Below are 72,089 nucleotides of genomic sequence, written 5' to 3' on the forward strand. Positions count from 1 at the left end.
GAGGGACAATATACATTAATAAACACATGGTGTAAATGCACCCGATTTTAGCCAAAAGGCTAGTTTCCGTCGGCAGTTCCCCAGCCAGGAATTAAAAGGCCTTCCTGCAATGGTAAAATTGGTACAGTGGTTAAAATCAATACAGTACACAACATTCAGGGACAGTACACCATGAATCACATGGGACAGCACCAACAGTATACAACATTCAGAGACTACACATTACACTGTACATAATTTCCTGTCATCTCTGCTGTCATCTCTGCTTGTTCGGAGTGTCGGTACTCATCATACTCGATCGAATTATCTTCTTTTTTTTTAAGGTCCCTCGTTCTCGAATGAATGTCTTTATTGTCATTGTACAAGTACAACGAAATTAGACGAGCAAACCTTTAAGGTGCAGAACAATAAAAGTATATCTAAAGTATAAAAGTATAAAATACTAGTCATAATAAATATACCCTAAGAGTAGAAAAACATACATACAAAAATGCACAACATTCACAATTAGCATTCACATTCTGCTGATCAAACATTGCACGACTCCGTCATATTGCACAGTAAATAATTGCACAGTAGATAAGTGATGAGTGTTCAAGACTTGGTTGTGTTTAGTGCAATTATGCCTCTGGGGGTAAAGACTGTTCTTTAGTCTATTAGTCCGTGATTTCAATGTTCTGTAACGTCTGCCCGAGGGGCAGGGGTTCAAAGTGAGCGTGTCTGGGGTGAGACGTGTCCCTGAGGATGTTATGTGCCTTTCTGAGACAGCGGGAACTATACAGGTCCTCCGGGGAGAGGAAGGGGCGGCCCATAATCCTTTGGGCCGTGGTGACGACCCTCTGGAGCGCCTTCCCTGCGGCTGAGGTACGTGAGGATGCTCTCTATGGAGCAGCGCTAGAAGGACACCAACGGTTCCTCTGGAGATGGTTGTTCCTGAGAGTTCTCAGGAAGTTCAGTCTCTGGTGTGCCTTCTTGATGGTGGTGTGGTGTTGGTGGTCCAGGTCAGGTCATCATCCAGGTGAACGCCCAGGAATCGGACGTTGGAGATCCTCTCCACCCAGTCCCCACTGATGAGAAGGGGCTGAATGTCCGTTTTCTTCCTCCTGTCGTACAGAACTTGGACGGGCTGCGTTCACTTATGATGCTCCGTATACCTGGAACTCTCTCCAACAGATATTGAAGCTAGAGCTGCTTCCCTCCGATATGGAGTTCAGGCTCTAGACATTTGTTCATCAACTTGTCACTGTTTTAGATCTTAATTGTATTATTGTTGTGAATTGCTTATGTTTTGTTGATGTTTGTGTTTGCTTGTGAGCTCGTCGGCATTGGAAATGAGAAAAACCTCAATTGCCCCACGAGTTGAAATTAAGGTGTGAAATGAAATTAAAAACTGCAGAGCTAAAGCCTGCTTTTGTTGTTTTTTCCAGTCACCCAAAAGACTTTATTGCAACTCAGGCATGGCAGCAGGCTGGCAGTGATTGTCTGTTTTGTGATTATCTGTTAGCATGATTACACTCTCAGTCTTTGCTTTATAGCTTCAAGTTAGAATCACAGCAGGGAAAGTGTTTGTTTGTATGCCCACTAGATGCCCGCCGTAATGAAAAAGAACAGCCCCCATCATAACAACGCTGCTAGATGTTAATTATGAAGCATTGTCAAATAGCCTGACCCTCACTCCTTAGAAATATTCACAAATGAGGCCGCCCTCCTTTACCTCACGGTGATGCAGCCCTCTGATCTCGCGCTGCCTCCATGTCACATCCCATCAGGAGTGGGGTCAGAGTTCAGGTAATCTCTTTGTCATGTCCGACCAGGCCTGGGAAAGCCATTTCCACGGGTAATTGTAAGCTGCTGCTTTACATCAGTTTCGCATTTTCTGCTGTCATTGAAGAGTCGTTAAAGGGAGAAATCTCACAACACGGCTCCACAGCCCGCAATCTACTTGTGAATGAGTCAGCTGTCATTATGTCTGTTAGCAAAAGTAGTGGATATTCAAACACTTGGTTTGAGATGCCATTGCTATATTGCTATATTCCATACTATTCTATAAGAGGATGTAGTTCCATAGGCTTCGCACGTACAGTACTTAAAGATTTTTTTTATTTATTATTTTTTCCCATTTTGGTTCACATAATTGGTCGTAGTGTTAACCTATTCAACGATGTATGCCAAAAGAATTACAAAATTCTACATTTGTTGTAATCTTATATCGAAGTATATAATTTCTTACTTCCTTTCTTTTAGGGTAGGTCACATGCAATGACGACAACAGGTACCTTAGATTTTAGGCCAATAATCTCACAACATCCACCCGTCAATCAACGCTGTCCTTCTATCAAATCTGTCTAAAGTTCTTAAAACCCGTCCATTTGTCAATGTTCCAATCAAATTCCTCTAAACATATGTCCCACCCTCATAGCTTGTTTGCGTCGGAAATACGTCAAACTACGGAAGTTGGATGATCTCAAACGTCCGTTTCAGTGCGACTTTAACATTATTGGGATAAAATGGTGGCTGATCTGCTATTTGTACTTACTTTGCTTACAGTAATCGTCTTTGTTCCTGGAGGAACATAGCCTACTGTAGGTTTTCTAACATTGGTGGTCTTGGGTTGATTTCTTTGCCTCTGGTAGATCTTCTTTAGTTTATTCTCTGACTGATATGGTATTCTGTTGAAATATTTCATTTTTCTCACCTTCATTTTTTGGATGTCTCGAATTAGCCTATATTTGTGAATGTGGATATCTCTGAACTACATATCAACCAGTCCGCCCCAGAATGGCCTCAGTGTAGAGATTGGTTGCTCTACCCCTGGCAAGAGGGCCAAGCATCACTAAACACAAAGACCAAATTTGATCGCCCCTTGGGTCCCCTCTGAAACCAGAGGTCAGTAAAGGCTCTTCTCCCCTTAGGCCCAGAGCGGATCAGATGTGTGTGGACATCATGCAACCCAGTTTTAGAAACAGCCAGAAAAAGAGACGGCACATGTACTGCAAAAAACACACACAACATAGTACTCAGAACTGCATCACCTTTCCAAGACCAACAAATGTTCATATTAATGCAAAGGTAATAGCAGCCTTGGCTTCTCCATTGTCTGGACCATGAGTCTGAAATAAAGCCATTCATTCATTCATTCATTACGAGGACTACGTAGTCCTACACGCTACCGTACTGTAAGTACACAATACATCGTGCACAAGTTTACAAAGCTCTGGAAGTTGACAGACTTAACACACACTTACACTACACTTCCCGAGTTGCTTCCTGAACATCTCCTGAACCTTTAACATCCGCACAACAGCCGCGCCTCCCCAGAGCAGGGAAAGCTTTTATCACAGCACTTTCCATCGCTCTCTTTGAGCCTTTGACCAATAATTGTGTCATCATTAATGAACGCTAAAGCATATTCTGCTATTGTACCTCAGGGGCAGGGCTGATTTTAACGTTTTAACCGCTCTACACAGGGAGTAATCACGTTTTTCCCCCATGCCTCTGATGCTGTTCTGTATGAGAATAATTTAAGAACAATTGGATTTGCTCTACCCCTCACCCTCCCAAGGCCTTTCCCGAACATGAAATTTCACTTTTCTCTGTTTTATATGGTACGAGAGAGCAATTTCCTCTCCCCTGCTACTCTAAGTAATGGGCTACTGTGTAACTAACATGGGAGGGAGCAGCATCTCGCCATACAACAAAGTAACGAGCTGTGTTTTGGATCATTAGAGATATTTGCGTAATTCATACAGTATGGAACACCTGCTTCATATTTTGGGTGGTTGCCTGTGGAGAAGGGGTTTCTGTTCGCTAACTGCAGTTTTATTAATGGTTAAAAACAAGTTGGCCTATTTGTAGGCAGCAATGCCGAATTTATTTTGCTTCTTTCCAAAAAGGACATTTCCAATAATTTTCTCTAAAAAGATGACAGTGCCATTCAATTTCACTGAAAATGTTCAGAAACATTGTGATCTCTAACACAAATAAGTTTTTCATCTGCCCCAAATGGAATATCACACGGCCAGCCACTCCATCTGACAAAGTGCTGTGAAATTGAAAAGTTCACACTTTTAAATGCGACATTAATCAAATTTCCTCATAAATAATGCATGAGACCACCGCCGTCCCTGCATTAAGAAAGATGTCTTTTGCGTCTCTTCAACAGCAAACCTTCCTACTGACAAAGAATATTGATGACCAGATCATGTGGCATGCTTACAGTGAGTGATTTGCTCTTGGGATAGGGGATTTTTTTCTGCCATGTTTTGTATGTGGAGTGCAGTATTACATTTCTGTAGGTGACGGTTGGTCATGGTGTGATAACTCACTTACCATGGACATTTATCCAAATTGGAATTTGATATGTTGCTTACTGGTACTGTACGTGTATGATAAGTAAAGTGCTGATAAGAAAACCAATTTCTACTCTGGGAGGTAAACTAATTTTCAATCTGATTCACTTTAAAGTTTTATCTTCAGAATGTTGATATTCAATCAGGACCAGCCTATGTGCTTGTATTTCCAGTAGAAAAACGTTTTTAAGCAATTTGCCTGTCTCCTTTGGATAGGGTTGTGTTATCTGATTCTCACTCTCGTGTCTCATTGATAGTATTTCTTTATGGGAAACGATGGAAAAAATGTCCCACTATTTTTTGTGTTTGTGCATGAATACTGCACTGTACCTACCTCCAAACCTCATCTTCAAGTAGAACTCACCGTGACTATCCAATGAGATTAAAGTGTCACCTCAATGTCTTGAGTCTGCCTGTGTAGAGGATGCAGGCCCCGCATTTCATTGAGCCGTAACAGCTCCAGCGATGCGCCACGCTTCCTTTACGACTGTGATTGAGCCTCCTGTGGTCTCCCAGCAGGTGTGTGCGTAGATGTGACACCTTCCTCTTGGCACCTGCCTGGGGGCTCCAAAACTGAGCTGCTCCCCAGCCGAGTGGGCTCGAGCCTGGGGGTACGACGAAACACCTCAGCCCCCCTCCCTCTCCCCCCCCCCCCCCCCACCTCTGCAGAAAACAGAACAGCCTCTTGAAGAAGAGTAATTTCTTTAATAACAAGCCAGGCTCTCTGCCACATCATCATACTTTTGTGCTCTTGGTTGTCGAAACACACTCCCTTAGCTGCAATTAAGACCTAATCCTCCTGCCGAGTAATTGTTGCAGGAAGTGGTGAGACAGCATGCCGGCAGGGTTTGATTTATTGACTCCATCATAGCCTTTGGGATGGCTGGACATTGCCTACACAGAGCCTGGCTGCCGATAAACGTGTCGGTGTCTTGTACACGTTAATGAGGGCTCTGGATGCAAAGGCCAATAAGAACATGAACACAGGAACACCAGCCACTAGTGTATGGTTAATGCATTTTGTTAATCTTGTGAAATTACTTATTACTTAATTATTGCAAGGCCAAAAAATGATGGTATGGTCGAATTACAAATGACTGTTATTTATTAGATTGTTGAAAAGTCAAAGTATTACAGTGATTTAACTTGTTTTTCAATTATCAGCTTTTTACAATTAACAGCTGTTGTACAGTATCCCGCCATTGCCTCTGGGCACTGGGATCTCCTAGACTAACACCATATATTCAGCTGTCTCGTTAGTTCAACTGATTGGCACACCTGATCAGACTAATTAACGGCTTAGTTGACCATATGACACGGATGTGCCAGAGATGGAATTGAATAGATGCACAGAATGGTTGGAGGGAAATGTTTGGATAACACTACTGGCCCAGGAAGTATGGCGCCCCCTACTGGCCTTCCTACACCTCCCCCAACAGCAGGCTGGTCTTTTCAGACCAGTACAGACTGTAGATCAACATGTTCTTTACACGGAAGGCTTCCTCGCTGTCTTAGCCAGAGCACACCGAGTGGAAAATGACTGCAGCTTATCGGAGGGTACATCTAGGCAGCTCTGCGTCTGCACTGACTGAGAAATGATTGGGCTCCTACTGTGAGAGACGTTTATTGCAGGAGCTCAAAGTTGACAGGGTTATAAACATCAGGCTCTAAGTTGCAAAAGAAATAAGAAAAAGACGAGAGGTAAATCATTGATCTCTTCATGGCACCTCTTCTCTCTATAATATTCTCTGTGAAATTGAAAGTTCCAAACGGAACTGACAATCATGGTAGGTAATGTATTTGTATGAATATTCATACCATTTCTCTACATATAATGAGTAGAATCATGTCAAATGTCAAGCTTGCATACCAGAGTTGAAATCCCACCTGTGATGAGCATGGAGAGCACAAACAAGTTAATTATATATGAACTCCACCATGGTTTAAGTTAAATGACTGCAGGAAAAGCATACAGTATGGTGTGCTGAGCCAACATGATGACAAGCTACAGGCAATAGACGTTTCCGGCCTGTCAATCACGCTCAGAATAATAGCCAATAAGTTTGCTTGATTTCTTAAGACTACGCCTCTGATAGCCTCGCGTCACCAGTCTCTCACTGCCTTAAGCCCGCCCCTTCTTCCGGCTCGAGCCTGTAGAGCCCGCCTCCGACTTCCGCCTAGAGCTTTTTTCCTTAGTTCCTTTTCCAGGTTGCTGTACATTATGTTATAAGAAAACATGTATGATACTCCACACTTCCCTTCACACATCAGTTAACAGCAGCGCCGACACAAAATGCTACTGTAAGCTAGTAGCCTAACGTTAGGTGCTTGATGTAGGCGCTAATTAGCCCGTAGCTAGTAGTTAACAGATCATTCTCACAGGCTTATTTTCTAAGAGTGGATGTCACTAACTAACTCCTCCTGCAGTTAGTCTCCACCATTTTGTCCTGACGAATTTCAATCTGGAGTTTGTGAGGCGTCTGTGCCTTCCGCATACCGTACATCGCCAACACCTAGCATCGGCACGTAGGCTATGTTGTCACCTTCTCCGTCCGAAATCCAGATGTCATGCATATATCCTTGTGTAAAATAGTTCAGGCCTTTCTGTAGAACTCTCTTAGAAAAAGTAGTGGCATTTGGCAAATAACCTACAGCAATAGTCAGGAATCCTTGAGAAAATCATCAGGTAGCTATGCACTGTTCAGTGGACATTTCATTAACTTGTTCCAAAGCTTGTGGGGCATAGCAACAGTAACTAGGGGCAGGGGGTGGTCCTTGCTGCCTGAATAGGAGAGTCTATCGTGTATTGTGGCTCAAAAAGGTTGCTATCAACTACATCATAAAATTCACTCAATTTCCTGTCTCAGAAGAAGCTTACACTCACCCAGGGAAACTATAAAAGGGTTTAATCTGCACCATGGGGCACACAAGTAATGTGAAGTCACTTTGTCACATCACTGTACATAAGTGTAGAGAGTAGAAAGTAGTAAAAATGCAATGTGAACACTATGAACATATCAGCATAGCCTACGTTGGACATAGTAAACAGGGGGGCATGTAGCTTGGGAGGTAGAGCCGTTGACGGGGGATCGCTTGGTCCCTGGTTCAATCCCACCTCCGACATTGCCGAAGAGTCCTTGAGCAAGACATTGAACCCCCAAATTGCTCAGGTGTGGCACGGGCTGGGATACATCTTTATTGTTTTTATTGGTACAATCAGTCTCCACAATCAGTCTCAATTTAGTTGCTGTCTTTTAAAATTGTTTTTCAAGATAAGTTGTATTGTATTCTTTTCTTTTTTTATTTCAGCATGTGCGCCATGAATGTGGGCTCCGGTCCAACCCGTCAACAAAGCCATGCCCTGCTCCCTGTTTGTCAGTTATGCACAGACACACAGCCACACAGGTTGATTGATTGATTGAAACCTTTATTTATACTCAGGTGAGCTCTGAGGTGAGGCCACCTCATTTGCAGAGCTGCTGAGTGTACAACAAAATAGAACAACAAAACAATGTACAGTGCACTTAGTTAAAAACAGTTACATTATTTTTTCACATTTATTCCTCTCATTTCAGAAGGTGGCAGATAACGTCACACCCTTGCAGTGAGCCATCTCCCACTCCAAACATGTCCTCAAACCCAATGCCACTGACAATTTGCATCACATTATGAGGGGCGGCTGTAGCTCAGTTGGTAGAGCGGGTCGTTCATTAATTGAAGGGTCGGTGGTTCGAATCCCAGCTCTGACTGTCCACATCGAAGTGTCCTTGAGCAAAACCCCAAATTGCTCCCAATGAGCAGGTTAGCACCTTGCATGGCAGCTACCGCCATTGGTGTGTGTGAATTGGTGAATGAGAGGCCATTATAAAGCGCTTTGAGTGCCGCTAAGGTGGAATATAAGTGCAGTCCATTTACCATTATATCCCCACGTACAATGACAGTCACGAATCACAACATAGATTATCACTGGCTTATAGTAGTTGGAAGTCAGGAGATGGTGAGTGGAGCCCACCTTTCCGAGGCCAAGGCCAGTTCTAGAAGTGCCACTCACTGACATTTCACTGAAGACAAGCTGTGCTTAAGAAATGAGTTTAAAGACCTGGTAGGACACGTAGTAGTAGAACATTTTCCTCATAATGCATCAGTTTAGAGAGAACGTTCAATCACATATTCCCTTAGTATTCAGCAACCATGTGCCAAAAAAGTTAAACCATACCATTAGGTTTGCTAGACTATGATGATAAAAAGGGTAGCGATATGAACGAGGCGCTTAAATATATTAACAGCATATATGTACCATACACTCCCATCACTGTCGGCAATAAGACCGCAATAAACCTCGTGTCAAGGTATCATTCATGGAGACCAGCTTACAAAGCAGAACGCTGACGCTGCTACCAGGGAGATGACAAATGCAGGAAGCCCAGCAGACATTGCCATTGCAGACTTTCATCGAAGTATGAATTTTAGCGATTTTATACACAATCAATCAATCAATCAAAGCTTTATTTGTATAGCGCATATTATACCCAGAGGCAACACAATGCGCTTTACAGAGAACAAGGGAGGTGGGCATACGACCCACTCTCTACATATTCCAGAGGGAAGCAAAAAAAACAGTAATCACCCGGGTAATACACAAGGAATATTGTAACACGTCATCCACCACAGAAACAGGAACACTTAACACAATAAACAGAAGAAACGTCACCAAGAGTGCCCTTGAAGATAAATACTCACCCTGCAGTGGCTTTTTAAACGACATGACTGATGCATTACTTATTGCAGCAGCTCTCCATCACGTTGACATGAAATCAACAAAAGACGCTCCTAATGGTCATGTAACACCTGTCTTCACATGTAGTAGTGACAAGCAAAAGTGGTTTGACGAAACAAATGTTTGCTTTAGTAGACAAATACATAATGAATGATCAGTTGCCTCAGACTGGACGCCCTGATACTGGACTGCCTGCCCAGACTGCTGATCTGACCATCCCGTCTCAGGTCACCAAATGTCCCTTCCAAGCTTGCAGTCACATGACTTTCCCTGACTTCCCAGACGTAAGCAGATCTGGGCCATATATGGGCCGGAACTAAGCCACAAGTGCCAGATCTGGCCTGTATATGGCCCTGATCGGATTGCTGTCTGGGTTTGATCAGCTCTATATTCATACAGTATGCGGAAGGAGCACCAGGTGAAAATACAAGAAAACAGAGAGACTGAAAAGGATGAGAGATATCTTGATGGTGTTTTTAGCTACAGTGGCTATTTGAAACTACAGTAGCTCTATTGGAAAGGAGTTTTCAAGATTCTATAATGGAAGGGGATGGCGAACGTACATGTTGTATCTGTAGGTTTAAAATGTTACATGTTAAGAAATCAGGGAGATCCAAATATGCTGTAGAGGCCCTCAAACTTTAATACAATAACTTTAACTTCAATAATATAGATATAGGGAGAAACAGAGCCCCCAGACTCGAGTGGAACAGGACAGTCAACACAAAAGGTGGTGTTGGAAACCATGAAGCTATGGATCTATACTATGAACATTATGATATAATTCTGATAACTAATCAAGGGGCCATGTCAATTTTAATATTGCACAAGAGGTCCGGCGCACTATTAAAGAGCACAACACACCGATGGACAAGTTTGACAAAGACTGCAAACTCAATCCTGAATTTGGTGAACATTCACGCCCAAACAAACAGGAAGATATATATGCCATAGATGATGAAGTGTTCCCTCAGTGTCCTGGCAGATTCTACAGTATCCCTCCTTCAAAAGCATTAAAACAAACTCCCTACAGGGCATGAACATGGCAGATAGAAGACAATGGATCAGTGAAGACAAGAGAAAAATATATAAACTTCAGGAGTTTGTGAATGTTTTGAGCCCCTATTAAAACCGTTTTGAGACTCGGGAGCTCTGTGAGGGTCTTTACTGCAGAGCAAATGGATCAAAAAAGCTCAAGTGCATCAAAGTATGATTTGTTATTCTCCTCATCTGACAGTACATATGTCCCCAAAGACTTCTTGGATGGCTAACAAAATATCTACTGCAGCTGTCTGTATATTCATAACATTTATTTCTCACAGATTGTTCTCTAATGTGAAAAGGATACTGCCTTCCTCCAGCACTTCTGAAACGATGTGATTTGTTTCATGATGATGCTGAATACACAGACGGAAAGGAATATGATTCTTTAAGCTTCCAGTCATTGGCAAATTCATCCATCTTTTCTTTCAGTGTGTTTTTGGGTTCCTGGGTAGGTATTCTCTCCCTCTGTGGAACAACCTCCGAGGCATGACTCTCTAGGGGACAAGCTTTGCCATCACACGCTTCCTCGCAGGTACACGACTTGCCACAAAGGTCACAGCAGTCATGGGCTGACAGAACAGGGTTGATCTTTTTTTCATCGAAAAGATGAAAAAGTTTAACTCTCCCACACATATTCACATCTGTGACATACTTCCTCGTTTGGTTGGATACCCCCCCAGTATCAGTCGGCTGTGATGAAACATCATTGAATGAGGGGCGCCCGGTAGCTCACCGGGTAAGGCGCGCACCATAAGAAGGCTAGTCCTTCGCGCGGCGGACCCGGGTTTGATTCCCGGCTCGGGTCCTGTGCCGCATGTCCTCCCCTCTCTCTCTCCCACATTTCCTGTCTCTCTACACTGTCCTATAACATTAAAGCTGAAAAGCCCTAAAAAATATAACCCCCCCCCCCCAAAAAAAAACATAATTGAATGAGACCTTGACCCACCTCTTCCCGCCCTCCCAAGTGCTTGAATGTACTGTAAGACTCCAAATCATTCAGGGCACCATAATTAATGACATTATTTACACCTTTGAAAGCGACTCCAACACCCAACGCAGATGTTGCTATAACAACTGGAAGCACCGATGTCTAATCACTTAAGGATTTCATTATTTAATTTTGGATGTCGTCAGGGGTTTCAGAATGAAACATTTCAAAAGGTCTGTTCTCCGTGGTGTCTGGAGCTCCAACAGGGCATGCAGACGTTTCCGCGTTGCCTTGAACATCCCATAATAATAGCAGTCTACGGTGCTTTTACAATAGATGACAGTCCTTTCTGTGCTTGGGCCTTTAGTTTAAAGTTCTTTGATTAGCCATGAAAATGTGTTTGCAGGGACAATGGATGACTTTTTCACAGCAAGGCGTATATTATTCCGATTGGCACTTTTAATTATTTCAATTCCTTCATTCATTCCTAAGGAATTCTTAATACTTTCTTTTGTAGATTTTGAGGCTGTCGCAGTGGTGGCTAGAACTGGAACCTTGGGAAGTAGAGGACGCAGTTCGGGCTACACCACTTCTGGAAAGGGTCATCTTTCACCTTTGCTGAGCCCCTATGAAGACAAATGAGAAAAGCGGTCAGTGAAGCCTGTTTTAATTGGAAAAGAAACATCAATAGGGTTAATGTTAATGATGAACTGACCTACATCTAGCCTACATAGGAGTGATGTTCACTCCTCAGCCTAACAAGGGAAATATCTCTTCCTACTGCTCCCACCATCTCTCTCTCTCTCTCTCTCTCTCTCTCTCTCCCTCTCTCTCTCCCTCTCCCTCTCCCTCTCCCTCTCTCTCACTCTCTCTCTCTCTCTCTCTCTCTCTCTCACACACACACACACACACACACACACATCTTTGGTGGGAGCGCCTGATCGCTGAAGTCGTCACTGATTGGTGTCGCCGGGATTCTGGCGCTACCAATGAATTGCCAGGATTTGAGCACCGGGTTTTTGCATGAAGTGTCCCATAGAGAGATCAGCAGCACGTGGTTAGAGTATTTTACGTAGTGTATCAGCGAAGAACTATCATGGCTCTGGCGTTGAGACTACCTGTCAACATAAGACAAAAATCCCCCCCCACCACCTTCCTTTTTGGGCTGGTCCAAACTCTAAAGAGCATTCTGGAAGCCGTCCACCACAGCTGGGAGAGCAGGTGGTGAGAGACCCCCCCCAGGGTGAGCCAGAGGAGAGGACCCAGCCTGTAGGTATCCTCTGGTACTGCCTGGGTGACGCTTAATAACAGCCCCTGGGGAGGGTCTCTCTCTCTGATCACCTCATTGAGGACGTCCAGCTCTGGCCTGCCAGGCAGCGATGCAATACGCCTCAGTGGACAGGAGACAAAACCCCCTCTCCTTCCTCTAGGGCTTTCTGAAAACTTACACTTTTGCTGAAAGTTGAAACAGCAGCTGTTTTTCCTACGTGGTCATACAACACGAAGGACACTCAAGGTGGGGATGGAATGTGGACAAACTGCAACGCAAGGTCATGTCAGGTAGGAAGGGACAGGAATGCTGCTAGGTAGCTCAAGTCAAGTAGAAATGTATTAGTCCCCAGCAGCTGGGCAATTGGTTTCACAGCAGGAGTAATGTCGGATCGTTTCCACAGATGTATATACATTCCTTGGCGGCATAGAGCACAGATGTATATACATTCCTTGGCAGCATAGAGCACAGATGTATACATTCCTTGCTAGCATAGAGCACAGATGTATATACATTCCTTGGCGGCATAGAGCACAGATGTATATACATTCCTTGCTAGCATAGAGCACAGATGTATATACATTCCTTGCTAGCATAGAGCACAGATGTATATACATTCCTTGCTAGCATAGAGCACAGATGTATATACATTCCTTGGCAGCATAGAGCACAGATGTATATACATTCCTTTCTAGCATAGAGCACAGATGTATATACATTCCTTTCTAGCATAGAGCACAGATGTATATACATTCCTTTCTAGCATAGAGCACAGATGTATATACATTCCTTGCTAGCATAGAGCACAGATGTATATACATTCCTTGCTAGCATAGAGCACAGATGTATATACATTCCTTGGTGGCACAGAGCACAGATGTATTCCTTGGCGGCATAGAGCACAGATGTATATACATTCCTTGGCGGCACAGAGCACAGATGTATATACATTCCTTGGCGGCACAGAGCACAGATGTATATACATTCCTTGCTAGTATAGACCACAGATGTATATACATTCCTTGCTAGTATAGAACACAGATGTATATACATTCCTTGCTAGTATAGAGCACAGATGTATATACATTCCTTGCTAGTATAGAGCACAGATGTATATACATTCCTTGCTAGTATAGAGCACAGATGTATATACATTCCTTGGCAGTATAGAGCACAGATGTATATAGACTTTTTTTTATTTTTTTATTTTAAGAAGTCAGGTACAGGTAGACCTACTGTACTGTATACTGTAGTTTTATGTTTTTGCTTTTGATTACATCAGGCACCCGTCTTTCAGTAGTTTGACTGACATTGCAGCATCAGCCATCAAAACCACTCTCTTCCTGCTCCCTTCCACAGTCATCAAAGTCTTTGGAGCTGTTTCAAATATTTGAGGCGTGGGAAGCAAAAAAAAAAGAAGAAAATCACACAGCAGAGCCAGATTGTGGATTTCATTCACAAAGTCCACAATCAGCAATTTTGAATATAATGTTGTTTCATTTGAGAAAAGTTGATGAGAAAAGTTTTGACGTCCAGTGCAGCAATCATTGCGCACTCATTCAAAATAGCAGAACATTAATGTATTCAATTAACATGTAATCACTGTAAATATGTGTGCACCAAAATCAAACCCCGACCAAATCCAAATCCTGTCCAAATAATCGGTGTAAAACCAATGCAGCGGAACTCAAGCTTGTACAGTAGATCGCATCTCACAGGCTTGTGACCTTTCATTTATGTTAAGGTCTAGTTTGATTGATCAAGGCTCTGAAAGTTGCTTTAATTTTCAAACAGTATAAGATCGTTCAAAATATACAACAAGAGACCTTTTGAAGATACTTCAAAGCAAGAGGAAATTAGCATGTCTGACTTCAACAGCCTGCACCCTAGGGCCTACAGTAAAGGCAGGCATATCCTTGGTGTATTCTGGGAGGATAATTCTAGCAGGATGTTCACTGGGCAGGTGTTATGAGCATACATTTTTCGTCTTCAAATAGATATTTTTATACTTTGGTTCAGTTCAAAGTTTTTCCTCTCCTATTTCATAGTGTCACACTGCTACTGTAAAAATCTGGATTTGATTAGTCCCAAAAATGGTTCCAACTTGGTAACAGGCCTGTTCGTGGAGTAAAAACGTCTGTTCACAGTAAAAAAAAAAAAAACCTTTTCACTCTTACACTGTGCTCAGACAGAACGACTAGGATACATAATAGATTGACTAGCACAGCATTGTGTAGAGTCATGTGACGTCTTGCTTGGCCAACATCGCAATCAACAGAAGCCAAATGAGGTGTCATGGTACTGAAATGACGATAATCTCAGTTATGATTAGCTACCACTATTGAATGTTTCACTGCGGAACACCCCATTATCCTTCAACAACAAAGGAGCAGTCGTACTGGTTTGGATTAGCGACACACGATTAAACCAATCACGCTGGGTCCTGGTACCATCATTCTCCCTCCTGCTGCCGCTTTCATATTGTACTGTAGGGGCACCGCCATTACGGGCATAATTGCATCTTCAAAATGCCCAGAGATGAATCCTTGATGCAAAATCCATTAACGCAGTGCAATGCCGCACCTCTGGGACAGCGATGGGGGGGCTTCTGAAGAGGCTTGATATCACTCCACAAGTGAATACAAAATGTGCTTGTACACTCTCCACCTCCAGTCCTTCATTGATTGGCTCAACAAGAGGTAAGGCTGAATGATGTGGGTAAATGTAACCTTCTAAAATGAAATATCTCAGCTTTTCTCTCTTCTTTTTCTCTACTGAAATAAACCCTTTTGTGTACAGTAGATAAATAAAAAAAATATTAAAAAAATAATATAAAAAATATAAAAAATACTGACTATTTTGGCACCTCATGATCCGATTTCGATTCAGAACGATTCAATTATAAAACGATGATTATCGATGCATCTGTATGCATATTTTTTTTTTATTGGTGTTTCATGTTTGTTGTGTTCCAAAAGTATTTGATTTTAGCTTGACACAACGTGCAGGTCTTTTTTCCCTTCAAGTTCATAGAAGCCAAAGTTCTTGCATACTGTGCATTCGCCTTTAAAGCGATGGGTGCTGGTTGGACTCCACCGTCTTCACCAAAATTCAAACATAAACTAGGGCTGGGTATCGATTCGAATTTCAAGATTCGATTCCGATTCACAAGGTTCAGAATCGATTATCACCATTCGATTTGATTCAATATTGATTTGATTCAATATCGATTCGGTTAGTATCCATGTGAAGATAGCTAAAAATATGAATGAGGATAAAGCCGGTGAACGTGCGTTTCCATCTAGAGCTTTAAATCGGATAAAGCATTTATCACAAAAGCCTTTTAAAATTTTACTGTTTCCATAAGACATGTTTAATTCGATATAACTTAATTCGCATAAAACGTGTGGATGGAAACATGGCTAGTGTTACTAAAACCTTTTTTTTTTTTTTTTTTGCTGTAACCTTAATTACATGACTGCCAAGTTATGCAACACATCAATACTAGGGCTGGGTATCGATACTGATTTCCAAAAATGAATGAATCATTGAATGAATTAATGAACTATTCATTCCTTCATTTATTAATTCATTCATTAAATAAAAGATCGATTTTGGGATTCATGAATCGATTCTGAATCATCTGAATCATTCTCAGTGTTCCGCATTGAGCGATGCATTGTTCAAGAGAGAATCACGATGAATCTAAGAATCATTTTTTTCCTCCCACCCCTACTGACTACTCTCTCTGTGTAACAGTGGTCTGTATCATATTAAATACTTTGCAGTATTGGTCATTCATTACTCCTGCCTCTTTTGTCGACCAAAATGAAGAGTTGCTGTATCTTCTCTGCCAACATTTAAACATTTTTGGCCACACAGTGATCACACACATTACATGCTGTACAATACAGTAAGTAGTGCCACAGCACATCACACACACACAGGCAACTTTCGGGGGTCGCCGGTGGAAATTGTTCCCTGCATTTATCCCATCCAGGCTTTCCTCCTCCATGGGCAGCCAGGAGCAGCGGGCAGCCATCATTCATGCTGCCCGGGGACCAGGTCCAAGTGCTGAGTCCAAGTTTTTCGTATTGGGTTCATTGGAAGAAAACCCTTGCAAACTCAGGGACAACATGCAAATTCCACACAGAAACTCCGGACAGGAGTGTCAAGGACACTTCAGCACAATGCCGGGCATCGAACCAGCGACCTTGCAATCCCCAGCCAGCTGCTCTACCTCCCGAGCCACGTGGGACTCTTGAGAAAGGAACAGCTTTTCTCTTGTTGTTGTTTTCTGTTTTCTGATGTATGCTTGTCGTCTTTTCTAGTTGCGTCCCACTCTGCACTGCTGTATGTTGGTTATGTATTACTGACACGGCACCTCAATGCAATAGTCTGTGCAGTGACAGAGGATGGGGGGTTATGGGGGATTTGATCAAATTAAACTTTCACACCGTTTGGACTTGAGAGCCACAACTTATTTGGATTGAAGTCCAGCGTACTGCAAAGGTCGCATGCTCTATGTAGGAAAGTTATATGGAAAAAATCCCTTAAAAAATGCATTGTGCATTTATTTTCTACTTTCTCTGTAGCCTTTATGGTACTAATGTACATTTTGAATATTATCCAGAAAGGAGTCTTGGCTTGACATTACTCACTTTCCTAAGGGCACAGCACCAGGGCTCCGACTCAAGTTCCTCGTTCCATAAGAACACGCAGGCAGCGGACCAGCCCACAACCCATGCGTGCTGTCTCACTGATTGCAGTCATTACAGTTTGATTGGGTTGATTGATCTGCTAATGATTTCTGCGATGGGAGGATATGCACGGCGACTGGGGGAGAATTCACATTTGGCTCGTCAGACCGAGACAACAAACAAAACAGCCTGAAGAAACTGAAGGAATACCTTTCCAAAACCCCAGCTGGATACTCAACACACTCTTTGATCTAAAAATAATTTTATTTATTTATTTATTTATTTATTTATTTATTTATTTATTTATTTATTTATTTATTTATTTATTTATTTATTTATTTATTTATTTATTTATTTATTTATTTATTTATTTATTTATTTATTTATTTATTTATTTATTTATTTATTTATTTATTTATTTAAAAGGGACAGCGTACAGTTAAAACATATACATTACGCATAGGCTACTATGACAACATATAATGCGCTGTACCAGATTCTAGCTACTAGCTAATTTGCATCTGCAGTCCCCTTGGCAGGTCAGAGTACATAAAACACAACAAGCGATACAGAATAAAAACAACGTGAGAACACAGAAAATACAACACAACACAGATGTATGCTGTCAGAGGTTTATATTAGGTTTATATTAGGGCTGTCAATTTAACATTTTTATTAGATTAATTAATTATGCTGAGGAATTTGAGATACAAACAGCTACGCTGGGCCGGTTCAGGTGTGACGACAGCGAGGAGCGGTTGAAGTTAGCGCGTCATAGACGGTAAATAGACAGATGGTGCCTGCCCTTTTCCAAACAGTTTCCAATGGAGAGATCCCTGGCGCGTCAGTCTGCATTCAAACGTAAAGTCAAAATCCCAGACAAGATTAAAGATAGATCATAGGGCATCAACACACTGGTACCTACATACAGTACAGCTGCAAGTTTAACTCGCCAAAATAGAATCAAAGGCTTTTCAAAATATTTGTCCTCTAATTCTCTGGACACAAGAAATGAATTGGCATGTTGCCCTTAATGTTGTTACAGTGTGCAGTGGTGCATTCTAAACTGACACAACCGAGTAAACACAAATAATATGGTAAGAGAGAGTATATGTTGTTGTCAAATTCAAATCACTTATGTGGGCGTCGCTCGGCCTCTGTCAAGAGTCAAGTATCTCCAGCAGCACTTTCCCTGCTGTCATCCTCTGGATGGGAGAATTCAGTTATTGAAGCGCCTCTCTACTCCGCTAGTACCGTCTGCCTCAGCCAGAGCTCACCCCCGGGGCGTTCACAATACGTGCATCTTATTTAAAACCAAGGATATTGACTGTTAATTCAGACGTGCTGAGGAGGTACACACATGCGTTTCCTAAAATACATTTACAATCAACCCTGTCCCATGTGCACTGACTCGCGTCTGTGCAGAATTAAATACAAGTAATTTGTCCTTGCAGCATATTTGCCGTCTTGTTGCCGTGGGGATTGGTCTGAGAGAGGGGTGCGGCAATATGAGCTAAGGGGGTGGGAATTTTCCAGTCATTCACCTGTAGCTGTCCTGTCGTTTCAGGTGATTGTTCACCTCCCACAATGCATTGTAAAGACGCCTGATTATTTCGGGAATTGGACTTGGGCAAATTTTGTGGGAGACCAATTAGAAAATGACTACAATGCCCTGAGCATAAGCGTAGCGATTACAAAATGGAGGAACAATTCTTCAATGAACATATTCACATTATTTTCTATTCTCTAGTATTAACAGGAGTGCTTCTGTCCAAAAAGTATAATGCGAGTGCCTTGCTACAGTATGTACACCCACACCCCAAACCCTGCTTCCTGTTATGGAGGTGGGAGAGCTGCCTCCTCAGGAACAGCTGTTCACTGCCATCCTCAGGGTCCCTGTAAATATGACTGGCACACAAACCCACCGAGCTTGGGAAGCCGGGCTTCACCCAAATGGCATAGATGAATTAAATGAGGGAAGTGTTATTCAACACTTAATCCGCCTCCCATGAGCATAGGTAGCCCGCTCTAAATACGATGAACGAGATGGCGTGGAGAGAGAGAGGAGAGGGAGGGAGAGAGAAGAGGCCTGCGGTTGGAGAATAGCACCACTAAACATGGCAGGAAAACAAAGGATTATGAGGAAATGAGCTGCCGGCATGACTGAATAAATCAGGTGGGCGTCTTCTTCCTCTAATGAAGGTCTGAGGCTCCTACAGGACTTATCAATCATGGAGATAGAGCTGCCGCCATATTGATAACGCACAAAACAAACAATACAGTATATTCAATGGGATCTAAGTGCCATTCCCAATGTGGGTCACATTCAAATCAAATCAAACTTTATTTGTAGAGCGCATTTAATATACAGAGGCAACACAATGCGCTTTACAGAGAATGGGGGGGGGGCATAGGTCCCACTCCTACATATTCCAGAGGGAAGCAGTTTCACCCAGGGGGCCAGAAAGGTGAGCTGTAAAAATTCTTCCCTGACCTCTCTCAACGAGACGATCGAGCAAGCTCCTGGAAAATATTTGTCTATTGGCTAAGAACATATACAGAGCAGTAAACATTGTACTGTACATCATTATATTTTTGATATCCCATGAGAACGTATTAAATCATGGAGAATGTAAGTATGTTCCATGAACTATTACTGAGGCAGAAGAGCATCACTGCTACAGTAAAAAAAACAGTACATCCCAATAAATGTTACATATTACGGCTGTATATGCTTTTGGTTCGGTTTGGTTTATTGAAAGTGACAAAATACATACACATTATAATCCCCCACTGGCATACACATGCACCAGAAAAGGGACCACATTATGACGTTTATAGACAGTAACTAACGGGACATAATACAGCTGAACTCGTCCACACCAGAATATGTGCTGCAATAACGCTGAGGTCAGCAGAACCACTTTAGTTCTGTTTGCAAAGCCACTCATTCTCTGTTGGTCCATCAATCCTGACATGACTGAGGCAACCCCAAGACAACCCACCCCTCTGTTTATCACTCAGAGGTCCAGAGGAGGGATGCTTTCCCAGATAGCAAGCGGATCTGGGCCGTATACAGGCAAGATCTGGCCCTTGTGGCTTAGTTCCGGCCCATATATGGCCCAGAATTATTACACATCTGCTTGCTATCTGGGTTGGGAATGAGTTTTCAGGCGTACTGTGGGATTCTGTCTTCTTCTGACTGATCTGTTTTTACTTTGGAGTCATCTACTGTAAATGCATTTCTCCTTAATTTAGCTTAGAACTTCCTTAATCGGAGTTCTACGTTTTAAAGGTACCCAACGAAACGTGAATCAAAACAATCAGTTCTTTGTTTATTTTAGAAATTCCTCGATCATATGGTTCCTTGTAGTCTAATAAACATGTTGAATCACTTGAATGTCTTTCCTACCTTGTAATTTCTTCACAAAATGATATTTAGCCAATGTTTTGAAAACAACAAATTTGTGGGAAACGTCACTATTATGTGCTCCGTGTATTGACGCAATGACGTAGTACGCGATTTTCGGGGACCACCTTCTCAAATTTGCTCTAGAGTGCATACTAGTGGTCAAAAACTACATTGGGTACCTTTAAGAGTTCAGAGTTCTCTGGCAGCCCTTGCTGTTGGCTTGACTGAGATGGGCTCACTGGTTTTCTGAAGGAAAGTATCTACAAGTTCTTCCCCTGCCCAATGGCCCTTCTCACTCCAGTTATAACAAGACAACATGTACTGTATATAAGCGAAGTCAAGCCGAAGAGCACTGGCCTTGGTCGTTCTCAAGATTAGGAATAGCAGGACAAACTAAATGGAAGTGAATTGGCAGATAACGTGTGAGTGCAAAAGATGATCTCATGAAAAACAAGTTTGCTGGAATGTTACCCCTACGTCGTTAAAAACAACACAAATAAACAGTGGAGCTTGAAGCTCCGACTCTTGGGGAACCCATCCTTCTTGCCCTGAGGATAGAACTGTGCTTTTATTTATTTGTGGATGTTGTTGCTGGCAGGAGCTTTGAGCAGTGAAAAGCAATATAAAATATATCACAAGCAAAATTCAATAAAATCCCAAGCGGAAATGTTTATTGTTCTAAGGCTAAGGATGGACAGAATAGAGCACAGCAGAGCTCAGAGACCTTGTCTGGTCTTACCATTGGGTCATGAGGCTAATGATTTCTTGTTTTGTCGAATCTGATTTATTATCTAAGCCCTGATTAACTTATCGGTATTGAATGCACATTCGGGCACCTGGAAACTAGGCTTTAATTAGCCGTGTTCTAATTGTATTAATTATCAGTTTCCTCTTGAGACATTGTAAATGGGAGGAGGAACAGAAATTAAACTTTTGGGAACGGCGCAGAGATGAGATAAGACACACTGATGAGTTCTTTGACTTCTTTGTGGAACCCCACCAGAAGTTGGCTTTCTTTATTTGTTTAGCAGAATACAAGAGTGCAATCATTGCTGGAAGTGATTGCCTAAACCCTGCATAGTATAGAGATAATTGTCCCCCACCCGGCGACAGCCGAAGGGGGGGGGGGACTTTAGGTTGGCCGGTGTCATGTCGTGAGTGAGTCAGAGAGTGAGTGAGTCAGTCAGTCCCCCGGTAGTACCAGAACCCACCACAAAAGGGGCGCCTTTCCAATGCATTTTTCCATTGACGAGTACATTTAGATTTTTACATGAAAAACTATGGTGTTTCAGTATAGTCTCAGACAAGTTTACTCAGAAAACCATGTACTTTCTACATCCGCAGAGAGTAGAGCTAGATATGTCTGTATTTCAACATTCATTATAGGACTTTAGACCATACAGGTGCATGGACTTGTTTGCCCACTAGATGGAGACGTTATTGTACTCTTATTCACTCCGTGGTTTGTAGAGAGCTTACTTTGGTCAATCATTGATACACATGTGACATTAGTAGCGCTAGATATGTCTGTATTTCAACATTCATTATAGGACCATACAGGTACATGGACTTGTTTAACAACTAGTGAATGTTGCGTCCAAGGCTCATGCCTCTCAATTCCACATTGCTGGCATGCTATATAAAATCACACATTATGCTGTCTTTCTTTGGTTCATTATAAACAAACAAAGCCAGAAAATTCTTCTTCTACAGGGCAATATAGTGGAATCTCTGTATAAAAACGCCTAATGAGAAGCAGGGGGCTTGATACCACAAGGCAACATGCATAATGGGTGGGGGACAACATGTTTACATGTGTACAGTACTTGTTTTCTGTGTAAAATTGTGATAAATTGAATTATGTTCTATTGGAGTCTGAGTGAATGCAGCAACAATTCCATGAAGATGTTTGTTTTGTAGGCACTGAATGTCTGTGACAATGATACAGCATCAACATTAATCAGATGGAAGACAGCAGACTGTTACAGTAGTTAAGCAGTTTGTTTGTTTGTTAGTAAGAAGGATTACGCAAAATCTACTGGACCAATTTTCATGAAATTGTATTGTATGTGGGGTGTAGCATGGGCCAAGGAAGAATCAATTAAACTTTGGAGCGAATCCAATTCACGGGGTGGATGCATGAATTAAAACAAACATTTGAGCATGCGGGGGACGCTAGAGGCTAGAGACACAGGATTTTGGACTGTGGTGTGGGGGGGGGGGGAAGCCTGGAGTGCACCGAACCTCCGCCCACCAGCTTTGACCCGAGGGGGGCGCCACAGGGGCTACCCTTTTACCACCCCGAGCCTGGGTGAGGGGTCACCCGGACTATACCTCCAGGAGCCGTCATGTCATGTCATGCAACCTAATGAACGCAGCAGTACCAAACACATCCTGTTTGCACGTGCGTGTGCATTGCAGCAGTCAGAGCCGCAAAATGCATTCATGGGTGGAGGCTTGTGCTCTCTGAGCACCATTTCTGCTTATGTACGGTATTTTTTTACTACTTTTATCTATTCTGTACCTTCTCTATTCTTCTTGCTGCTGTTATGCCCAAATTCCCCCTCTGGGGATCATTAAAGTTTATCTAATCTTAGATAGTAACTTTAATAACCATTCCTAATCAATCTATACGCCATCCAATCTTCACTGGTGGAGATCTGAGAGGCTTGGAAGGGGACAGTATATTGTACTGTTCTGTGTGTACTACACTGGGGGGCCAGTAGGGCATTTTAAGGGCTGATTGGTTCAGATTCTTCCAAAAGCACCAAATCTGGCCCAGATGTTGTCCACACCATACCCTTTGATGGATGCCAAGATGGGCGGTATCTTGTCCAGGCTGCCCAAGCTGTCTTCTTGCCACATCTGAGGAACTGTGAAGTCGTTTCACACCGTTAGGCTGTGGAAGAGGGGTAGTGCCAAAGACTTTGACAGACCAAGATCAGAGTAGATGGTATGGACTGGTATGTCGCAATACTTGTTACCACTACCGAAGCGCGCCCAGAGCTCTGAGCGGCCGAGGATCTTGAAAAAACGTACGGCCACAACTACAGCATGGCTGTCTACCGCGCGAACACAGGCTGTCACATGACCCTGCTCTACCGCGCGGACACAGGCTGTCACATGACCCTGCTCTACCGCGCGGACACAGGCTGTCACATGACCCTGCTCTACCACGCAGACACAGGCTGTCACATGACCCTGCTCTACCGCGCGAACACATGCTGTCACATGACCCTGCTCTACCGCGCGGACACAAGCTGTCACATGACCCTGCTCTACCGTGCGGACACAGGCTGTCACATGACCCTGCTCTACCGTGCGGACACAGGCTGTCACATGACCCTGCTCTACCGTGCGGACACAGGCTGTCACATGACCCTGCTCTACCGCGCAGACACAGGCTGTCACATGACCCTGCTCTACCGCGCGGACACAGGCTGTCACATGACCCTGCTCTACCGCGCGGACACAGGCTGTCACATGACCCTGCTCTACCGCGCGAACACAGGCTGTCACATGACCCTGCTCTGCCGCGCGAACACAGGCTGTCACATGACCTTGCTCTACCGCGCGGACACAGGCTGTCACATGACCCTGCTCTACCACGCGGACACAGGCTGTCACATGACCCTGCTCTACCGCGCGGACACAGGCTGTCACATGACCCTGCTCTACCGCGCGAACACAGGCTGTCACATGACCCTGCTCTACCGCGCGAACACAGGCTGTCACATGACCCTGCTCTACCGCACATGCCAGACGCAGGAGGATCCTGGTGTCGTCCTCGGAACAGTTGCACGACTGAAGTTTTGTGAGGTCACTGTTGAAGTTTCCCTGGGCAAGACACTGAACCCCAAATCGCTCCCAATGAGCAGGCTAGCACCGTGCACCTCGCCATCGGTGTGTGAATTGGTGAATGAGAGGCCATTGTAAAGCGCTATATAAGTGCAGTCCATTTACCATTTATCATTTAGGTCACAATGCTTGTTGGAGAGCACGGTCTCAAAGAGGGTAGTCAGAAGAAGATTCCCCCCATTTCCATCCTGGACATCTGTGTGCTGATGAATGAGAAGAGCTATTTTTGTTCTCCTCGTTCTTTGAGAAAGTCACTGTTCCATTCAGGCTTTGGGATTGACGAAACTTTCATATGAGCCGTTGTATATGATTGTATATATTGAACTTTGGATGACTGTAGTGTCACTATATCTAGTGTACATCGTGTTGGCATATACAGTAGTGTCACCATATAATATGTAGCCTAATGCATGTGACGTATAACAGTTATCCCCTTGGGATTATTTATATCTTTAACATGTACATAATACATCCATGCCTTTATTTGTATAGACAGTCGTAGTAGACATAGCTTTGAGTAATTTGTAATTTTTTTTAGAGGACATCACAGAGCCGGTAGTAACATTTCACTGTACCATGTACACTGTACTACATACACTTGACATGAAATGCGCTATACAAATAAAGTTTGATTTGATTTGACAAACAAAGTCAGAATCTGACCAATCACAGAGGCTCAAATAGCTCCTTGTGTCAAACAAACCGCGGTTCCGTTTCCTTTTTAAGGTTACAGTCCCACCATAATTATCTGGCAACCAAAAGATGGCGGCGAAGGAAATGTTGATGTGTAGCTCACACAAACCTCAGAAAAATAACCACCTGATATATTTTTCTGTCTCGTCGTGGCAGCACAATTTTAGCAGTGTCACATCACCGCCCCTGAACATCAGCTGTAGGCCAGGCAACACTGCCATATGCCATGTCATCTACAAAAATTGGCAGGGTCCCGCGTCTCCTGAAATTTGTATGATCTGAGACGCCCTAAATGACTGTCACAGAGTTTGTCCCGGAACATATTAAAAAATGCATGAATTGGTTAGATCTTTTCTCTTCCTCGAGGAATACATACAGTAGTTGGATGTAGTGACCGCTCCCAACACACAGACCAAAACATTATCCATCTGATTCATTTCATAGCGAGCTCAGTTTATCCCTCACTCGATTCCTTGCATGGGCTACGTATTGATTCATGCCGTGTGGAACCATCCATCTTGTCCTGATAGGCTTGTGTGCTCTAGACTTCACAGGCCTACTGGTTATATTTAAGTAGTTGATAGACATTGCATGTGATGTAACTAATCGATTTTTGGCACTGTCATGGAATTTAATTTATGGCTTCGGGCACAGCCAATTGTTAGCCGTAATTAAGGTAGCTTATTCCCAGATAGAAAGCTGTTGCGCAGGGCGTCTCTGGAGACAGCTTGATGTGGATGTGTGTGGGTTAGGGCTTCAGGTAAGGCCCTCAGTGGAAATCTCCTGTCGGTTTAATTTGAACACTGATGCTCTTTATTTGCGTGCTGTATGGTAATTTATGAATATACACTCCTGTAAACCTTATGTGTTATTTTATGTGTGTTTAAGGGGGACAACAAAAGTCCATTACATTTCTTCCTGTTCCATGTTTATACTGTACATTCCTGATTAGATTGTCTTATCATTGAATTGAACAACCCTCTTCATGCCGAACTCAGTCTCTCTATTTGCGAGACATTACTCAGACAAACCTCCATTTTGTGTGCTGCCACTTTAAACCAATGGTGATGTTATGGCGTGTGTTCTGTCAGTTCGACTGCTGCTCACCTTGTATACAGCCCCCACCCCCCTATCCCCTGAGGACAGACCAAATAGTCTACAAAAGCACACCTACTGTTCTGCCATGACTCTAGTCTTGGCTCGCTAGCTTCCCCGCTGCATCAAAATCTCTTACGTGCCTTGATGTGCTAGCATCTCTGCACTGCTGGCTTCTTTCCCCCCCTTTGCTTTGCATTCCCATCTGTCTCTCTGACATCACTCACGTCTGTGTAATGGATGCTGCTCCAGTCTCCCAGATGCAGACAGTCACTCAGTGTAAACCCAAACACAACACAGAGGTTTGACATAGCACTGTTTACTAACTGCGCTTGCTAATTGGGCCTTCCTTTGAATGCATCGTTTCTGGAGTGTAGTTTTCTGCCAGGTTTTGCTCAGATCATTTGAAGTGTGCATTTTAAATTGTCATGATTGATTTACATTTACGTTTGACCGGAAACATCTGTAGTAGTTTTGTGTTTGTTTCCATTTGATCACTCTAAAAACATGAGCATAGCGATGTTAAAGTAAGCTAAAGATTTCCCATGAAACATTTATTCGACAAACATGAATCATGATAGTACTGTAGATCATGTTTTCTACGGTTTGGGTTTCGTGTGCATGTATCATGTCAGCGTGAGGTGGGTTGAGCCCGAATGAAGCCTTTCTTCTGTGTGCCCAAGTCTTTATCTCCCAGGCGTTTCACCTTGGCCTATCAGACAACAGGCTGTCTCTCCACTGATAACAAAAGAGGACAGACTCTTCTAGATTCAAACTAACAGCTCTCCTCTGTCCTGTCTAAATCCCCCTGCCTGATTCGTGTGCTGCAAGGTCAAGGGGCTTTTGCTGGAGGGGCCAATCACAAACTCTACTGTAATATGACAGATACAATACAAGACTGTGATATGACAGGAGGGTGAGTCCTTATGTTTACATTTTACATTTTAGTCATTTGCCAGACGCCTTTATCCGAATCCGACTTACAATAAGTACATTTGTGAAGAGTAAGTGAGCCTGTACACTGTACCTGTACACCCCAGAAAGCCAAGTAAAGCCTTTGATAAGAACAAATTACACCGGTAGTCACAACGCTAGAACAAGGAAGATTTTTTGGATGATAAGGGTTGGGCAGGGAGGTTGGCCCAGTGGATATGGATGATAGGGATGTGGTTTACATACACATATACAGTACTGTACTGTAAATGTACTGACAGTTAAAGTAAGATTATCAGTGAGAAGCCGTAGGGGTGGGGGTGGTTATGCGGTAGATAGGTCAGTGCAACAAGAGACCAAGTTCTCTTTAAAGATGGGTCTTTAGTCTCCTGCAAAAGATGGGCAGAGACTCTGCCATCTGGACATCAGAGGGGAGCTCATTCCACCATCTCGCCGCCAAGTCAGAGAGCTGCGCCCGACGCGGGTGAGCCCTGCGTCCTCGTAAAGATGGCGGTATTAGGCGGCCAACAGAGGTGGAAGAACAGAGTGCTTGAGCTGGAGGGACTGTTCCTGTTACCGCCCTGTAAGGGTGAGCGCCAAGGTCTTGAATCTGATGCGGGCTGCTGTTTGTAACCAGGAGGAAGGGTGCAAAGGTCACATGGGAGAATTTAGGAGGCTGGAACAGCAGAAGGGCTGCAGCGTTCTGGATATGTCGCAGAGGTCTGATGGCACAGGGAGGTGGGTAAGGAAGTGAGTTGCAATGTTTTTTTATTTTAGGTGGAACTGATTATCGATATATTAACTGGGTGACGTATGTTTACCATTACAAGCCACCAACAGATAAGAAGATTTAGCTGGCCATTCATGGCATTAAGGGGCAATAGGATGTGTATCTGGAAGCTCAAGGAATTAGGCCCTATGCATCTACATCAGATTAGCCTGGCTGCCCACCTAATTAAGTAGCTAGCAATCACAGGTATAATTGGATTTGCCATGGTATGCATTCTGCATACCATGCTTGCCAGATTAGCCCATGCTTGGGTTTGACTTTGGATGTGACATTCCAGCTCAGTGTATATGGAATTCTGCTAACATTGGTTAAGGTCAGAGATGTTGATTCTCACAAGACAAGGTAAGGACACCTCTACTCTGACATGTTGTCAGGATGTCATGTAACTTCATATACATTTTCGCAATGATATTTACAGAAAAATACAGGATCTCTTCTTTAAAAGGCATGACGTTTGTATGTCCCTCATACTTTCCAACACAGTAAACACCACACAATGGACCTAAAATGTTCTTGCTTTGCCTGTTACCATGATTAATAGCTAGGCTTAATAACACTTGAGTACCTAACACTTGAGTGCCTTATACCTGAGTGCCTTTTCCAAAAGAGTCATGAAAAAAACAAAGCTATGAAATCGCATGCCTAGAAAATATTCATGAGAGGAAACAGCACATATTGATTTTGGTTGTTTTTGCTTTTTCCAAAAACTGATGCTGGTTGAGTCCCAGAAGGGCCTCTATGTTAAAAAAAAATGCAGCAAACATAAGAAAAACAACACAATTTGACGGAGAGTGAAAGCCACTCTCTTTTAACCAATTTCCTCATGTTGTTGAGCAAAGCTGTGACAGTTGATGACTTCCCATCCATGCAGCAACAACAGAAACTGCGTGTGTCCACAGAAAGAGGACACACACACACACACACACACACACACACACACACACGGATCCGTGGCAAACAAACACACCCAGTAAATGAATATTGACGCTTCAATGTCAGTCTTCATTTTCCAAGGCTCACACGATTTGTGTACAGGTTTCATATGCCACTCACAGAGCGTTTCCTTGCTCAGTGCTGTCTTTCACCATGTCTGTGGCAGCAGGCGTCACTGCCATTTCCTCTCATGCTTCGGTAGCTTTCCCCTTTCTCTCTCCGTTCGAGATGTTTGTGGAAGACCCAGCGATATCGCTATCCTTGCTGCGAAGCTCAAGAAATAAAACAGATTCTTGGTGTTTATTCCAGGCGATGAGGAACCTTCTGGAACCTTCTGCAGATGAGGTGAATGAAAGGAGCACTTTATGTAACATTCAGTACCTTGGTATGGCATGATAATCCTGTTGTCTTTGTTGTTGTTGTCGCTTACCATTAAACGAAATTGCATAGCTGCAGTCCCATAATTCAAGGGCATACTAAATAAACATGCACACATTTTCTTTCATGAATTGAGGTTTTTTCTCACTCACACACAAAAAAACCTTCTGACACACTGTGTTAAATGGACTGCACTTATATGCCTCTCATTCACCAATTCACTCACCAATGGCGGCAGCTGCCATGCAAAGTGCTAGCCCGCTCATTGGGAGCAATTTGTGGCTCAGTATCTTTGACATGTGGACAGGAGGAGCCGAGATTCGATCCGCCAACCCTATGATCATTGGAAGATCATACTCTGATATGTGTACTGTGTACTCTGATATTTCAATTTCAATTGATATGTTAATAGTTTATTTATTTATTTATTTGTTTGATTGGATCCTCATTAGTTGCCACCAAAGTGGCAACTATTCTTTTTTTTTTTTTTACATGTTTTTCCATTTTCTCATGAAATACACAGTACATACAAGTACCTATAATTTAATAAATAACACCAGTATGAAATCACCACACAGACAAAAACAATACAACAAAACAAATACAGTGCGTACAGAATAATTACAGGTCACATTGCAAAGCTGCGTTACAAATTGAGCATTGGCATCTTACAAAATAGTTATACCTCAGTGTAGCAACATTTAAAGGGGGTATTTATTGCCTATAGCCTTGACATAATCAATAAATGGTTTCCATATCTTATGTAATTTCTCAGAAGAACCTCTCAGCATAAATGTGAGTTTTTCCAGCCTAAGGTGGTGAAGAACATCTTTAATCAACACGGAATAATTGGGAGGATGTGCCTGTTTCCAACTGAGTAAAATTAATCTGTGGTCTGAGGGTTGTGAACCTTGCCACAGTAGTCTTCTGAGAGGACTATCCTCTCCTGGTATCCACAACACAGCCAATACTGGCTCAGGTTCTACTGTATGTCCCATGATATCCAACATTTTAAATATAGAGTTCCAGAAATTCAATAATTTCGGGCCGAGCCAGAACATGTGCCCCAACGAGGCAGGAAATAAGCCACAGCGATCACATAAAGGATTGACATTAGGATATATTTTGGAAAGCTTAACCTTTGAAAGATGAAGACGATGCAGTACCTGGAACTGGATGAGACCATGCCTGGTACAAATAGATGCTGAGTGGACCCCCTCCTGTGCCTCTATCCATTGCTCCCCTGTCGGGTCCATGCCCAAATCCTCCTCCCATGCAGAGGTCAGATAATCTAGGGATATATCTAATTGATTAAACATATGGTTATAAATATATGATATGACCCCCCTAGATGAAGGATCAACAGAAAATAACAGCTCCATCTGTGTGCTGCTACAGTAGGCATGCTAGGAAAGGTAGTAGTATTGGATCTAATTGACCGTAGGGTCGGTGGTTCGAATCTCGCCTCCTCCTGTCCTTGGGCAAGGCACTGAACCCCAAACTGCTCCCAATGAGCAGGCTGGCACCTTGCATGGCAGCTGCCGCAATTGGTGAGTGAATGTGTGTGAATGTGTGAATGAGAGGCCATTGTAAAGCGCTTAGGATAACAGCGCTACATACTGTTAAGTGCAGTCCATTTACCATTTACCATATAGTTGCGAAATGAGTTTGGGGAACATTTAATTTAATGCGCAGCAATTCAAAAGAAGGGAATGTGCCATTAATATAAATATCTCTTATCTTTGTGAGGCCATTACAAGTCCATAATTGAAAGGAACCATCTTACAGAGAGAGATGGAAATGGTGGTTTACAGTCAGAGGACCAAGGAGGGAATTCCCATGCAGCCAAAATGCTGTGTAATTTTAGTCCAGATTCTGAGGGACTGTTTTACAACAGGATTGGCCTCAGCAAATTTTAATGGGATAGGAAGGGAGGAGAAGGGCAGTGCTACAGGAGAGGTAGGGTGTAATGAGGCCTGCTCAATATTCAACCAGGCTGGCTTGTCACGCTTGTGACTAAGCGAAAAAAAATCTCACTCCAAACTTTTGGTCAAACTTGGCAGCCCTGGATGATGCTTTCAAACAGAGGTTTGAAATTAAATTTAAACAAATCAAAGATAAACCTGGTCACGAATACACCCAGGTACTTCAAGGAGTAGTAAAGGGAAAATGCATGTTTAGCCCTGTTTTAATGTTACTTATGATCATATACAATGGTTCAGATCAAAACGTTGACAAAACTAGCACTTTTGAGAAAGTCTGATAATTGCTCTACCACCGTTTTGGTCATACAATGGATGTGGGTGGGCACCTTGAAAAATCTTTCAAAAACATGTTAAACTTCCCCTCGGTGAGCTTCTTGTCTTTGAAATCGAGAGTTTAACATGTTTTTGAATGATTTTTCAAGGTGCCCACCCACATCCATTGTATGACCAAAACGGTGGTAGAACAATTATCAGACTTTCTCAAAAGTGCTAGTTTTGTCAACGTTTTGATCTGAACCATTGTATATGATCATAAGTAACCTTAAAACAGGGCTAAACATGCATTTTCCCTTTACTACTCCTTTAAAGGACTTATCGGCTAACTTGAATGGGAATTGGGAGTATCATAGATTATGTTAGACTGTTGATGGAGAACAGTTCACTCTAAGACAAATGAAGCTTAAAACCAGAAACCCTACCAAACAACTTCAGTACAGACATGATACTTGGAATCAACTGTCGGATTTCGAACATAAAGAAGTAGGTCGTCCGCGTAGAAAGACACCTTGTGCTCCCTCTCACCTCCAAGTACCCCCTAAAAGTCGCAGAGGGGGCGCAGGTGAGGCGCTTAATAGAGAGCGCAAATACTGTAAAAGAGAAGAGAGGGGACACCCCTGTGTTGTGCCCCGTTATAGAGGAAAACATTTCGGCCTGAAGGCATTAGTCTGAATAGTAGCCGAGGGCGAGACATAAAGGAGACTGACCCAGGAAATGAATGTACTGCCGAACCCGAGCCTTTTCAAAGCAGAAAATAGTAAATCCCACTCGACCCACTCGAATGCTTTTCAGCATCTAATGAAATGAGCACTTCTGGGCATCGGGGGTTTGGACTAGAAGAATGAATAATATTGTCTATGAATGTTTGAAAACAAAGAGTCTATTCTTAATGAGGCCAGTTTGGTCTTGTGAAAGAATTGTAGGAAGGACTTTTTCCAGGCGGGTGGCCAATATTTTGGCTGTGTCTACATTAGGGGTGTAACGATACACTTATCTCACGATACGACACACGATATTGGGTTGACGATAACAATACGATACGATACACTAAGGGCAGGTGTGATGCGTTGCAGTAGCGCTGCTGTTCACAATAGTGCATTTCTCTACATCTCCACTCCACTACACTTTGTGAAATTAGAGCTTAACTGTTGTAATATCATGGATAGGCCTAGAGACAAAAGACGTGTTTGTTACCAGCATTGTATAGCCAGCGTTCACTGATATTCAATAAACATATCACAATATTTTCACCTTGACGATACGTATTGTGACATTTCTGCGATATATTGTGGCACGATACATTGTTACACCCCTAGTCTACATCCAGAAGGCTGAGGGGTCTATAGAAGCCTACCGTAGGTCGAGTGGGTCCTTATTTCTCTTAAGTAAAAGGGAGATGCAGGTCTGATAGGTTGGGGGAAGTATATTAGCATTAAATGATTCATTAAAAACATTGAGCAACAGCGGGGAAATCATCATTGAGAAAGATGTATAAAACTGAACTGAAACCATTAGACCCTGGAGCTTTAGAACTTGCATGCTCTTAATACTGTAGAATGGTTCAATGCCTCGAGAAATAGGGGAGTTTCAAGTTGCGCTTTATCTTCTGCAGATATTATTGAGATATTACATTCACTGAAAAGATTTAATAATGTTGTCACCCTCTGACCTAAGACTGAATATAAACAAGTCTTAAATTGTTTTAATTCTGGTGGCAACTATTCTTCCCGGGATTCACACATAAAAATACAAACATAGACATGCAACATACTGTATGTAAAGACATAATGAAACACACCCTCCCCAAAATCAAGGTTGGATTGCGGAGCTCTGGTCCGAATCACCCATCCAGGATCGCACACCAGCTGGAGGTTCGACGCGCTCTGCTCCCACCAACCACACCACGGTCCACCGTCCTCTCGTTGCGCTTGTCTGTCCACACCTATATAAAAAACAGGAAAGGAAAGCGCACCCCAATTGCCCACACCTGTGTGCCAATCACTCTGTGAGCGCACCATGCTAGCGTGGTGGAAGCTGACACCAATTACAGATTGATTAGGCTCACCCTGGTATTGTGTGCACCCCCTTGTCACCCCGTGACACACACAGTCAGTCATAATGAGTAGCCAGGTGAAACTTGGCCTATAATGAACTTATTTCTTACGTATCAGATTTTTGAGTTTGTTTTTTAAAACTTACTTTGCTTGTCAATTATTTTAGGGAACATGGTAGCATATTCAATTTAGAGGCAGAACAGTTCTGTACAGAACTGTTCTCTGCATAGCACAAGTTATATACAATCTTTGAGTGTAAGTTAGGGTTGGCCATAGTATGAATATAACAAAAGAAAGATAGTCATCGGGAGGAGGGGCAGATAGTCACCGGGAGGAGGGGCAGATAGTCACCGGGAGGAGGGGCAGATAGTCACCGGGAGGAGGGGCAGATAGTCACCGGGAGGAGGGGCAGAGAGTCACCGGGAGGAGGGGGAGAGTCATCAGGAGGAGGGGCAGATAGTCACCGGGAGGAGGGGCAGATAGTCACCGGGAGGAGGGGCAGATAGTCACCGGGAGGAGGGGCAGAGAGTCACCGGGAGGAGGGGCAGAGAGTCACCGGGAGGAGGGGCAGATAGTCATCGGGAGGAGGGGCAGATAGTCACCGGGAGGAGGGGCAGATAGTCACCGGGAGGAGGGGCAGAGAGTCACCGGGAGGAGGGGCAGATAGTCACCGGGAGGAGGGGCAGATAGTCACCGGGAGAAGGGGCAGATAGTAACTGGGAGGAGGGGCAGATAGTCATCGGGAGGAGGGGCAGATAGTCATCGGGAGGAGGGGCAGAGGTCAGAGTGGGGGAAAAGGCGCTGAGAGTCCAGGGACGAGCCAATGTCTGTGTGTTCCTTAGTCTTTACACATCTGTGTGTTCCTGTGACAATGTCACAGGCATTTGAGGTTATGGCTTCAACAGGGGAGTTGGAACAAGATCTGGCCGGCAATTATAGGCTACTGTCTATTCACCTCTGCTTCGTGGCATTCTCTATGAACCTGTTCTGCTAAGTGCTTACTGTGCTTTGTTATATGATTCACTGAAATATCATGTAGCTAACACATAATGGCCGACCACGTAAGCAACATCTCTGTAACTATTTGTCTACTCTACGGTTAGACATGTCTCTCCTATGAAGGGAGAGACCATGTTTATTGCTCTGTAAATGTTCTTAGCCAATAGACAGACATTTTACAGGAGCTTGCTCGATTGTCTCGTTGAGAGAGGTCAGGGAAGAATTTTTACAGCTCACCTTTCTGAAACAGTTTTTTTGCTTCCCTCTGAAATATGTAGGGGTGGGACCTATGCCCACTCCCCCCATTGCTCTCTGTAAAGCGCATTGTGTTGCCTCTGTGTATGCGCTATACAAATAAAGTTTGATTTGATTCAATTTGATTTAGACGCATTCTGTACTTGTGCACTACAGTACCAATCATTACTGACTATCTCTAGTGAATGAAAAACAATGTTAAAATGTGACGAATTCAACAGTTATGAGACGAATCTCAAAGGAGGTTGTTTGACTCATGCTTGCTGAGACTCCCCAAATTAATAGAATCTGGCAGATTCTGGGGCGACTGTGGCTCAGTGGTAGAGCAGGTCATCCAATGATCGTAGGGTTGGCAGTTTGAATCCCGCCTCCTCCTGTCCACATGTCGAAGTATCCTTGGGCAAGACACTGAACCCTAAATTGCTCCCAATGAACGCCTTGCATGGCGGCTGCTGCCATTGGTGTGTGAATGGGTGAGTAAGAGGACATTGTAAAGCGCTTTGGATAAAAAAGCGCTATATAAGTGCAGTCCATTTACTGTAGGCTATACTGTACAGGCTTTGCTGTCCCCTTCCCCAATTCAATTTCCTAACAGCAGATTGCTGTTCTTGCACTTTGCCTTCAGCACTAGATTATGTTCTTAGTCACTTGTTTTAGAAAGGAGAGGCACTTATGAGTTCTGGAAAGTAGTAGTACATTGGCTTTTCCTACGTTAAATGCAATTATTGTTAGTCGTTTTGGATAAAAGTGTCTGCTAAATGACTGTAATGTAATGTAATGTAATATAACAATGCCCTGATCTCTTCAACAAGATGGCGTGGATCGCTCCAGTTGCCATCACATGACAAATTCTTCCTTAGGGTGTGCACAATCTACAGTAGGAGCGGACGGAAGAACATTTCACTACTTGTTGTACCTGTATGACAACAATGAGTACAAATGAAAAGAAATAAATCTGGCTTTGACTTAAAATTGAACCTTAGATGGAACTTCTCCAAGGTCTCTGGCTTCTTGGCTCTGCATTGATTCTGTGTTACAGTTGGGAAACATTGTTTTTCACAGTTCGATGTCAACATCGTCGTACATCACCTGAAATCAGTTTTCTGGCATTTAACTCGTGGAAGAAAATCAACCCTGACCCCATCGACATCAACTGCTGACATCAAATCAAGATGGCTACTCCGCCAACCTGCAAGGACCAAACCTCCAGTAGTCACAAATGGAATGCGGCATGATACTGTACATGGAAGGTGTAGCTGTCATCAAACATGTTATTTTAGCTGTCATACCTGAGAGAGGGTCTGTATATAGGGGAATATGAGCAACAGTGCTTCCAGAGATCTTCTCACATAGAGCCTATACCTGATCCTGCCACCATCGAGCATTTAACATTTGCTCAGGCGCAATGATGTGCTGAATAAATGCCCTCCGCCCCCCCTCCCTCCTATGTCACAGTCGTCATGGTTTTTTGTTGTCGTCTTTGGTTTTTGTTATTGTTTTTTATACTGTACTGTGGCAGTTGTGGTAGTTGTACTGTATGTGTTCTGTTCTTTTTGTTTAGTCAATGTTTGTGTCGTCTTTGGTGTTGTTTCATGTTGTGGACGTTTCTTCTGATGTGTCTTTGTTGTTTATGAAAATACGAAGAAAGTTAAAATTATAAATGGGAAAAAAACTGTGCTTATAGAGAAAAAGAACAATGGGGTAGGAACAAGTGGGCACAGAACATTGGGTGTGAGGAAATGAGGAGGGTTAGTGGACCAATGTCAAGCAGATCATTTAGAGTCTTTTAAACAAAATAATTTAGCCCTGAAATACAGTATGATCTACGACGCTTTGTAAGTTTGGCAACGAAAGAGTAATGAAACAATTTCAAGTAAATGTTGTTCCACATGCTGACAAGTTCTGGGGCTATGGAACTAGGTTTTAATAAAACAGAAAACATATTGGAGAGTTTCAGGCTGTCACTATCTTCAATTTGCATGCACAATGAGGTTAATTAGAAAACCCATTTTACTGATATGTTTCAAAGGACACAATTAAAAATTAAGCAAACCTCCTCCAAGCCAGCAGGGAACAATGTGGGTAAACAAGAACACTCTGTCCTCATTTGAGACGCCTGGAAACGAGTCTTGGGCTCTCATATAAAACAACTAACTGATGAAAAGTCTTGAAAAGTACCTTCAATCATATATTATATAAGTTGTATTTTGTAGGACTCTGTTGCTGCCTATGTATGGCCAGTATGGCTTGTCCACTGGGGTAAAGACGTCAGAAACCTTGACTGAATGACCTGACAGTGTGGCATGTTCCTCTATTTTATTTTATATAACTATTCATGGTAGTGACGTTCAAGGGACATTTTGAATACACTGGGGAAGTTGAATTACCAGTTAAAGTTTTCCTCATTAATCATCTAATGAATCAAGAAAGATATTGTGATGTCACTGTGGCAAAGTTCCTATTTGAACCAGGATGTGATGATCCTGTGTTTGATGTGGCCTAGTTATTAGGCATCAGTGCAAAAGAGCAGTACGCCTAGAATCCATTAGAATAAAACTGCATTATGCTATGGCTATGGAACCAACCAGAAAAGACCAACATTACAGAGGTAGTAGGGGTGGGGGATCTGGATTTATTTGTAAAAAAAGACACCAAGCTTAAGTTGGCTAATGATGCGACAATAATGTAAATAAGAAGGAGCATTTAGATCAGATACTGTAATAAACTGTAGATTGGAGGAGGCAGGTGCATTCCCCTGATTATTCAAGTGATGTACACTACTTGATTTGTTGGTCAGCCAACAACAACAACAACAAGATATGATTACCCTACAGTGTTAGAGGAATTAACCTAGCATGTTTGCAGCCAAGAGAAAGCGTTTGACATTATTGATCATTTTCATTTAATACTGTACTTAAAAGCCAAGAATTCAGTCCAGATAAGGTTAATTAGAAACAGTTTTCATATTTATCTGTACATATAAATACAGTATAGAATACATTATCCAATTTGTTAGGTTGGCTGTGATCAAGCATGAAGAACAAGAAGCATATATAGTACTGTACTGGTGAACATCTGGAACGTAGCGGACATATTTTGTTTCTAATGGGCATAATCCATCTGGGATGCAAAGAGAGATTTATCATGTTGTCCCATGAGGACTCTTGGTACAGACTAAAGTCCCAGAAATGGCCTCTAAAAAATCTACTTGGAGCTGACATCAATCTGTCATCTTTTTTTACCCCAAATCGATACTGTACAGTACCTGTTAGGGGCAGGTCATATTTCAACCCCTGTGGAGGATACTGGGACAGGTCAGAGGTCATGGGGTCAGGGAAGTTGTACACTGGTAAGGTATCACTCAGTTAGGTATGTGTGTGTGTGTGTGTGTGTATGTTTGAGGGGGTGGAGTGGGGGGGTAAATAATTAACAGTACACCGTTGTGGCCGTGGGTGCAGTTCTTGCGAGACTTGTCTCCTCAATAATTCAGCTTAAACTTAATCTTTTATCAAGATTTCCATCAAATATTAATTCTACTCAAGGACTTCTCGCTACCTTTCTCTCTCTGTAATCATGGTTAAGGGCAGTTACACCCACTGACAGCTATTATTATAATCCTACACGAGTGACGTGCACCGACAAGCCTATCATGTCGGCTAATAGCACATAACACCTCAAACATACGCAGCGATCAAGATCAAATACACACTTTGATGCGTGCCTGCGCCAATACTCCTCATGTCATTGAACAAGAGATTGATTCGTTGGCAGCCATTAATTAAGTTCTGAGAAATACAATTAAGAGTGATATGACGGATAAATCTTGTTGTCAGGCATTCCAAGAGTGAGTGAGTGAGTGAGCGGGCACTGGCGAGCTGATCATTGAGCGTGGGCCATAAGGAGCTTTGCTGAGGGCAGGGTTCTACTGAGGATTGAGTCACACTGTCACCGAGCAAACCTTTCACTTATTCTACAGCTCAGTCAAGCATTATGGCTGTTCTCCGGGGGACTGGCCTAAATGGAATCACTTGTGGTAGGAGGCAGGAGTTCACTGCTTTGGCACTTTCCTTCTTTTTTTTGCCATGGGACACAACTACAGTCTCTTGGAGAAGTCAGAAGTCTGACTCAGAAGTCAAATGTATTGTACACTTTTGAAAGTTGCAGTTTCAACGTGTTATGACTGCAGTACTTTACCCACATTAGTGGATTTCTCACTAGGATTGTTTGCTATACAAAAGCAATGTATTAATTGAATACATAGAAATGCATTATCAAGCAAACACATTCACCAATTTCCATGATTTTGAAACAGTTACGATTAGACACTCATCTAGAGTGTTTACGGTTAGGCTAAGTGAAAAACAAACAAACAAACAAAAACAGTACAACAAAAAGTTTCTTTTTTTTTTTTAAACCTGGGGCCCTGGGATCCTGGAAGCATTTGTTTTTCTGTAACACATAATGTAATTAGAAATGCATGAATATTCATTAATTATAACGCCGTCTCCTTGATAAGTGTAAAAATAGAGAATCTGCTACCAGTGTCAGTGAAGAATAAGATTTTGGGGAGCCGGTCTGTATGTGCTACTCAGTATTAGCTGTCATTCCGGCAGCCTTGGACTCCCTACTGCTTCATAACTGACCCTAAGCATAGGGCACTGCTGGCTGCTGACATTTACGACAACCCAGACACAAAATGATGAATGCGATGCTGTCTTCCATTCAGAATCATAAGTGTTGGGGACCGTTATCTCTGTATGATATGTTAACATTTCCTAACCAAGAACGGCTCAAAAAGTGGACGCCTTTCAAATAACACTCCTCTCACTTATAGCAATTTTACTCTACGCGTGACGGCGGCGGCGGTATAGCTCAGTTGGTAGAGCGGGTCGTTCAGTGATCGTAGGGTCGGTGGTTCGAATCCCGGCTCCTCCTGACTACCTGTCGAAGTGTCCTTGGGCAAGACACTGAACCCCAAATTGCTTCCAATGAGCAGGCAAGCGCCTTGCATGGCAGCTGCCGCCATTGGTGTGTGAATGGTGCTCCGGGCCAGTGTAACAACTGGATGGGGAGCACTTTACAAATCCAGTACCTATACCTTGAAGTGATTTTAGGCATGAGATGCCACAAGTCCAAAACCTTCGGGCCGCCACAGACTGTGGCTGAATCCCAGTTCACCCCTCGGCCCAACTCCTTACCCCTAACACTTCATTTTGCGCGTTCATGTTTAGGGGCTGTCCTGGTCCTCGAGGGTGTGAAGTGTAGGGGTAAGGGTAAAACAGAGATTTTTCAGACCCACACTTCAAACCAAGGGCTATGAGCAAGCAACAAAAGAGCGCCTAATCTACGAAATACTACTGTTGTTGTGTCACGGAATATCATTTAAAGATTTTTTTAGGGCGGTAATCTACTTGTTTAACTTGAAATCTGTGGTCACTGGTCAATGTATCAGGATTTGTGGTCACTGGTCAATGTACCAATTTGAGCAAAAGAAAAGCACAAATGTAGCCCAATATTTTCTTCATTGAGAAAGATTCAAAAACTATGATAACCAACATATTATTTTTGTTTAATATTTTTCAAGTATAGATTTCTTTATGAAATATCGCTATGGCATGCTGATATGTGTTAGCTAACATTGTTTTAAGGCTGATTTGTGAATGACAGTCCTGCATTCTAACACATTTCTATGTCACATTTCCCCCCTTTGATAGATAGTATGAGTGACACTCGAAATGTAACTTTTCTCCACTTGTTACCGCTCCATGTAGACCAGCAGATTAGACTAGAGGAGTCTAATCAGCCTTTCATAGGGGAAGATTTCAACCCACTAGCCCTTGACTCTCTGTTCCTATAGGCAAGGGGTAGGGGCAAGGGTTAGGGGTACAAATGAGAAATGGGAGGCCTGTGACTGAGGTCTGGAGGTTTTGAGCAAGGGGGAAAAAAAAGACCTTAGTTACAGTATGACCTGTACTCCATTCACTCTACCCACCTACAGTACCTGTGTCGCATCCTAAGTGGTCCCCACTTGGCTGTGTACCTTACTCAGCGGTGGCACAGAAGCCCCAGCCCCCTGAGTGAGCCTGGTAGTACAGAGGGATATTGATTATAATATAATCATGGCAAATGACCTCTGGTGTATTTTTAGACAGGAGCCATATTACTGGGGAGGAAGCAGGCCATTTCCATAAATGAAGAATGAAGCAGTTTTCTCATTGCAGGCCTTGTAATAACGATGTTGTCGAGAGCCCCTCCCCCCCCCCCCCCACACACACACACAATTCCCGTTAATTATTGGCCCAGCATCCCCTGCACTCACCGCCCCCCGCGACCCCCCCCCCCCCGACCCCCCCAACCTATCCCAACGCTGCCACGGAGTGATTGAATTGTTTGCTGATGGAACAATCCCCAACATCCTTACGTAAAAGCAGCGTGCCATAAATCAAAGGCACAATACTGGGGGCTGGACACTGGTGATTAAAGTAATTTAATATCCTTATGTAAATTCTGTTTCCCCCCCACACTCACATGTGTGTTGAAATAGGCCCAGTGGGCTGGAATAGCGCTTATGTTAAACATTCCTAAAGAACGTATGTCCGATCCGGACCTCTATCTCATTACATCCCAATTTTCCAGCTGATGAATAGGGTACATGATTCTGCATTACAAATGGCGGTTCTGTGGAGGAAAGTGATCATTACAAGGGCAGTATAATGGAATATTTAGGCTCATTGCATGAAAAGTACCAATCCATTCCTCTATCAAGGGTACCTCAAACACATTATGGCTCACAATTCACACTGCATGGTACTGTATTTGCGATCATGTTTGTGAAGTAATGCATTCGGTTGACGGCTATACCGCGGCTCGTCTTAAACGCTTCAGAGGGCGACGAAAACGAGTTCTATAGCCTCAGATCACAAGGTTAAACAGCATGGAAACTGTCCACATTCAGACAGGATGAGAAGTAGTTTCGGCATCTGACTCCTGAGTACAGTCATACCTGAGGTGTGTACTTCCTGGTGGTGTGTACGTACTTCCTGTTGGTGTGTCCAGTACTTCCTGTTGGTGTGTCCAGTACTTCCTGGTGGTGTGTACCGTACTTCCTGTTGGTGTGTCCAGTACTTCCTGGTGGTGTGTCCAGTACTTCCTGGTGGTGTGTACCGTTCTGATGGGCTCCATTCTTTCACCATAGCATGAGAGCAGCTTTCATTTCCCCCTGACATGTGACGTGGCGTTCACACATCACGCCACCTGATTCCTCTACAAGACCAAAATAGGGCGGTGACGCCTACGGGTACCGCGCTAGCAACACCCCCCCCGACCCCCTCCCTGGCTCCACCCGCTCCCTTCAACACATTATTCTGATTAGTGGCACCAGATATCTGAAACACGACAGATACGGCCAGATGGGATTTAATTGCAGTTTTCTGACGTCACATATCAGTTATGGTGCTAAAATCAAGGTCTAATCTTGGATCTGAAGGCTGACAGGTCTTGGAACAACTGGCAACCCGTAAATTGCAGAGTTTGAAGCTCGTATTGCAGTAGTGCTTCGTGTTAAACAACAAAATGGTTGGCAGCAGTTCAGGCTTGACACAGACAGAACTGCAATGTGAACCTTGTGAGTATCAGTTACACAGGCCTCGCAGTACAACCCCACTGTACGGGTTGAGTGACTGAAGCAATACAGGTACAATATGTGTAGATGACTTTCAAGAACAAGACAAATTATGAAGTACAGTACTTGTGAACGTCTCTTTTAAACTGCCATATTTCATCTTCCTTCACAGAGTTCATTCACCTTGGTGTATGGGTGTGTGTGTGTGTGTGTGTGTGTCAATTTCATACCAGTGTCCAATTTGTTTTCATGCAATCACTGCCAGAATTGATTAATCATGAATAATTCATTTCATCTTGAAAATTCATCACTCGGGTGATTTGCACAGTTGAATGTCTCCCTTACCATTGCATCCATCTCTAATACCACATCACCCTCCGCCCCCTAACCCCCCAACACACACACACACACACACACACACAAACACACACCATCCTTATTCTTTGCATTTCCCGTCCATAATTCAAAAGGTTGAGAAATAATCGAATGGAATGGATCCGGTGATGTGAGTGTTTACTCCGGGTGAACCGTCATCCTCCTAGCCCGTCATATCAACGCGTCTCTCTCTCCAGAGTCTCTCTTTAGCAGCCTTGGGGTGAAATGCTCCTGGCCATGTGCATAGAGAGCACCAGAACAAATCGTATCCTCCTGGCAATCCAAGCAGCTTCTCTAGAGGTTTTCTGCTTCATGTGTGTGTGTGTGTGTGTGTGTGTGTGTTGGGTGAGGGATGGCGGGGGGGTGGGGGTGGGGGTCCTGATGGGATTTCCCCCCAAAGGCACTGCGGTATTTGCTACCCGCATCAATAAATCCAGCTTAAAATGCTTATTTATGTTATGTAAGCCGCAAGATCAAGGAGCATATCAAGAGCTTCTTAAGCATTGCAATTTGTGTGTGTGTGTGATGCATGTGTGCGTGCGTGTGTGCGTGCGTGTGTGTGTGTGGTGGTAGGGAACAGAGCAGTGGTCTAAGTCCTTCAGAACTGGAGGTGGCAGAGACTGACAAAAGACACCCTCATTACATTATATTAGTCATTCAGCAAGTTCAAATTCAAGTTCAAGTTTATTACTTTAAGCAATTGACCACGAGAGGCAGTGGGTTACACAGGATTTTATAACAGCTACTGTACGGGCGTTGTTAGGGCCGACACGATAGCGGAGGGCCTAAAACCCCCGTAGCTGTTGCCACGAGTGGTCAATTGCGTCTCTGCAGTCCTCTGTTCTTGTCTGTTTGTTTCTGTACCTGGGCGGCGCCCCGGGCTGATGTAACAGTTGGTTGGGGGGCGCATTCTAAATAAAAATAACACAACATAACATGAAAACAGCACAATAAAAGCTGGAATTGGAAAAGTAGAAATTGTCGTTAGACAATCTGAGATCTTATAGCTGGCGTCACACGTGATCTGCATGCTGATGGCGTGTTCGGGGTCAGAAGGGGTCACGGATGTGGACTCCAGTTCCATCGATACATCCCATGATGGCAGCCATGCCGGAAAGCTGTCTGAAGCATTGCTTGTTCACAGCTGCCTCGGCTTCAGCGGGCAAATGAACGTGACGGTCAATGCGGCGATACAGTGCCAGCGGATGACCTGGCAAGCCGTGGATTTATGAACATCTATCACGTCTCCCACGGCGTTTTGAAATGCTCCATTTGTGTAAAAGCGCATTGCCATTAGCGTTGGCTGAGCCGGTGACAGAAAGGTGTCTCAGTTCTGGCGATAGATCATCAATGACCTCAAATAGGGCTCTGCTATTAAATCGGAACCAATCTATTAGCTCTGTGTCATTGCAGACATCCAATGGAATGCTCCGATCCCTAATGATGCGTTCACGTCTAAAAGCCTGCTCATTGTAGATAAGGTGAATCAGCCGCGCCATTTCAATGAACTTGGTTTTTATTTACATCTGTTAACGTTATAGAAACATCTAAAATTAGCTTACGCCTGCACTGGGGTAGGAGTCGAATTTACGCCCCGGTCTTAGGGCCCATTCATACTCTACGCGAGCCCAAGTGCTATTTCATGCGAACCGATAGGGGCGCTGACGCAAGGCAGTGACCCCCGCCTGCTCAGAGTGTACAGAAATACTTGTGTAGAGCCGCGTTCACAGCCGCGCCAGCGTAGCTTGCGTTTAGTATGAATCAGGCCTTGGTGAAAACAGTCGTTACGACCAGCTGGTGCAACGCTCTTAAAGTTACGCCTAGAAAGTTACGACGACTTAGCTTAAGACCAGACCAGGTAAGGCAAGGCAAGTTTATAGCACATTTCAGCAACAAGGCGATTCCAAGTGCTTTACATGAGACATTAAAAGCATCAAGACAAAGTGCAAGAAACATAAAAGATCATATAAAAAACGAAATGCAAAAAAAGGACGTTTAAAACAAAATGCAGGAAAAATAAAATACAGGAATAATAAACCCTGTTGGTGCAGCCGGCTCCGGTTTCAGGAGCAGAGCAGGCCACAGACAGCCCTTTTCCACCAAGAGGGAACCGGTTCGGTGCCGGTTCGCGAACCTAATTTTGAATGGTTCCTGAGCATTTCGACCAAAAAGAAATGAGTTCAGGAACCCGAAAGCTGGTTCCGAACCGGCACCACAAAATAGTAGGTTTTTCAGTGCGAACCGTGACGACATCATGGGCGTGAACTGGTCGAAACGCGGGCCCGTTCTCTGGACAGAACCAAGGTTCCAGGAATTTTGAAACGAACTGGTTCGCAAACCAGAGTTCCTTTGGTGGAAAAGGGCTAAGAGAGGAGAATACAGCCGCCTGCACAGAGGCACCAACGAGCTGCAGGGCCCCGCCCCTTCCCTGTGCTGTATACCCGTACCCCTCATATGGCTGAGGATCACGCATTGGTCTGCACAGCCACATGGCAATGCACGGGCGAAAAGCACCCCAGTAAACGCCCAACTAATGAATTTGGAGTACTGTCATCATTGATATCGATGGAGTGCCATAAGTGTGTGTGTGTGTGTGTGTGTGTGTGTGTGTGTGTGTGGTAGGGAACAGAGAAGTGATCCCAGTCCTTGAGAATTGGAAGTGGCAGAGACTGACGAAAACACCATGATTACATTAGTCATTCAGTAGACACTTTTATCTTTAAGCAATTGACCACGAGAGGCAGTGGGTTACACGGGATTTTATAACCGCTACTGTACGGGCGTTGTTAGGCCCCACACGATAGCGGAGGGCCTAAAACCCCCGTAGCTGTTGCCACGAGTGGTCAATTGCTTTTTTACACTTTTTTACTATATAAATATTCACAAAAAACACATGGAAAAACATTCAATTATTTATTTACCGATCATCCTTATAATATTAGCATTTACATAATCTTCCGCGATAGGCAATAGTTCTGAATTAAATGGTTGCCAGGCAACATACTATTTGGGTAGGCCTTGTTCACATAAGCCTATATAGGCATAATTCAGGTGGTTCACATTTATTTGAATATTTCAGGCCCGTAGCCAGCCTTGTGGAGGGGGGGATCGTTTTTTCCCAAAAGTGGACCGTATCGTTTTGATTTGTTGAGGGGGGTGGGGGGGGGGGGCGTACAGGTCATTCTGATTGTCGGGCGATTTGTTGTCGGGCGTTTTGTTGCCGGGGGGAGAGGGGGGGGGGGGGAGCAAGAGAGCAAGTAAAAGTGCAAAAAACAAATAAATACAAAGCACAAAAACAAAGAAGGAAAGGTAGTACTTCTTGAAGAGGTGACTTTTTAAGCCTGCTGCAAAAGACGGGCTGTGGTGACGTCAGTGGGGAGTTCATCCCGCCACCGTGGGGACCAGACAAGACAGAAAGGAAACCGTCTTCGGGCCACCAGTCGCCTCGAGGCAGCAGAGCGAAGGGACTGGCGGCGGGTGTAGGGCTTGATCACGGCCTGGAGGTAGGAGGGAGCTATTCCTTTCACTGCCCTGTAGGTTAGCACCACAGTCTCAAACTGGATGTGAGCAGCCTGCCACCGAGAGCCGGTGTAGAGACCAGAGAGAGGAAGTTGTGTGGGAGATTTTGGGGACCCTCCGTGTCACCTGCTAGGAGCAGCCCGATGCAAACAGGGAGAGTGCCGAGTCTGAGACGCCCCCCCCCCCCCCCCCCGCCCCCCTCCCCTCGAGGGTGGACATGAGGATATGTGACATCTGCTGGTGATTTTGTCCTCAGAAAACCCCCGAATTGTGCTAGGGAGCAAAATACGATTTTTTCCTCCCTCTTTCACTGTGATGTTCGCTGTCAAATGCTGCTGACAGGTTCGAGAGTATCAGGACAGAGGAGAGAGAGTTTGCTCCCATGGCATGACATGACTGTCATGGCGAGGAGGGCTGTCTCTGTTGAGTGACGTACCATGAAGTACTGCTGGGGGTCCAGGAGGTTGTTTTGGGGGAGATACTAATCGGTTCTCATGCTTCCAGGATGTCCCTGCCAGCTAGAGATGTTACCTTTTGATGACATGTCCTGTCATATTTCTGGCAGGTGCCTTCCACAGTTGTGTAATCAGATCACAATGGCGCCCTATCACCTTCCCATTACACATACTGTACTGTATGCTTGACATAACATGGGCAGGAAATGTTTACCCGCACCACTTTCTTGTTTTGGGCACACTGGAAATGATATAGGTATAGGTACTGCATTTGTAACGCGCTCCCCATCCAGTTGTTACACTGGCCCGGAGCGCCATTCACACACCAATGGCGGCAGCTGCCATGCAAGGCGCTTGCCTGCTCATTGGGAGCAATTTGGGGTTCAGTGTCTTGCTCAAGGACACTTCGACAGGTAGTCAGGAGGAGCCGGGATTCGAACCACCGACCCTACGATCACTGAACGACCCGCTCTACCTCCTGAGCTATACCGCCACCCCCGCCGCCGTACCTATACCTAAATGATATGTGTATTTTGGATGCCTTCAAGGTTTGAGTAACATTCTTAGCAGCCTGGCATCCTGAATCATTTATAAACCAGTCTTCGGCTTCCAATGGGAGTAAAAGTTATTATATAATACAGTTACAATGGATGTTTTTTTCTTCAGTTGAGAGGTACAGTAAGGCAGACAATGGCGATGATTGTGCAGCTCTGAATGTGTCAACACTCTTAACCTTGCTATACCACGTGCAGCAGCAAGGAAAACCACTGGCCCATCCAAAATGAATGCATAGCAACCACCATCCTCTTTCAAGTTAGACTCGGTGCTTGACATCGTAAGTATCTTGCGTCACTTGTACTGTATATGGGTGAAGCTTAATCATTGTTAACACTTAATGCATCTCATGACTGGAATATATTACCAGAGATTACCAACATAAGAAAGTGTATCAACTACAGATCATTTTCCGACCACTTGAAATCATGGCTCTCTAATAATCAGCAATGCAGTCACTAAATCTACTCAGATGGAATCTCATTTATTTCTCTGTTGTGCCGATATCAATTTTAATTGTACTGTAGACCTATAGGCTATTATTTATATGATGATACCTTTTATTAACTGTATTTTTTTTTTAATGCTGATGTGCTAACCATTTGTGTGCAATGCAATTTGACCAATACCCATTTCTCCTTTTTTTATTTTTTTTTATTTTAATTTTAATTTTTTTTAAAGCTGGGACTGCATATGAAAACTAGCCTTCTTGGCTAATTCTGGTACATTTGTTAATGTACACTGTCCCTACCAAATAAACAATAAACAAACAATAAACAAACACATAATTAACACAACAACATGGACCCAATGAAGCAGAGGAAACCGTGTTGAGGGATAGGAACTTGATGCGAGGCAAACCCAAGCCGTTAAAAAGAAAGGCAGAAAGGATTGTGAGTGGGATGTATTCCCCGGGACTGTAGATCTTACAAGTTGGCTGCACAGTAATGACATCTCCGGAGGATCCGGTGGAGGCGGCGCAAGCTGGCGACGCAGGGTGTCGAGGACCCCCCCCCACACACACACACGCACACACACACACACGCACGCACACTCTCCTCTGACAACCAAGAATAATTACAGCTGCTGCACAGCACTGGGTCAGGGCGGCCGTTGAGGACGAGGAAGAAGCGAATGACAAATACATGAGGGTCTCTGCTCAGACTGAGGTAAAAGTTCTACATTAAAAATATTGACCGTTACGCAATTGTGAGTCCGGCGGTTGTCACGTCTGCTGTGATAGCGGGGGAAGATACCGCAGCCGGAGGCGTCAATGTTTTCCGATGGGGCAGGAGCAAACAACTGGACCCCATCGTACTCACCCCACCATTCTCTGTGCAAAGGAGCTACAACATGGCTCTGTCGTTTTGCTAGCTAGACTAGGCACGACATGAGATGCAGACTGTACATTACCATACATTACCATAGACAGGCACAGGACAACCAAAATAACTTTTAACTGTATTTTTTATTGCCGCCTTTAACGGAAACGTCCCCACCGCTGCTCGTACAAGAGCATGGCGGAGGGGGCGGGGGGGCAAAGGACAGTCATGCACCCCGGTGCACTGTGGGTAGGTGCGTTGCCCCAAGCCTGCAGGTGGGCAGCCGGTGCGCCGATTTGGAAGTGCGCCCGGCGAAGCCTCTCCAGAGGCTCAGGTTGAGCGCAGGTCAGGCAGTCAGGAGACGGCACCAAGACCCGCCATGGCGTGCTGCGGCCCCACGCAGCGGAAGCAGAGTGGATGTGCCACGTCGCCATTGAGGGCGCCACAACCACAGAACCTCTCTAGGCAGACTAGCGAGTGTCGGCCAGGGCGCTCTGAAGGGACGCCGCTGGCTCCATGGTGAGCCGCTGGCTAGCCATCTTCTTCCTTCTCAGTCTGCATGACCTGAACGTTTCTACAGTAGGAGGAGATGTGTGGGTGAGGTCTGTTTATACTGTACAGCGAAGCAGTGGACCTACAGTAGTTGGGCACAGGTGCATGTATGTTTTTTTTTCTTCAGTCAATGTAGCTGGCTAGGGTTTCTCAAGCCAATCGAATCTTGCCCTGTGGGGCGGAGCTCCACGAAATAGAACTTTAAAATCATGTTGAGTTGAGTTTACTTTATGTGTCTGAAATCCAAACAGTATGACTGAGTAGGCCTTGGCATGTTTCTGCATCACCCAGGGCTTGAACTCACAGCCATAAACACCAAGGGAAGGTCATGTTCTTGTTGAGCCAAGTGAGAAACTGGCAGTTTGGCCTTCGCTTGATCTTCTATAAAAAAAAAACTGTCTTAAGTTCTACAAAAGAACACCCTTAAACAAACTAAAATCACACAAGTCATGTTGCAGCCTTCATTTATGTATGCATGTACTGTATATATCTATCTAAATGTCACAGGTGTATGAGCAATGAGCATGGTCTCCACAAAATGTTTGTTAAAGGCACCACGAGGGGTAAAAAAACACTAAACAAAATACTAAACAATAAAACTAAGGTACACACTCAACAAGTGGAGAACAAAAGAAGTTTACAAAGCTTACAAACTTACAAGATGGCACAGGAAACATCAGGGACAAGAAGAAGAAGAAGAAGAAGAAGAAGAAGAAGAAGTAGAAGAAGAAGAAGAAGAAGAAGAAGAAGTAGAAGTAGAAGAAGAAGTAGAAGAAGAAGTAGAAGAAGAAGAAGAAGAAGAAGTAGAAGTAGAAGAAGAAGTAGAAGAAGAAGAAGAAGAAGAAGAAGAAGAAGAAGAAGAAGTAGAAGAAGAAGAAGAAGAAGAAGTAGAAGTAGAAGAAGAAGTAGAAGAAGAAGAAGAAGAAGAAGAAGAAGAAGAGGAAGTAGTTTTAGAATATTGGTAAATACAAGAAGGACCGGCAGCCGAGGCCACCTGGCCCTAATTACAATATCACTCCCACAAGCAGACAGACATCGTTGTGAAGACACGTGCTATCTGCTTATCCTTGCTTTTTTGGGATGGGCTTGGGGAGGTAACGACGTTCTACCTCACCGAATGCACAAATGACACCGATGGGGCTGGTGAGACTACCTTTGAATCTTTGCAAGTTGGTCATCATGGTAGTATCAACTGTTACTTTTTGTTCAGCATTTGAACATTGTATAGTGTGGTTCTCTGCCTGTATCCTACCATAGACATGATCTTTATGTGATGGCTTTGCTGGGGACAAACTAGAGCACAATGTGTCACCTAATGGCTCTAGTTTTAGTTAAGAAGAGAAACATGCTCTATAGAAGAGAGTGTGTCAAATTCACTGAAAGTGTGTTGTGAGTTTGCCCTATGCATCCAATCTAACCATACAGGGTTTGTGTAAGGTTCATAAAAATCTTGAATAATGTTGAACGCAATTCTAGATAGCCAATAGGTGAGTATAAAAGGCAAGCATTTTCTGTGTACTGTACTATTGAGGGGTCTGTTCTGGTTTCACTTGAAACACATTCGTACTGTGCATGTCTCAATGAAGGCCCCATAAAACTTCTATAAAGCCTGGATTGATCCGTTATGTACAGTACTGTAGTACTTGGGCTTGCAGCAAAACATACTTTAAGCAGTGATATAATTTGCATTTAAATGGACTTTATTGAGCAGAGCGTTAAAACAACAGTTACATCTCAAACTACATGGGGCCGCAGTACATGATTATTAAAACACTTCTGCCGAGGATATAAACACAAAAAAACGGTTTATTTCCATTGTGGTCCAAAACACTTGTCCTCTTGATCAAAAACACTGATCAAAACACTTGATAGTTAATGGGACACGGTTTTTGTCACTCATGTATTGTCGTGAGATTTAATTGGACTTTTGAAGTACTTTAAATTTAATTTCCATGCATAATGATTTTTGACTAATTGTGTGTGTGAACAAATTCACGTCAGATTTTCAGGTAAGGTGAGGTGAGTTCATATATTATGCATCGCAGAAGAGAAGAGAACAAACATGCATACAAGTACAACCCTGTTTTTAATAAAGAGGTAAAAACAAACAGAATTAAACATTATTAACTGAAATCCCGTCACTGCAGGAAATTGACCTCTTAAACTTTTGATTTAAGCCTCGCTCTGTTGTCCCTACTTTTCTGTGGCCATTATCGTTTGCTTTAAAATGGAAATTAAATTGTGTTAATGAATGCTTAGTGAATGATATACAGTATATGAATGCATGCATTACACACAGTACATTAAGCAAACCATATTATTTCTTATGGCAAACACATAAATAATAACCATAATAAGTATGACATACAATGTACAATGTGCGATACAGTATGCTAATTATGCTATTATCAATGTGATGAGGTAGAGTAACTCATAGAGATTCAAAAGAGAGACAGTGTTGACATAAAACTAGGTTCCAATTCCTCTGCTTGTACAGTAACACCATAAGGTTTTAAAACCAAGACCTTAAAGCACTCAGTAATTTTGACAATCAGACAGCCACATACGACCCTCAAACATTACCTCTGGGCTTTCATCTAATCCCCAATTCATTACTTTTCACCCTTGTGCACAAAAATAACATTCACCCCTGGTCTTAAAGAGGCAATTAGGGGTTTCCAAAGTGCTTATGAAGTCATTTTGTGTGGTTTACTGCTGATGAGGCTCTGGGGAAAGCCTCCATCAGTTAAGAGGAGTTTGTTTGCCGCAGACGTGAATAGAGCTGGGTAAATGTACAGGGATGGGCTTTATTATCACTATCCCTGCCTTATTCACTTTCACTTCTACATCCCTCCCATAATTGGCAATTATCTATTGCAAAACCCCTCTCTTCTTGCTGAAACATTAAAAAGTGAAGGCTGAAGAGACCATATCTTTAACAGATGGGCTAGCAACCGCTTCGGGGATCTAAGTAAGGAACTCTAGAAACTAGATCGTTAACATGATGCTCAACATTCCACAAGAGAAGAAGTCTGAAAGATGTGCGGAAGTGTGGAAGGGCAGCGATCGCCGATCCCTCACTGATCAGTAGGTTAGAAGGTCTTGCTACTAAATATTTGTGTGTGATGGGAAAAAGTGCCACTGTATCTATTTCCGATACTTAAAATAGGGTCACGTTTAGTGAAACACAGCACTGCTGTAATGAGTGACATGGCATTATACTGTATATTACAGTACACAGGAGAGGCAAGAGAAAAACCCTTGAATAAACCTCCCTCAGGGAGATTTAATCTATAGGAATGAGTCTGATGAACATACCAATTCTTTAAAGTTGATGTTTCATCTCAAAACAAGGTTTATGTTTGCAGCTCATTCCATGTATGCCCCTAAACTTGTGAAATCGATTAATGTTTTGTTCTTTCCATGGATTTAAATGATGTTGTTGCTGTGGTGATGTTGTAAGTTTTGTTTTCTTTGACTCCGTCCTCGGTGAACATTTCTAGAAACTCCAGTTTCAGTGTTGTCGTGTGGACAAGAAAACAGGTTTTGGGCTTGTTTTAACATCGCTGTTACTCCGTTTACATAAAATGCCATAATGAGAACCGTGTGGACTCAACCACACAACTCTGCAGCTCTCGGTTACCAAAATGCTGTTCCTCTTGTGTTTTCTCCTGGCTAAAAAAGGGCTACAAATCAAAGTTGGAGTCCGAAAGTCCGAAAGTGACAGCCAGCAGCTTATTCGATGTGTGTGTTACAGCCTTGTTACCATGGTGCCATTGAACAGAATGAGCCGGTTTCAAAAATACCCATGTACTGTATGTGTGGACAAGGCCTGAAAATCTCTCACGGATTGTTGTCCTGCTCTGAAGTGGCCAGGCCCTTAGGAAGTTAGCAGTACATGCAAGTCAGTCTCATTGTTTGTTGATAATCTTACTATTTGTACTTGGCCATGGGTCATGATGTTTGTTGTTGTGTGAGCTATCAGAGACTGAGGAAAAAGGGCAGAGGAGCCTATCTTCAGGCTAATTTGTCAGTCAAGCTGACTTCTTTTGGCACAGGAAAGGTGGTTTGGAGCTCTCCCCACCACATGTGCCATCATGCCGTAATGGAAAACACAGAGTCATTATTATCTAATTAGTCAGACTAATGGCACGCTGGAGAGAGCCATGAGGCCAATACATCAGTCTTCATGCTAGCCTGTCTTTGAGTAAAGACTACTGTATGTTCCTTTCCTTCTTCGTTATGTGGATCGCACATCTTGTGGGTCGAGATGAGATGGAGGGTCAGCAGAGGGTTAAATGCATGGAGAAACGGACATATCCTTGAGTAGCATATACTTCAACGTATGAGTCACAGATGCCTGCTGCTCTAATTAAGGCTAATACATGATTAACGTGTTTGAAAGAGTATGGATGATATCAGGCAACTGCTGATTGGAACAGAAGGATCTACAGCACTGTTCTGCATTATTCAAGGACACATCACAAAAGTTATATTTCACAAGGCCAGGTCCATAGAACAGCAGGTTGTACCTTCATCGGCTTTTACTTACAGTATTTCAGGACAGATAAACGACAAAAAGAAAGTTGAAAAATACTATATGAGCGAAAAGATAGCATTCATTGTCTGCCCATAACGGCGTAGACCTACTGCTGCCAGAATTTATCAGGGGAAAACACGAATGCCTCTTTAGTTCGTTTCTATGGCAACCACCTGGCACGGGCTAAATGGGACAAAACCAAAACAGGAACACAAACAGAATTAAGATTGTACATATAAATAGTGAGAGATTGACTAGTTCTTTCTAGTATACAGTATTTTCTGACACACGGTTAAAAGGCCAGACTTCAATATTGTAAAGACAAAGGGTGATGGTTTGGCCTCTCTTAGGCGTCTCAGTAAGTGATATTATATGTTTGAGAACATCTTATCTGTTAGCCAGAAGCCTTCTCAGCGATGTGTCCTTGTACTGCTGACGTGTGACGCTCGAGAGAGGGGTCATGATAATCTGGTGGTGTGATGATCACGAGACGAGGGGGGCAAGAAGGGTACTTAAGATGGTGATAAGAATGTCTCTTGGTTGTGAGTTGTCTCCTTTGTGAAAGCTCGCTGCTGTGTCGAGGAGATGAGCTGTAACCCTACTTTTGCTTGATTATGCAATAAATATCTATTAGACAAGGAGCGCTCGGATTGCTTGGATCTTCATTCATCAAGAGATCTTCAGTGTGTGTGATTGGCTGAAGCAGAGTTCATTTTATTGCTGGTACAAAACAATGCAAAGTCAATGAACAGTCAACGATCAGAGTCAATACAAAAACACCAAAAGCCAACAAGCCATATGTCTGAATAACAGAAATAGAGTATAGAATAGTATAGAATAATCTATCTACTTATCAAGGGATAAATATTTCAACAATAACATCAAGTTTTCTTCCCCTGACAATCTAATGCAAAGACGAATATTACTTCAATTTCAAACATGCACACAAGCTGACACATCTGCCTCCAGGACAGTAGGCTAAAATACAAACGGACAAGTGGATAACCATCAGAAACAGCGATCAGGAGAAGCACCTGCGATTCCTGCATTTCAATCGCTTCTCTGGTGCCTCCATACGTTACAAGTATGCTTGTACAAATGCCTCTTCATCCAGGAAGTATCTGTGAGTGAGCCAGGGGTTTCTTCTGCTACTTGTCTTGTGATGTTCAAGGGGGAAAGAAGCAGAATATTTGAATAGCATTACTGTTTCCACTAGTGTGTGGTGCCAATAACAGGAGCAGTTACGAGTGCGGTCCTAACTACACACTGCTGAGCAGCGCTTGGCTGTGTTCCCAGTATGCGCCTTAGCTTAGGACTCCATGAGGAGGGATTATGTCATGGAGACATGCTCTGTTGGTGGTACTGTCCACAGGAAGAGCTAATAATAAGAGAGCTAACAACAATGGCAATAACAATAACAATAATAATAATAATAATAACTTAGAACTCCATGAGGAGGGATTATGTCATGGAGACATGCTCAGTTGGTGGTACTGTCCACAGGGAGAGCTAATAATAAGAGGGCTAACAACAACAATAATAATAACAATAACAACAACAATAACAACAACAATAATAACAATAATAACAATAATAACAATAACAATAATAATAATAATGCCTTCAAATCTCCCTGGGCTTTATTAAAACCTCCATATGGTTAAATTAGTTGCCACCTGCTCCACGACAGGTGCGCTGCAACAGCGGAGCCTTCCAGGCGCCTCAAGTCGAGACACACTTTTGTGCCGCACGGGATCTCCTGCAGCGATGCAGAGATTGTAACATCAGGGCGGCAGGATGGGCAGACTGCACTTGGCGTGTGGAGTGGGAGGCGAACACCTCCAGACTCCGTGATTTCATCCCGGACGCCGGTCCTTCCCCTCCTGGGATGGACTTACCCAGATTGGCGTGGGTGAGGCTTAACCGCCTCCGGAGGACCGGCGTCGGACGCTTCCGCTCATCGATGCACAGATGGGGCTTGGCGTCCTGTGCGGCGTGCGAGTGTGGCGCCGAGGAACAAACCGCAGACCGCGTCCTCCAGGACTGTCCGATATACCGGACACCCAACGGAACGCGTGGGCTGACGGTTGTGGATGATGAAACAGTGATGTGGCTCCTGGAGGTGTGCCTGGATATATAGACCGGGTGACCCCTCACCCAGGCTCGGGGTGGTAAAAGGACAGCCCTTTGGCCCCGAGCCTGGGGGGAGAGGACGAATCAACCAACCTACCCGAACGAAGAAGAAGAAGAAGAAGTTGAAATGGTTGAAAGTATACAGTACATGTACATGTAGTACAGCTGTACTGTAGTTAGAACAAACTCCCACTGATGTACTATTGTACTGGCAGAGAGAGAGTATTGTCATAAATGTATAATTACTTTAGTTACACTGACTAAATCACAGATTTTTATTCATTATTAAGGATAATGAAGGGTAACAAATTTCTCTCAAGTGGGAATACTTGTGCGCCAGTGTTTGTGATTATAGTCAGTAATAATATGCATGCAATTAGCTCCTGATACACAGGCCCTATTGGGGGATTTTAAATGGAGGAATGTAGGCGTGACAAATTAACTCAATTTATATCTCAAAGCACTTAGAATAGATAATCCTCCATAATCCTCATAGACCTGAGATTAAATATCCAGATTTGCATCTGCCAATGTGTTGTTAGTAGAACAAACAGTAAACATTAGGTTAGATAACGAATTTGATTGAGGCAGATAATGGTTAAAATGTATTGTTTAAACTATATACATTGACAATAAATTTTAACTAGCCTAAATTAAACATAATTGTGTTGCTTATTCATTGGATAATGTCCAAATTAGGAAAAAGTAAATACCCAGATCTCTTGTATCTTCTTGTAGGACTCAAATTACAAAAAATCAGTGTCCAATCAAAACCTCAGTGTAACATAATTAAGATTGAATCTAAGAAGAAAATCGGCTTAAGCATCAAGGTCTTGGAACATCCTCACTTTTAAGCCAGTATGTGTAGGTATAAACAGGATTAAAGGGATAGTGTGCTATTTTGGACATTTAGTCCTATTTGTGGTCTGTCTACCATGAACCTAAAACATAGAGACCATAATTGCACTGATCATTCTAGTATTGAGCTATATGCAGTTTTTCTGCAGGCTCTCAATGGAAGTCAATGGGGCATATGTAAATGTATTGGAAAAACTATGATAATGTGCTTTTCCAAGATGGGAAGCACACAATGTAATCTTTCCAGTCTCAGTATGTTCTCCTGTGAAATGTATCACAATCCAAATATTTTTAGGTGTTAGGCCCCATTGACTTCCATTGAGAGCCTGGAGAAAAACTCCAGCTAGCTCAATACTGGAACGATCAGTGAAATGATGGTCTCTATGTTTCAGGTTCATGGTAGACACACCACAAATTGGGCTAAATGTCCAAAATAGCACACTACCCATTTAAGTATATGAAAATGTGGGGATAAATGAGGACATCCTCTCGACACTTGATTAAGATGTTTCCTAATAGTTTTATGAATTTCCACCATCATTTAAGCAGACAGACTTGAGGTTCCCATTTTCCGCCTGTCAGCTGTCAGAGAGAATTCCCTTTACTGTATGTAAACTGATTCAAAAAAAACGTGTAGAAAATGTCACTCTTGCTTCTCTTGCTACACATAATGCTTTTGTGAGCATTGAAATAGCTAATTTAGGGGAGCGTAGTCAGGTTTGCACAAATCAAATGCTACATGATTAGCATTCAGGGAGAAAGCCTCTTCAAATGTTTGCCAAGAGGCCGACACAACTCCAGACAGCCTTTCCTAACTGGAAGAGAGAGTACTTCTTACATCAGGGGAGATATCAACAAGTCACCAGCGAGAGGTAGCCTAGCTAGAGGCTCAAGAGGCTCGGAGAGACTAGCGGATGTACACAGGAGAGACTACTAGGGAATACTTGAGCACATTCGCAGATGTCGTTGGACTTCCCTTTTAGGGCTGACGAGGAAGGCGACATCATCACTGACAGACTTAAGAGATGCTCATATTCTACTCACATAGAATGTGGGCGAGAGACACACATGACCCATGGGAAATGGATATGAGAGTGGCGTTTGCAAGGACTGTAGAGATTCTCATTATATCATCACATCAAATTGGGGTGAAGGAGATATGCTGTGTTGTAGACTTAGTTTTAAGACCCCCATTGCCCCCATCCCCGGAGGCAGAGTGAGTCCGCTGCATTAAACATGGTCTCACACAGACCATATCAAAACAGTACATCCAATACAGTGATCGAACGAGGAAAAATCCCAGCAAAAAAAAAAATCAAAAACAAAAAACCAACAATTTTATCTTTGGTAAACACAGTTTACATGGCATGCAATTTTATAAGCACACCACGAACACAGAAATGGAATCTAAGCGATTTATTATAGCTCCATTAATCTTTGATTTGACATCTGCATTTCAACATGAAATTCATCACTGCTGACACCCTACTGGCTCAAATGAGGGGTCAATCATCAAAATTGACCAATGGGTTCCAGAGATATCGCCATGTGAAACCAGCATGCGCGCGTGTCTCAGGGTGCCATGTCATTGTTCCGACACCCCATTATTCCGACCACTCAGTAGTCCGAAAAATGCACCACTGTAATGCACCACTGATCTGACATCTCATTGGTCCAACAGCCCGTTATTCCGAAAACGCAAAACCCATTGCTCAGATGTCCCATTGTTCTGACCATACACTCACCAGTGTCTTTTACTTGGTTCTCTGTAGGCTATAGTTTCACTGACTTCAGGCCCACATATAAGTCCACTTCCTGCTTTCATTTGCCATCACAAATAATGCCAGTTATTGCCTGCTAAATCTAATTTGGTAAAAATCGTGGCACATGGCAAGTTCATACAACGTCAGCAATCATTCATAATTTTTGCCCTAGTGGACATTTCAGTCTGAGTTAGTAATCATGTTAATTGCTTGTATTGCTATAGTTCGGTGAAACGTTGGCTGTTATTAGGCTAGACTATTTCAGATGTGAATTTCCATTGTTTAAGCTATAGCCTACTTAATATTATCCATAGCGACACTTAGCTCCCATTTCTGCAGCCTATTTTTAGTACATAGGCCTAAGTTGTTTTGTTATGCCATTTGTGATTGTCTTTGACAAATGTCATTCTCATAATAGGTTAAAGACATGGGCCGCGTTTCCCCGATAAAGAACCTACTTAAGGAACCCTTCTTAAGCAACCCTTTGTATGGGAGGTAAGAAGTACTTTGGAGTTAAGTGCTTCTTAACTCGTTCGGGAAACCCGGCCATGGTTGTTTGAGAAACTATGCATGATTCAGTCGAACAAATGATTCCGTATGAACAAAGACACGGTTAATTTGCCTCACAGTAGATTCATTTCATTATAATTATTTGGAAAAGAATAATGAGGAAATATCAAGCAAATAAACTGAAAATCTGATCTTTATTAGGCTACTAATTTAAACAAGCATTCCAAATAATTATAATGAAATGAATCTACTGTGAGGCAAATTTATCTTTGTTCACACTGAATCATCCATAGTTTCTCAAACAACCACATCTTTAGGCTATTATGAGAATTATGAGAACAAATGAATGAGGTCAAATGGCACAAGGAAATTCCCGAACTGGTTCCAGCCGGTTGCAACCTGTTCAGATGAGATACCAATATTTCTAGAATAATGCTATAAGGTACGCCTATCGACTATATGGTATGCCCACCCATCTGGGTGGGACACCAGTGTATTAAGGTCTCACATTGGCTGTGTTTTTGAAAATGGGCAGGGATTTAGTCATAAAGGAGGTGACTTATTTGGGGGTATAAAAAGAAGGAACGAAGGCCCAGGAATTAAGTATGTTCTAGAACTGTTCCAGTTTGTTGATGATCCTGCTCGAACTCAATAAATCACTTTGGATCCGACTGCTGGCCTCTAGTGCTCTCATTCAAGCACCTTTGTGACCCCTCTATGTTTGAAAGTGTTTGATATTGCGGACCTCAATTTAGACTCCAATTTGCAACTTTGTTTCCGCCAGACTGAAAATGCAGGGGCAGAAGCAGCAGCGCAGGTTCAAAGGTTTAATTCCACCAAGTTCTTTTATTGTAAATGGATCCCCATTAGTCATCACTATAGTGAATACTATTCTTCCTGGGGTCCACAAATGCAGGAACACAGGGAGCAACTCTAAAGGCTTATTTATGCTCCCTTTTCGTATGAAAATCTCTCCGTCCGTTTCAAACGTCACTGTCCAAACAGTCACTGGCCACATCCATGCGTCCTTTACGTTGGCTTAAGTATATGTTGAATACATCCACTAGGGGGTACTGCAGTGTTATAAGTTTGTGAGAATCAAAATGGCGACGTGGAAGAGGTCGTGATCACGCACGTCCTGAGCCGAAAGCATATAGATGTCTGAAGTTCCTCACCAACTCGCACAGCCTGTCCTCAAAGACCTCCGCCATTTAAATCCGCCGCTTTCAAAAGTGAAAGCTTCTTCTTCTTCTGTTTGTCGTGTCTGGACGTGTCTCCCTTAAAGTGTGGCTACACTGCCCCCCACGACTTCCTGTAGTAAGGCCCTGGTACTGCTCCGTTTCGCCTGTATCCGTTAGCTTTCACAAGACAAAATACGGACGAAACGGTCGCAGAGTACGGACAGAAAGCTCAATCCCTATCCATCTGCGTTCTTTATGTCGAGCATAAATGAGCCTTAACATAGACAATGGACCGACAAGGACAAAAGGGAAACATGTGGGCTTAATTACACAGGGAGAACAATCAAGGAATTAGGTGCAGATGCCAACAAAACAACGAGACACAGGTGCATGTAATCACCAGACAAAGAGAGACCTCAAACAATTCATCTCAACTCAATTTTTATTTATAAAGCACATTTACAACAAATAAACAACAAATAAAATACAGAAAACAAGCCACCAACACAAGAGCAGAGGAAACAGGGACACAAGGGAACAGGAACCCAGGCTGGGACTGGAAATGGGATTGAGACAGAGCTAAAGTGGGAACAGAACAAGGGACTGGGAACTAGGGACTGGGAACTGGGAACTAGGGACTGGGGGCTGGGAACTAGGGACTGGGGGCTGGGAACTGGGAACTAGGGACTGGGGGCTGGGAACTGGGAACTAGGGACTGGGGGCTGGGAACTGGGAACTAGGGACTGGGGGCTGGGAACTGGAGAGGGGCTAGAGGGGACCAGAGGGACTAGATGGGGGACTGGGGACTAGAGCTTGGGCTAGGCACCAACACAAACTAACACAAGGAAGACAGGACAACCAACACACTAGGAGGGGAGATAGTACATAGGTGACAAGTGTGCAACATGAACAAAGCATATTGACAAGTGTGCATGTCCACAAGGTATCGTATTGAATGGCTCGTGGGCATTTCACTCGGTTCCACTTCCTGTCAGCTGCAGCTATTATCAGTTCACTCAAATGTGTCTGTAGGATTGTTAATATGTCACTTTATTAAGTGTTAATGTCATTTCAGGAGAGAAAGTAAGGATGTAGATTCTGAATATGTGGTCAGTTTATCGAAGTAAGCCTTGACTTCCATGTTTGGGGAGATCGCTGGCCAGGGTCTGTTTGCCTCTTTCACTTCTATTGTTCAGTTCTTATTATTCTTCAGTTCTTGTCCCTATTGGACAAGCCATGCAAAATTCGCTTGGAACCTGCATAGAATAGACATCCATCCTATTTTATGCTAATTCAAAGCGTCTAGACTTCGCACGTCGCGAGCGAACACATCGCCACCAGAAATTGCATCGTCCGCTTTCCAATTTCGTGCCCCTGTTGGTTTTGAGATTATATTGTGCGTCGACCGTGCTGTTGGATATACAGTACAGGGTCAGGGGGAAGTGACAGGGGGAGAGGACAGCAGCAGGCTAGCATGACTCGGCGGGTTCCGGGGTCAGGTGTGTCATTTTCTTGCACTGGGTGCCGCACTGGGTGTGGTGAGAGGGTCACTGGGAGCAGCAGGGGCGAGAGTTGGGGGGGGGGGGGGTGTTTGAGCATCCAGGGGCAAGGGTCCAGTCGGGGCGCAGGGAGGAAACGGGCAGGACCATAACACAGCCTGGATGTAATTGGTACTGTAGGAACGCCTGTTTGGGAGGTATCCAGGGACCTGGTCCACCAGGGGCCCCTCCCAGCCCCCCAGCTCAGCTCTGCCTCCTCAGCTGTGACAGACAAACCCTGTGGACCAATGCATCCAGTCAGCGAGGAGCATCTACTTTACCGTAGATATGTGCAACACGCATCCTCAGTCATCATATAACACTGGCCGTTTCCATATGAGAAAAGAGATTAGTCCTCTTATTCCCCGCTACTGCGAACGCATGTCCCCCAGATCCCAGTCGCATCTCAGTGCCGAGTGATACAATTGGCTGGAGGCAATTTCAGCACGTTGATTGGCATTTTGGAAATGTTTTCATTGGTCTATAAGTGAGGCTTCAGTGGTCGAATCGGCCTACTTTGTCTGATCATTACTCAGTCCTGCCCCCATGGAGATCACAGTCTAACATTGGATACATTAAGCCCACTAACTGCTATCCAGCAGCTGTTTCAGTGTGTGTGGAAAGCAAGGGCAAATTGTACCTAACGTTTGAGATGGGGTATTCTTGTGGCTTGAAGGGGGTCATTTTGCTTTGTTTGTGTGCCTGCTGTGGTGATCTTTAATCCTGGTACTCTGCACCCGTGGCTAAATCTGGCCAGTGCCTTTTCTCGTTTAAATCGACATTTTCTCTCTAGCATGTACTGTAGGCTATTTATCTAGAATGGTATGGCTATCATTAGCATCACTCAATGTGGTGTCCAGCCTGCTGTGAAAGGCTACATTTCAGCAACAGTACATGCGATGCCCGAGAGTTCTGTTGATGATCAAAACCTAACAAATGTTCAACTTCAGGGTGTACTATGGTTTTAATTCTCACTCCATTTTCCTCTGTACAATCCTAAAGCATTCACTCTCCTAAGGCTGTGTGAACACTATGGGTATTTTTTAAATATGCTGCGGATTTCGGCAGCTTATTTTCCATTCAAAGCTATGGGAACAGAGCAAAATGCATGCGGATATTGAAATGCGCTGTGCATTTGCGCTGTGCGCCAGCCAGAGCGGATTCCTGAAGTTGAAAATAGTTCAACTTTTTGAGTAATCCGCTATGACGTGGAGGGTATTTTTATCAGACCACCAATCATGACGGAGGTGGGATGCTGCTGTCGGCCACGGAGGATATCATGAACCCATAATCGAGTCTGACCATCTCTCCTCTTCAGCCTCTAAATAGGCTACAGCCAGAGCAATCTTTCTACTTTTTGACATGACAGTAAAAGCCCAAAAGTTGCAAAGTGCAAGTAAATAATGTAACGGTTCGTTACAAGATAAAACCTAAGGTACAATGTATCGAACTTGGGTAGAGTCAAGAATGTTGTTATGGAAATGAAATACACTTTGCGAGAGCCGTGTCTCTTTTTCAACACAAAATCCTCTCTGGGTAACTTATCCGCTACATAAAATATCCGCAGTGTGCACACAGCCTAAAGCTTGTACACCAATTAGGATTTCATCAAAACAAACAGCACATGCCTATTCATGTTTTTGTTTGTCAACTATTAATATGGAGAGTTATTAACACCAGCAAAGACTACATTTGGGGTATTTATTTATGCAGGATTATACAATTATCCATTTATGACTGATAATGTTAATACATCACCATGACTGTCCAAAGTGGAGGGTTAGGGAAACGTTTATCACCTCCACCACAGCGACAGAGCAGGGCGAGAGGTTATGTTTTCGGTGGCGTGTGTTCGTTCGTTGGTTCCAAAATTCTCCTGATTCCTTGTCAATGGAGGGAATTGAAACGGACATATCTTGACATGGGAAGGTCACAGAGACAACGTTTGGAATGGCATAAATCTCTCGACCTAACGAACGCAGCAATACCAAACATGTCCTGCTTGCACGCATTTGCGTGCACACAGAGCCACGGAATGCATTCATGGGCGGAGGTTTGTGCTCTCTGAGCAACATTTCTCGATACTTCGATGTTTCTGTTGGCATTAGGTGAACCTTGTGTCCCACAAGTCATTATGTAACTCTTGCATGACACCACTATTCTCCGTTCACATCTCATTTATACAATCTCATAAAAAATATATTTCAGCTCTTATCAGCTGCTGTGCTTCTGCAATGCTGGATGCTGGGTTGCCAAGGCAACAAAGTTCCCCACCAGTATTAGATGCCTGGAGCCCGACATTGGAACAAATATTACTTCACTTATCTTCTTTATTCCTTTTTTATTACGTTCATCTTACAATATATGTGCAATACCTACTGCATTGGGGACTATTACACTGTGTTTGATTACCACATTATATTGTAACAAATTAATGTTGTTATTTAAGTGGGACACAAAGGATTGGCAAAAATCATGATTATTCATGCTCTGCTTTTCCTTTCACTTTTCCTATGGTCCCAAATCGCAATGCAAAAATATTGTCTATAATAACAGTATCGGTCTTGAGGGCCAACTTTATTCCCAGGGAAACTCCCCACTAGCATGAGCAGCCCTGCATAGCATATGGTCTTTCTTAATTAGGCACCTGTTTTAACGACTTTGTAGTACATAGACAGGAGGAAAGAAAGACAAAAACCAACATACCTCCAGCGCAGACCTCTTACCCCCTGAACATGTTCCGGCGTGGGGGCCCTCTCAGCGTATCTATGGAGGGTCATCGGGTCGTCCACAGACGGGCCTCCCATCTTTATCTCCGGTTATCATGGTCCTCCACACACCTGGCCATCTCATCGGTGGTCTCCACTCCCACATCTTATACCATATCAGTCAGAGAATAAACTAAAGACAATCTACCAGAGGCAAAGAAATCAACCCAAGACCACCAATGTTAGAAAACCTACAGTATGTTCCTCCAGGAACAAAGGCGATTACTGTAAGCAAAGTAAGTACAATAGCAGATCAGCCACCATTTTATCAGAATAATGTTAAAGTCGCACTGAAACGAACGTTTGAGATCATCTAAGTTCCGTAGTTTGACGTATTTCCGACGCAAACAAGCTATGAGGGTGGGACATATGTTTAGAGGAATTTGATTGGAACATTGACAAGTGGACGGGTTTTAAGAACTTTAGACAGATTCGATAGAAGGATAGCGTTGATTGACGGATGGATGTCGTGAGATTATTGGCCTAAAATCTAAGGTACCTGGTGTCGTAATTGCACGTGACCTACCGTTTTCCAGGAAGTAAGAAATTATATACTTTGATATAAGATTACAACAAAAGTAGAATTTTGTAAATTTTTTGGCATACATCGTTGAATAGGTGAACACTATGACCAATTATGTGAACCAAAATGGGACAGAATGCTTTTTTCATTTCAGTGTGACTTTAAGTATGTCCACTGATGTTTTGGTCCTCGTGACTTGCGTCTGCGCCATGGAGACGGCTCCCATAGCACCGGCTTGCTGGCCGGAAGCTCACGGTGTCTGTAGCAGTGCCCAGCCAGCCTCATTCTCCTTGCTGCTATCTTCCCTCTCACCCTTGGCCTCTCTCCGCACAGATCTTCCATACTGACGTTACGACTTATGTCCAGTGCTGCACGTAGCATTCTGAATGTAGCATCCAAGGACATATGGTGTAAATTGGGAAAAAGTACTTTTAGATAATATTTTGTCTAACAGCAAAGGCAGAGATTCAGTAGCCTCCTCCAGCAGAGTAGAGTACAGTAGAGCTGTAGGTAATATATATATATTTTTTTCAGGGCTTTTCAGCTTTTAATGGGACAGGACAGTTTGAGAGAGACAGGAAACGTGGGAGAGAGAGGGGAGGACATGCGGCACAGGACCCGAGCCGGGAATCGAACCCTGGTCTGGCGCGTGAAGGACTAGCCTTTATATGGTGCGCACCTTACCCGGTGAGCTACCGTTGTCACGCTGCCCAATCAGTGGCGACGCAACTTAATCTGACTCGGCCGAAAGATTCTCTCGGCACCAATCAGATTCGATCCAGACTATTTTGCAAGAGCACCATCGCTGCGTCTGGGGCTGGCTCCGCCCAAGACGACTGTGATTGGTTTAAAGAAATACTGCGTTTTCCCCCCCTATTGCAGAATGGTAATATGTCCAGCCAGACCTGTCTCCGGCGCTGGCACAGCGTAAACGAAGTGTGGAGATAGGTCTGGCTATGCGAGACTAGGGTTAATGTTTAAATGATGTTAGAGTTATAGGGTTATAGGGTTAGGGTTTATTTTTAAATGATGTTAGGGTTATAGGGTTATAGGTTTAGGGTTTATTTTTAAATGATGTTAGGGTTATAGGGTTATAGGTTTAGGGTTTATTTTTAAATGATGTTAGGGTTATAGGGTTATAGGGTTAGGGTTTATGTTTAAATGATGTTAGGGTTATAGGGTTATAGGGTTAGGGTTTATGTTTAAATGATGTTAGGGTTATAGGGTTATAGGGTTAGGGTTTATTTTTAAATGATGTTAGGGTTATAGGGTTATAGGGTTAGGGTTTATGTTTAAATGATGTTAGGGTTATAGGGTTAGGGTTCATATTTAAGGCTAGTGCAGGGGTCAGCAATCTATGGCTCTGGGGTTAGGGTTAGGGTTAGACAAAAAATTATATGGAAATGAAGAGCTGAATACATGTATTACTATTAAATACATGTCATACATTAAGGCTCCTACTAAAATAAATGGGTTGGCATATCCATTTTTTTCACATGTACATGTCCAAAGTCATGGGTAAAAGGTTGTTTCTTGATGGGGGCTAACAGCTAGAGTTAATAAACAACTTTACTTTCCATTACGTTTTCTTTTCTCACTTCTGACATTCTCATTATAGATTATTGTTGACAGTGATTCCGGTGTAGCGATAACTTGGGACAATCTATAATAAGTTAGTTAAAAGAAAAACAACCTGATCATTTAGGTTATATTTTAGTCGGTTTGGAAGTGTTCGGTGATCTCTGTTTTAAATGACTTTACTTTTGTGTCTGCAGGAATAAGCACTGTATTGCTTCATTCCTTGGTAGTTCATATAACAATTTTATGGTAATATTTTATTCCTCATGCAACTGAAGATTTTTTTTTTCTTCCAAAATGCATTAAGGAAACAACAGTTCAGTTTAATCTAAATAAATTGCCCCCAGCTGGAGGCAGTAATAATGGAATGCAATAAGGTTCTGTCTGGAAAGAAAATTAAGGAGGTAAATATCCTGTTTGCTCCATGCTTGACTTCTGTAGAGTGAGGAGACTTGGGTATGCCCTACACAACCAGAACCATTAAACCTGGTTGAACATCATTCATATCACTATGATAATAAAAAACCCAATTGGAGGTGTAGCTCCCCATCCCTAGCTATTTCATGGAAACACAATTTTACACAGCACTGTATTTTGTCAGATGGCAAGCCTAATGATGGTCTCTCTCCCTGTGTCATACAATACCATGTCAACAACTGCACAAGCTGCCTCCTTGTTATTTGAAAAAAAACCTCAAGTCCTCCATTATGTTATATACTGTAATTATACAGTATGTGTTGTTATGCACCCAAGCAGTCTTTCATAGCCTTTTCCGCTAACAAGCAGGGGAAATTGAGATGCTCTCTGGGTAATTAAAGCTGTGTGGCACCTTTAGCTATTGGCACAGCTAATCAAAGCCTGCACACCACTACATGCTACTGTATATGGTTTTGTCATGCTATGGAGTTTGGGATTTAATTGCTCTCATGAATATATTTGTGGTACTGTCAGCTTTAACTCAAAAACTGAGATTTATAGTTCATTTATCTCATGTTACATAATGTTTTTTCATTTTTTTTCATTTATTTATTTATTTATTTATTTATGTAGTTATGTAGTTATATATTTATGTATTTATTTATTTATCTATTTCACTTTTTTAATTGGGTGGCTGCATTTTGTTGTGATGCTGTTTTAGTCATACACACGTTAATTTATGAACTGTTGTAACTCCCTAGAACAATATCTTCTCACACAAGGCATCATCACATCAGGGGTTGGCAACTTTTTTGACATGAAGTGCCAGTTTGAAATGTTCTTGTTAATTAGTGTGCCATATCAACATTTAGTTTCAAAAAGGTAAACTAAGAGATAGACATCAGCTTTATTAAAACAAGTTTGCACGCTACCATCTTGAAAACAAAGTCTATGCCTATCAAACAGAAATAGCTATGTACCTGTAGGCTACTATGCAAGAATGCTTCCATCCTCATGAAAACATCCACCTTTGAGTTGTCCAGTGTGATAGTATTTTAACTGATCTAGTCAAAAGGATTTACCAAGATTCGTTCAAAAGGTTAAGTCTGGTTTATTGTGAAAAACAATACGAGCGCAAGGACTTCCTGAAAACGCAACAAGGGTGGTTTCGTCAGCGAAGTGCCTTCAGCCTCTTCTGCTGTGGCTTATATGCAGTCAAAACACAGGTAAGGTCCTTCTAGGATGTGATTGGCTACTGCATTGTACATCATATGAAATGGCAGGCGTGGCCAAGAGTACAGACATGTGACATGAGAAAAAGGGCGGCAATTGGGGACAAAGGATGGTTATTCTGGAGTAGACAGATGGCCTTCTGGAAGCCATTTTGAATGTTAGCACAGCTATGTGAATATTTGGGGGAGGTGATGAATTACAAGAGAAGTGAGAGGACAAAGGTTTAAGGTGTTTGGATGTAAATTCCTCAACACCAGCCATGTGTAGGCTACTGCCAATCAACAGATGCCTGCCTACCAGTCAGTGTGATCCCTGACCCCGCTTTCCTCTTCCCATATCTGGACACGACGAGTTTGATGGACTCTGCCTGATCTTTGAAAGTTTTCTCGTGCTTGGTCTCAAAGTGGTGCTTAACACTCGACGTTCAGCAAACAACATTTCGCAAAACAAAGAGTGCCCACATCACGGTCCCGAAGGACACAACTCTCCAGTCCACGAGGGCTGAAAGCCAGACCCTGCTGTACTGTAGCTTTCTTACTGTAGCTGGTGGGGCTTCTTGCCATAATGAAAACAATCACTGAGATTCCTGTGGGAAATGTGAGTAGGAGGTCGTACCATCAATCAAAATAAAGCCGCATGTGCATTGCGTGCAACAGCCAATGGCTGTTCAAGAGGTGATTTGACATGCAGCTGATAGGGCATTTGTTTGTATTTTTGCACTGCACTGTCCTGTCCAGTCCAGTCCAGTCCAGTCCAGTCCTGTCCAGTCCAGTCCTGTCCTGTCCTGTCCAGTCCAGTCCTGTCCTGTCCAGTCCAGTCCAGTCCAGTCCTGTCCTGTCCAGTCCAGTCCAGTCCAGTCCAGTCCAGTCCAGTCCAGTCCAGTCCTGTCCTGTTCTGTTCTGTTCTGTCCAGTCCAGTCCAGTCCAGTCCAGTCCAGTCCAGTCCTGTCCTGTCCTGTCCAGTCCTGTCCAGTCCAGTCCAGTCCAGTCCAGTCCAGTCCTGTCCTGTTCTGTTCTGTTCTGTCCAGTCCAGTCCAGTCCAGTCCAGTCCAGTCCTGTCCTGTCCTGTCCTGTCCAGTCCAGTCCAGTCCAGTCCTGTCCTGTCCTGTCCTGTCCTGTCCTGTCCTGTCCAGTCCAGTCCAGTCCTGTCCTGTCCTGTCCTGTCCTGTCCTGTCCTGTCCTTGCACTGGTCCATCGTTGTGTTGTCGTTGGCTCCACAATGTCACAAACAATGTATGTCAAGTACAAATGGCAATAAAATAATTCTGCTTCTGATTTGAACGTTAATTCTAAAAAATAAATAAATAAATAAATAAAAAGTGTGCCAATGATAGCATGCAACGTACTGTGTATTGGAAAGAGAGAATCCACAAGAACATGTATTCCCGTTTGGCAATGAGAAAATGACTTGTGCAGTGTCTATTATATGACGTGAGGGACAGTCACTCCTGTGATAAGTGGAAACCTCCACTTCTAAACGCTTGAGAAGCTCTGCGAGGCGTCTCACACAGCGAGCACAATTACCCAGCGATGTTTGACGTGCAGCTCATTCATTCAGATCGTTAAAAGTAGAAAAATGTTTGGACACCAGTGGCCTGCGGGGTGTGTGTTTACTCTGTGATCAAAGCTGCTGGGTTCTTCTGTCAAAACAACGATTCAGATGACGCACGGCGGTCTGGGACTCTCACACAGCGCCGTGTCACACAGAACATACTGGAACAAAAAACCCGATCCTTCCTCCTTCATCCCAGAGTGAATCTCTTGACAATTATTTACCCTTCATCCTAAAGCAACACACTACAATTTACCTCAAAACTCCATCTTTCTACAGTCCTGTTCACCTGGATTTTGGATTGGAATTGCTGCAAACATTGTTGAGACCTGAGTGAACTTGCACCAGACAGAATGGGCTCTTTATTTACTGAGCACAAGGGCAAGTGAAAGGGTAATTGGATTTGCGATGCGACACAAAATTGGGTCGCATCTCAACTCCAAACTGTCACCAAAAAAGATCACAGAAAACCTCACCTCATCAATCACACCGTTGCTTTTGTCCAGTGACCGTAATGCCACTGTTACACATGCTGTGTGTAAAATGTGAACGTACTGTCATCTGGCATGTCCAGCCACAGAAGTCACGAGGCCAAATACAGTACTACTGTATCAACTTTAACCATCTGTTCATATCTGTTCACACAGAACATTACCCCTTTGAAGCTATCCTCACAGTTAATAATGAGCACGGGTCTCTGTGCCTCTCCCAGCCGGAGACATCTTGAGCTCAGGAGAGGCGGTCTGAAATAATAACCTTGTGCTCTGACTCATCAGAGCTAGAGTTACATTCCGGCCAATGGGGAGCTGGGGAGGTCTGGCCCAATTGGCACATGTTATCAAGATAAATACCGCCACCCGCTTACACACAGAATCGCAATGGTGGTTTTCTTTCAGTGTGGCACAAAGGCCTCCTCTGGAAAATGGTCTCTCCCGTGGGTCTCTCCCGTAGGTTGCTTTCTGTTAGTTTGGAGGGAAATATAGCACTGCTTTTTCCACTGTGCCGAAATCCTGCATTACTGCTGCTAGGGTCACTTATTGAAATTTATTTCGGCTATTTTGTCATATTTGTGCAAAGCAAACTCGGGTATTGGTGTTGAACTGTGAATACACACTTACAAAGACCACAGCTTTACCCATAGAGGTAAACCTCATTTTACAGCAGTATTGTGGGGTAGTCTTTCAAGCCCACTATATCCATAGTGTCGTTTTTGTAAACATGGTACAGTATAGCAGGCATGCTCTGAAACACATGAGAACATATACAATCTTAGAATGTTGTAGAGATCTCAAAGAAGTAACGTACTCTCTGTACTGTAGCTTAGTAAGTCCTTTCTGAAGTACATGTAGGCACAAAGTGTGAATTTGACTGTTATGGACAATTAATCACAGCACAAATGAAGCAACAGATCCCCAAACATGAAGCTCTTGACATTTTTTTCATCCTCTTGTTCTTTTGATGACCATCCATCTTTGTCAGAGAACATAAAAGTGAAACAGATTTGGAACGGATATCAAAAGGAAATTGAAACACGCTATCTTCACCACAGTTGATATAATGCTGATAGTACGCTGCTTAGTTGGAAAGGGTTCAAAGGGTTGCTCTGAAGTGGCTTTGGCAGATTTACTTCAGAATACTGTATATTATATTGCTTTTGATGGCTGAAAACACAATATTCAAGAACTGTATTTGCACTCCTAACAACATGACTTCACTCGTATGGAAGAAGTGCCCTCTTCGGTAGGATGTTGTCAATTATGAAGTAAATCTGATAAGTAAAGTAAGGCAGGGGAGCCCCTATATTATGGGTAAGTCAAAAATGAGGTAGCATTTCAAAGAACGGCTAGCATCCAAAGAAAACTCACGTATAAACACTCCAAACAAGTAAGGATCGCCAGATAAACTAAACTCCTCATCATAGTCAGACATATCACCTTTGAAAACGGCCATTGCTAGCTTGTTGTGTTTATAGTGAGAGGATAGTCCATTAGGGCATTTCTTGGGTGGTCTAATTACTGCTAGAAATGGGGAGCGTCACTTTAAAACTACGGCGTGATATTAAAATGAGGTAGAATCATCAAAGGAGATCCTCCTGCGGCTCAGAGCATCAGTTGCTATGGTGGCTGTTCCTTCTTTTCCCCGGTTTCCTAATCTATCGCCTACGCATTTGGGAACAATAGTCACGGGGGGGGGGGCTGTTGTCACAGGCACACAGTGGATCTACCTCGGGAGAATTGATTGCTTTGAGCCGAGGGTCATTGGTATTCCTGTCACCACAGAAGGAGGGAGGCAGACAGGAGGGGGCAGTCGGTCTGCTGGGGTCAGCGGCGAGGCAGGAGGGATGTACGCAGAGAGGTCGAGGACAGAG

This window comes from Borostomias antarcticus, assembly GCF_949987555.1.
Source record: "Borostomias antarcticus genome assembly, chromosome: 3".
Lineage (NCBI taxonomy): Eukaryota > Metazoa > Chordata > Actinopteri > Stomiiformes > Stomiidae > Borostomias > Borostomias antarcticus.